Genomic DNA, 72,089 nt, shown 5'->3' on the forward strand with positions numbered 1-72,089 from the left:
CTCGCCTCACCATAAGCTTCCCATCCCGGTTAGCTCAGTTTTTGGACCAACTCCTCCGGTGAAACGGTGGTCCCGGGTTCAAACCCCGACCGGAACGAACTTAACTCAGAAGTTTTTGAGAAAGTTGTACAATAGCCTTCTTTTATAGCCGTATAGCTTTGCTTGGCAAGATTCAAATGAATAAGTACTCCCTTATTATCAACCTAAGATGCATGGGAATATAGATTTTATACCATACATTACCGTATTGCAATGTAAGCAATGAACAAAGGCTTTGCCGAGGCGACATCGTCACGCGCTGGTCGGTTAAGGTTCTTTGTACAGGGAATTGTGCTGGACTGTTTTCAATACGATGAACGCATGAATGTACAATTATTCTTAATTCGTGAGGTCTTCGTTTGTCGCCAGTTTAGATGAATTCCCAATAGAATGATCTGCATTCTGTCTACGTGACAGTAAACTGTGACACCCGAATGAATGCGGCACACTTTTCCATAAAGGTAGTAGGTGGTGGTACGCTTTGGAAATGGGCTAGGATGCCACTCGCCTAATTTCAGGCCGAAAAGATACAGTAAAACTGCGTCTTCGCGCTGCATTCAGGCATAACAGTGTAAATCAGAGCTTTTAAAACAAAAAGATCCAAGACAGAGAGCGGACTATAGCTAGTCACACATAGGCGAAAAATTTAAAAATAGTTAAGGATTCTTTTACTACAAAGGCCAGAATCTACTAGGTAATCTATTCACATATATGCGAAAAAGAAAAAAGAACAGTGAAGGCTTCTTTTACTCCAATAGACCAGAATCTACACTGCATTATGAGCGCATCAGCATCATCGTCATTACAGTGTGTAGGCAATTCGCATTTAAGCCTGTGGGGTTGAATTGGGGAGATAAGTACGTTCTCCCCACTCAATCGCGGCTGACACGGTTCAAAACCGCCCGGACCCAACCCCGTGGTTGCGTACGCTAGCGAGCGCTCGCCGACCACGGCGGGCCTTGCTCTGAGGGAACAAAGGAACGACATATTGGCTGACACAAACAGGCATTTATTGCTACAGAAACAATAACGCCAGCTAGCAACAAGGTACGCTAATGAATCGAGGACGTCCGACTCACCAGCAAGGTTCCGCGCGAATGTTCGCCCGCGCTAGGGCAAGGGATATATGCTCCGAAGGCCGGACGGAACGAGTACGCGAGCCTGTCTCCCCGTCACTTCCTCGCCCCGCCGGCAAAGAGCGGAGCCGCGAGCGACACGTCCGCCCGCGCCGACGATCCCAGCCGAAGCCCATCATCTCCCGCGGGCGGGCTTCAGCAGTCTCCCGCGCAGCGATGCTGGCGCCCTCTCTTGCCAGTTAATGTAACTGACAAGGGAATGCGCTCAGCCTCGAGGTGAGACTGCCGCTGCACGGTGCCTCGCGGGAAAGCAAAATCAGGGGTTCTGAAGGGCAGGTCCCCACAAGCCTAGCCAAAGTCTGCATCCGCATCGCCGGTACAGTGATCAAATATTGGAGTTCACTGCACCGCCGAGGCAAGCAAGCGACTCGCACTTGCGCTTTGTGGAACGATGGATAATTATCAAAAAAGTGAGTGATGCCTTTGTAGATCTGCACCATGTCAGCCGAAAGCCATGGGCAGAAACTTCGTCGCAGAAGGAAAAGACACGTTGAAGTTATCCTGCAGCTCCCTGCGTGGGCCGAAGCTGGTGCAGGTCCAATGTCAAAGCAGTGCAAGCAGCTACAGCGTGATGTATGCTGGACCGAATGTTTGGTGCCGGACACTGAGGACGTGCCGAGCCCTATCCCCAGAAGCGAAGAGGCTCTACCTGGAGCCGCATCGGTGTTTGTAGATTTAAACGCTCATTGACATCATCAGGACCTTTACATGCCGTCGGGTTGATAATCATCATCATCATCGTCATCATCAGTCTGACTAAACCCACCTCAGAGCAAAGGCCTCTCCCATGTCTTTCCCATTAACCCTCTCTTTGGCCAGCTACATTGCCCTTTGTCTGCAAAATTCTTTATCTCATCCGCACACCTAATCTTCTGCCGCCCCCTGCTACACGTAAGTTCTCTGGGAATCCACTCCGTTACCCGTGAGGAACAGCGGTTTTCTTGCCTTCACATTCCATATCCTGCCCAAGCCCATTTCTTGCTCTTGATTTCATCTAGGATGTCCACCCACTAAGCTCGCTTCCGGTCTCTTAAAGTTACACTTATCATTTTTCTTTCCATGGCTCGCTGCGTTGTCCTTAACTTTTAAGATACAGCTGTTGCACACTTTCCTTAATGGGAAGCCGATCACGAAAGCGATGACGAGGACATAGCATCTTTTCGGCACCAGCTTCAAACGTGGGCAATAGAAAAAGGGTCTACGGATGCCCCGGTCTTGTCGCTTTTGGAAGTGCTCCGCAACCACAGGTGTTTTTCTTCCTGGCGTAGGGCCGGGCAGGAGCCTATGCACAACCGAGACCGATTTTGAATTGTTTGGTATGTGGCCCAATATCATGTGCGAATGCAAGCCCTAGTTATAACCATTCACTTTCGGACCTCTGTCCAATTATCCACCGACATTGCCCCGGTAATTGATGGCAAGCTGTTTTAATGTGGCTTTGTCTTGGATCCCTCTCCTTTTTTCTCCTATAAACTTGAGAGCTTCGTAGGGAATACCAACCAGTATTTACACACCCGAGTTCAAAAGCTTGGTGTTGGCTCATGGCCTGCTCGATATTGAATGTAAATCAAATCCAGCAAGCCAAGAGCCAGCTGGAAGCCACTGGTAGCGGCTGAGGCAACCTCTTAATACTCACCGCGAATCTTAGCCACTTTCTTGAGTGCATAGGCGCTGCAAAAAGCAAGAACCACGAAGGGCGAACGTGTGCGAAACCATAAAAAGTTTAATTGCATGAAGTACACATCACTGTTGTGCACGGCTTTAATTCATGAAGGTAAAGAATTCATAATGGCGATCATCTTTCACACTATCACTTGGTTTACTCTGTACAACTTTCAAGTGCGATTTTTTACACTGCACAAAAAGAATTCGACTTTGTTTGTTCAGAACATAGAAAGCCAGGCAGAACAACGTGAAGGAGCAGGCACACGCGAACGTGCCAGCCTAGTTTATATCTTGTCTGCAGCGGAATAGTGGGAGCAATTATGTTATATATACAGAGGAACCAAATAAAACAGCAAAAGGCCTTTGCAGATATGCTCGCACATTGCAAACTGTTATAGCAATGGAGGAATGCTGTTCGGCCAATCGAAAACAGTGGTAAAGCTGACATAGGAGAGCCCGCATGTTCAATATCCAACGTTTCTAAAAACTTTCGAGTCAACCGCTCTGTGCAGCTTCTGAATGAAAGCCAAGATGACCATTATTCTTTTCCTTTTGCTATGTAACTGATCTTTTAAACTAGTTTTACTGCCTGCTCTTTGCAAACACCTGAGTTGTCACAGGATAACTAAACAGCAGAAATCTCAAATTTTTTAATCCTGTAATGATGCTGCTTGCCAGAGAGATTGCACGAAGGAAATTCTCACTAGTCTGCACATTCAATAGCAAGCCCCTGTGGAGCGTAAAAATGTGTTTTAACTACGGCTCCTTAGCCCCTTTCTTTTTTAAAAATAGCGAAGTGGCGCCAACGTACAGAATTACTTCTTTGTTTCATTCATCGTTTTTTGTTCCTGAAGGCCTTACCTATTTCCTTTCCTGAGATTCCCGAGCAACTTTCCCGCTGTGAAAAAAGTACCACTGTGGACATGCACAGGCTCTGGTGGAATCTGGTCATTGAGTCTGGTCGCCTCCTTTGCGTTAAACATAAAAAGTAAGATAAACGTCGTATGGAGTTTAATTTCCTGAAGCTGCATGAGGGCGTCGTGTCATAGTGCAGCGGAGGGCTTCGGATTTGTTTGGATAAATTGTGGTTCAGCATGACGGCTGTGTGCGATGCAGCTATGGCCGGGTCCAGGTTAGCTTAAACTACCTCTGGTTATTTAAAGTGCAAAATGACTTGCACAGTACACGAGTGCTTATGTATTTCACCGCCAAGAAGGCGCTGGGACTCTTCTCGTAAAGTGGCTTTGACGGAGACTTTAGATCAAATACAAGAAGAGGTAGAGGGAGTCACTCTCTTCACAGGCCCTTCATACCCAAGTTTACATGAAAAGCCACGCTGTCAGATTAGACGCGGGATGTGCTCGTAACCTGAGCCTCCATCGAGACGTAATTTCCGGAGGTGTCACAAGAGGCAACAATAGCGCTAGCACTCGTGCAGCCCAAAGTGGGAAGAATTGTCACTGACTCGCAAGAGGCGTATAACAGCTACGGAAAGGGGTGGGTTTCTATTGCGGCAGTAGATATTCCCAAGAGTAAACGCGACGTACCGGAAAAGAAAGTTGAGTGGATATGGACACCGGCTCACTCTGGGCTGGAGGGTAAACTTGCCCACCAGTTCGCCCGAGAAATGGAACACCGGGTAGAAGAAGGTGAGTCACAGTCTATAATTAGCTTTAGGGACATTATGTACCTTTACAAGACGGAGACGCGACGTTACCCCGATTCTCACAAATCGCTTAGCAGAAACAGAAAGCGATCTAGAGGCAGACACAGGCAGGATCCTTACCCCACCCATACCTTCAAAACAAGACGTACCCGGAAAGGTACGAGAATGAATTAATTTATGCAAGACTCAGAAGGCACGTTATAGCACGTCATTGGAGTATGCGATTTCGTCAAGGCAATCCACCCATCTCTTATCTGCCCCACTACCCCGCCCCATCCCTCATCCTCCCTTAGCGAGCGATGGGACACATTGCGAATCAGCCCCACCCTGCTGGACCAGCTCGTCGTGATCTCCAGGGGTCAAGCGGCTAGGGAAGCATATAGGTCCCGTGAATAGTGAACCACTTCCATCAACGACATCTAAGAAGACGTCGAGCTCGGCTCAATGAGTGGACATGGGAGCAGCCTTCCCGGCACCATGGCTAACGCAACTCTGCTCTACGTTCCGCCGGTTATAATGGCCCTGGCAACGTCCTGCATGCTGGCCTCGCCATGCTTCGTGACTTACCCCGGTTTTTCACGGTGACTGGAAATGGAAAAACCATCACCTGCGTGCGCATCGTTGGAAGGACTACCTATCACCGGCACTTCTATCGCCTCGCCACACGTGTCGATCGGATCTGGGACGGAAGCCTGCGTGGCAGACTACTTAAGCAGGCCAAATCTCGACTGCAGTTTCAGTGGACATGGGAGCAGCCTTCCCGGCACCATGGCTAACGAAACTCTGCTCTACGCTCCGCAGGTTTGTACAAGCTATTCGCTTTATGCCTAAATATCGGACAACCGATTTCTCTTTCTGCTCCTATGTCCACATGTGCTGCTCGCAACCTTCAGTGAATGTGTTGATGTATCGCTTGTACTACTTTGCTCTTTAGACATTGAGACCAATCCCGGCCCACCCAAGCCGCGCCCAGTCATTTCAAAGTCAGAATCAATTGACGATCCTGAAACGTCTATATTAGCGATGCTTACAAGCATCAACGACCGGACCTTAGAATTAGCTAAAGATCAAACCCAGATCTGCGCAGACGTTAGGATCATTAAAGACAATCAAGCATCACTGAAAAGCAAAATATTAGATGTATTCAATCGCCTTGAAGTTCTTGAATCAAAAACTAACATTCTTAATACTATCCAGCCTGAGTTAGTTTCAATTCAGGACACTACTAGTCGTCTGACATCGCACCAGGCGGTAACTGCAGTCTCGTCTAGATAGCGTGGAAGACTAGTCGAGAAAGAATAATCTGATCCTGCATGGCATTCCTGATGAAAGCGAATCATGGAATGTGACTGAAATGAAAACGCTTGCTGCGTTGTCGGAAGTACTTGACGACGATTCCACACAACTAAGCATTGAACGTGCTCATCGTCTCGGCACTTTTTCACCCTCAAAAAATCGCCCTATTATCATCAAAGTTTCCTCTTTCAAAGTCAGAATGAAAGTGTTAGACCTCCGTACTAAACTAAGTGGCAAACAACTTTCCGTGTCTGAAGATTTTTCCCCCGCCACTCGTTTCGCCCGCAAAAAACTAAAAGAATTCGCGAAAAAACTACCGCGATCTCCCAAGTACCGCCTGCGATATAACAAGTGGGTTGTTAATCGCAAGTGCTACATCTTTAACGCTGATACCGATACCATTGAGGAGCTGCAAGTCCAATCTTTTGTCGAAAGCGAGCAGAGCCGTCCCGCTCCCCTTGAAGTAAGCAATATTTCGGAAAGCGATGAATATAACCCATAGCATTGAACGAGGGGAAGTGGTCTGGCTTTATCACCTCCTCGCACATCCGTTCTACTGTCCAACGCTAGAAGCATTCTTAATAAACGCGAATCGTTTCACTCCGCTGTCGACACGTGCGAGGCTGATACCATCGCAATAACAGAAACCTGGCTTCACACTAACGTACACGATAGTGAGATATTTGACGATTCATCCCGCTTTTCAGTTTACAGACGCGATCGCACTCAGCGACCAGGCGGTGGCGTCTTGCTTGCTATATCGAAAACAATACAGTCCTATCACATTCCTGTACAAACTAATCTAGAATTCATTTGGGCCTGCTAGAACTAAACCATCACAAATACGTTTTTGGTGCATGTTATCGACCTCCCAATTATCCTTCCACGTTCACATCTGAATTGCATGATGTGCTTGACCTTGTTGTTAAGCGGCACCCTGCAGCGCCCATTACTTTGTTAGGCGATTTTAACTTTCCTGAGCTGACATGGTCTTCGGAAATAACTCCTAAATCATCCCCATCGTCGCAAGGCAATGTGTTCTTGAACCTTTGTTCACTCTTTTCCCTCTCTCAGCTGGTATCCCAACCAACCCGTCTATCAGACACCACTGCTAACATACTAGAGTTAGTGTTGACATCCCATTCTGATCTCGTTTCAGACTTGACCTGCATGCCCGGCATAAGTGACCACTTCCTAGTCTCGTTTAATTTCTGCATTCCTTCCAATAACGCTGACAAGAAAGTCAAGCGCATCCGTGATTATAGCAGAGCTGACTTTCAGGCTGTCAACGAAGAACTATTTTCATTTCTCTATGCATTTTTAACAGATTTTGATAGCCGGGAGGCGCAGGTGAACTGGAACATTTTCGTTGCTAAGGTTAACGAACTAATGGAAAGATATATCCCCCTACGCACCATTACAAATCATAGAAATGCACTGTGGTACAACGCTCACATAAGAAGGCTTTGTAACAGGAGAAAACGCTTTGACCGAAACGCAAAAAAAAATGTAACTCCGTTTCTAAATGGGAAGCTTATCATGCGGCAAATAGCGTGTATGTATCGGCAATGAAAAACGCCAAAGATCATTTTCTACAGCACACACTGCCCAACATGCTCACAAATGATCCCCAAAAAATTTGGCGTGCCATTAAACCCAATAGAAATCATTCAATTAAATTGTTAGATGAAAACGGTTCAACTAATGCTGATACTGATTGCCATAAAATTTTAAATAAAACTTTTTGTCGCAATTTTGTTCTTTCTTCCAACGTCACGTTTCCTACAGTGGAGGACTGCCAATTCTCAATCATGGATGCAATATCCATCGAGTCCCTAGGAATAGAAAAATTAATAGAAAATCTTAAGACCTATACAAGCCCTGGAAAAGATTTAATTAACGCGAAGTTCTTGGAGTACTAAACTTTATTCCTCAATCATCCTTTCCAAAATTTTCCAGCAGCCACTTGAGACGTCAGTGCTTCCAGCGGACTGGACGATCGGGAAAGTGGTTCCGTTGCACAAGTCAGGTAGTACTAATTCCCCTCTTAATTTCCGCCCAATATCACTAACCAGCATATCATGCAAAATTTTTGAGCACATCCTATACACTTAGTTACCTTTCTCGAATCTAACTCCTTCTTCACTGACGCTCAACACGGCTTTCGCAAATTATTCTCGTGCGAGACGCAGTTACTTACCTTCACGCACAAACTTCACGCTTTTCTGGATCGTCGTTCATGCGCGGACTGTATCTTTCTAGACTTCTCCCAGGCTTTCGAGAAGGTTAGTCACAAACTATTTCTTTTTAAACTTAGCAAGCTAAATCTTCTCCCAAATGCTTTAGCATGGTTAGAATATTTCCTTTGTAATAGAACACAGTTTGTAATGGCTAATAACATATGTTCTCCATTCACTTCCGTGAATTCTGGGGTTCCACAGGGGTCTGTCGTTGGGCCCCTTTTGTTCCTGATATTTATTAATGACCTTCCTATTTCCGTTTCCTCCCACATTCATTTATTTGCAGGCGACTGTGTAATATTTCGTGAAATTAACGACCCTAACGGCTCTCTTCTTTTGCAAAAAGACATTAATGGAATTCTTGAGTGGTGTAATACGTGGTCAATGGAACTAAACAAAACCAAATGTAAAGTACTACGTGTGTCACGCATTTCTATACACCCCACCTCTCATCATCTAGATAACATTGAACTAGAACAAGTGTCTTCATACCGGTATTTAGGCGTTCACATAGCAAGTCATCTAACTTTGTCTTTTCACATCAATTCAATGATTAACAACACCAACCGCGCCCTCGGCTACTTTCGCCGTAACTTTCTCTCTGCCCCCACTTCCTTGAAACTTCTCCTCTATAAATCTGTCGTCCGTAGTAAGTAGGAATATGCTGCCTCCATTTGGGATCCCTTCACGGTAAACTTGATCAGTTCCCTCGAATTAATTCAGAATAACTCGGCGCGTTACATCCTTCAGAACTATAACCGTACCGCTAGCATAACCTCTATGAAGAATACATTACAGTTACCATCTCTTGCTAGCCGTCGAGAGCACGCTCGCCTTTGTCTAATGCATAAAATAATGTATCATAACCCCAGACTGCACCGCGATCTTATACTTCCTCCATCATATGTTTCATCACGAGTTGATCATGCGCATAAAATCGGCATTCGTTTCTTTAAAACAAAATGCGCCGCTGAGTCTTTCCTTCCACGAACAGCAAAGGACTGGAACCACCTTCCCGGAAGTACAGCCTTCATAATCGACCATCAGCGTTTTTGTTCCGCCTTAGCTATCACTGTATAAATAGAAATCAAACGCCTTGTACTAAACCCCTGTATACAACCACTCCCCTCTTCAATGCCCTCGGGCCTTGAGGGTAGAATAAATGAAATGAAAGGAAATAAAGATGTTTCTCTCTCACTCTCTCTGCTATTGCTGGCAGAAAAAATAAAAAGGAAAGTGCAGGGGCCTGTCCACTTGCTCAGCTGAACCCCAACCATCGTTGACCACAAACGCTGCTCTCTTATCTTTCTCCTAATTTCAGCACGCGGCTGGCGTTTCGCTGTATATGCACCGTATGAATACGAGCGTGGGCCGAGACTGGTGCCACTTGAAGTCATCATTTGTGATGAAATTATGGACCTTCCGTTTGGCACAGAGAGTTTGGAACGATGTCAAAGAAACTAGCGCGAAACTGAGCACAGAGTTCTTAGTCGAGTTGAATTCTGGCTTGTGCGAGGGATTCGTAAAGACGACCCTTGGTCCTCGAAACCGTAATGAGGGGCGACCTTTCGATGGCCGTGGCGAGCCAACCGGTCGTTGCATAGGGATATTGGTGCCAAACGAATTGCCGTTTCGTGATGTACAAGTTGGTATCCGAATTTGTCGATAGCAAAGGAGTAAACTTATCTAAGGCTCTTTATTGGATTTCGCATTCGCGAATCAATTTAAGATATAGCCATATATACCAAGCCGTCGGTTGAGACAGTGTACCGGCGGCGCCGGTCCGAGTCTGACGATCCCAAAGACATTGCTGGACATGCAAAGCATAGGGAAAATGATAGGGACCGCCTGACGAAGTGAAACCACAGCCAAACCAAGCTTTCGCTTTGTAGCTGTGGCTAGTATAGTGGAGATAAACCACAACCATTTTTGTTTAGTTGTAGCGTTGATCAATGGAGATTATTGGCAAATATTTGTTCGCGGAAAGGTACATACTGATTAGACAAGCAGAAAAAAACAACCACATGCGACCTGTAGGACCCGAGCTCACGACGACCTCCGAATTATTAGTAAAATATTTAATAATATTCTGAACAGGTTAGCCCCGCAAAACCTAAATAAAGATACCCTATGCTCTTTGGTTTCTGTGGCTGTTGGTCTGTTCACATGGTTAACGAGCCCCGCATTTTCCTATATATATATATATATATATATATATATATGCAAAGTTGAAAACGCTTCATTTAGCCATAGATTTATTTTGAGTCGACGTTTCGGACAGAGCCTGTCTTTTCTCAAGACTGCGGTTACAGGGATCTTCTCCCTCTTCTTAAGGAGTTGACCTTAACCTCCCGTTATATACGCTCGCGCTATCACCAAGTCCACGCAAACCCCTCCTGTACCCTCTGTCACCACCCCAAAGCCACTCTCGATCATGTCCTTTTCCCCTACCCAATGGATCCTCCTCCGCGGGGCCTGGAGCACCTTACCACTTGGGAGGCTTGGGAGACCCTACTGCGCTCCGAGGACCCGGCCAAGGAAGCCATCGCAACAGGCCGGGCTGCCAGCGTTATGAGCCTCCGGGACATCAACGTTTCAGTGCAGTGGGGCCGTGCGGGGGCCCAAGGACCTGAGCGTCCTAAACTCCCCTGCATGTAGTAAAGTTTGCACCACCACTACCACTGGCACACATGTACCACACATGAACAAAATAAACAAACGGAGGCAAAGAATACTAGGTAAGAGAGAGAAAGAGAAAAAAGGGGAACCAATAAAAAAGAAAACGCGCTGTCCCCCGCCGCCCACCCCGCAGCTACGGGGAGCCGACCCGGGACGAGAAAAAAAAGTAAGAAAAACAAGGAGCGGGAGGCGATAATGGCCACCTTTCAAGGCAGCAGAGCGGCGGCGAGTAAGGTGCACAGGAACAGACGGTGGCGTCTCTCCTGAGTTCCACTAACTTGTCAGGCTCTGTCGGGAGTCATGCACCGAATCCGCTTACTACATATAGCCGCCGCGGTGGCTCAATGGTTAGGGCGCTCGGCTACAGATCTGGAGTTCCTGGATTCGACCGAGGCGGCTGCGTTTTTATGGAGGCTAATCGCCTAAGGCGCCCGTGTGCTGTGCGATGTCAGTGCACGCTAAATACCCGCGGGTGGTCCAAATTATTTCGGAGGCCTCCACTACGGCAACTCTTTCTTCTTTCACTCCCACCTTTATCTCTTCCCTTACGGCACGGTTCAGGTGTTCAACGATATATGAGACAGATACTGCGCCATTTCCTTTTCCCAAAAACGAATTATTATTATTATTATTATTATTATTATGTGAGCATCCGATGGCGTTCGTCTCTTTTACCAAAGAAAGAACACGTGCATCTGCGCTCTTAACTATTTATACTAAGATACAGCTTTCTATGGATATTAAGTGGAAGCTAGGAGCGCGAAACGCCGCCTTTCACAAGCGCGCTCGGCATGCGATCGAGAGCCACATACGCCGGCCTGTTACCTGGCGGCACGGGTTCCCAACTTCCATCACAGCCATAGAAAGCTGTCCCCGAGTTTTACATGCCCCCCTTAGAGAATCGTCTTGGTAGCGTCCATGCCTCTCGCAAGCCACCCCCCTCCCTCAGAGAATCGTCATGGTAGCGTCCAAGCCTCTCCCAGGCCAATGCCCACGTGTGGACGCATCCTTTTCAACTCTTTCTCGCGGGTGACACGTTTCGGTGTTGAGCTGTTCAACGAGCGTTTGTGACTTCGTTGCACTTCAAGAAGTGCCTCTGGCACCTCGAGGAGCATCGCACTCCAATGGCAACAAATGGTAAGTCTGCACCTTTTCTACTTGTTCTTTATGTGCGCTAGTTGTTCAAAAATACTAGTTACGACTACACATATAATTGCGCTCTGGCTGCACCAGGAACCTCATTTTTTCTTGGAAAGTACGTGAACAGCTGCGCCTGAGTCGCCTTGCAAACAAAATCTTATTGCGGGTTGCAGATTGGCCGCACCAAAATGCGATACCGAAGCGTTCTGCGGATAGCGAAAACGTGTTTCTGTTAGAAAGATTTTGCGGACTTCCTGGCTGGATTGCGCGGAGGGAAATTATTTTTGGGGGTGAAATACGACCAGTGCACAACCCTGAAGCGAAAAATGTGAGCGCTCGTCGTATATGCGGACTCTTTTTGCCCGTGTTTGTGGAGAGCTTAATTAATTTTATTGCATCACATTTGCGTGATAGAACCTCGGGATATTGACGCACATCCCATCTGTCCTTTATGTGTCAAGCGCGAACAGGCCTATTGAATTTATCTTCCAGCGAAATGTGACATAAAATCGTAGAGGCCAGTAGAGTGCGATGTCAGTGCAAGTTAAAAAAAACAGGTGGTCGAAATTTCCAGACCCCTTCCCTACGGCCTTCCTCACAGTCTGACTCTCTTTGGAATGTTAAACCCCCGTAAACCAACTTCGAGGACCTGGAGTCGCCTGTTTCCTATCGGCGACTAACAGTTGTTTGCTCGCTTTGAACGCTGCAAGGCAAGAACGCGGTAAAGGACGTTCTGTCAACGAACCTTCTTTGCCGTCGTAGAGACGCCAACCTGCGCATGTTGCTTATGCGCAGCGTCCCTTGCTGAGGCTCCTGCATGGGGCCGTTGCTTCTTAAGTGCTTTCATCGAGAATGTCCTAGCAAGTCGAGGCATTCTGTCTCGACGCGCGTTAATACCCGCTAACGTCAGTTGCAAGTGCTTGATTCTCAGCTGCCTTAAAATAAAAATTGGTTTTTGGGGAAAAAATGTTGTAGTAACTGTCTCACATATCTCGGTGGTCACCGGAACCGCACCGTAAGAGAAAGGATAAAGGAGGTAGTGAAAGAAGAACAGGAGAAAGAGGTGCAGTAGTGGAGGGCTCACGTTTGATGTCAGTGCATGTTAAAAGACGCCAAGAGGTCAAAATTATTCCGCAGCCCTCCACTCCCTGTATCCCTCTGCGCGGCGCGTAAAAGTGCAAAAGAAGCGAGCATGAGCAAATGCAAGCACAGGGGAGGAAAAAGATGAGAGAGGGTGAAGGGCAGAGAGCAGCTGCATTCGAACGCGCATGACGCTCGCTTGACCTTACCGAGCACTGGCAAGAGCGAACGCGTCGGTGATACTGGCAGTTTTAATGCAACAGCTTTAAGGAGCTCGTGTCAAAGAAAGCCGGTGTCGTCGGCGTCGGTGTCTTTGGCCGTGAGCGAAGAATGACGCATCTCGGTGGACTTCTGAACCGCGACGTAAGGAAAGGGATTTTAACGCGACAGCGTTAAGGATTGCTTGATGAACGGATTGCTTGAAAGGTCGTTCAATTGATTGATTGATTGATTGATTGATCAATAGATCGATTCTTGCTTCCCTTACGGCGCGGTGTCCAGTTTTGCTTCTCTTACGGCGGTGTCCATCAAGAAACGTGTCAGGCGTGATTTCCTTTCATTAAAAGCAATTGCTCATTTCATGTTCTTTCTCTTACGGCCCAGTTCAGACTTCCGCCGAGATTTGTGAGACAGGCGTACTTTCCTTAAATAGTCCAACGGGCCACGTGTCGCGCCGGACGGGCGGCGGCGTTCCGTTCCGTGTACTACTTACTCGGCAACGCTGCGACAGGCTGTCGCGTCTCACTCTTAAAGACGAAGCTTAAGCGTCCTACAAGTTTGGTTTTGTGTGGCCTGGTCTTGTTTATTAGGTTTACCGTCCAAAAGCGACTCAAACTATGAGGGACGCCTAGTGAAGGGCTGCAGAAATTTTTACCACCTGGACTTCTTTAGGGGGCAGTGACATCGCACAGTACACGGGCCTCTACAATTTCGCCTGCATCGAAACTGTTTGCTTTAATCGGGAGATTGGGCGCGGAAGTATCTCATCTTGTTTGCATGTCCCGGGGCCCTGTCGCTATCACTTCACATAAGCTCGTTTGGCTCTTCCTACTTGATTTTCTTAACATTATGGCTTAGCAGCCTGTTTCATTTGTGGGATATATAAAGGACACCGCGATGAAACTTTTCAAGCTGTGTGTTGGACTTCTTTTGTTTACGGTCAATGTGGTGTGAAATGCTATATATGCCCATTAAAAACCGCGCCCAGGCGGTAAACGCTTGTGCAAAAATTCATTTGTCTTCACGGCGGGTGCACGTGAACCCAAACAATGATGATTACCGCTATGGTCGAGCAGATGAGTGCTAGCTTGTCAGCATTGCTTTTGAACTTGCTGTATTTCATTTTAATGGTGCTGCCTAACATTATTGGGTGACGGTTGCTTTGTCGAACTGGCGGAGTTACGAGCGCTTTGTAGTGTGAAATTATAGTGGAACGGACTTGAGCCGTTTATCGTTCGGCGCCTTGACCTCGAGTGCCCTCATCGAGATAGAAACAGACATTAAAAAGCGGTATTGAGGCGCTGGTGAGGTGTCCGCTTGCGTTGATGGAGCCCACACGCATAAGCATGCATATATGCCATAATTAAGCATGCGCTATAGTGACTTCCCACCGAATAATTCATTGCTGCTCCTGCACGTTAGTGTCGTTCATCGCAGCCTTAAATTGGCGTTTGGCCTTTGTTCTAACCGCCGCGGGTTTCAAGTCCGAACCACAAGGGAGCGTTTCTTCGGAGTCGCATCAGCGTTTCGGCTACTGGCGTCGCCGGAGGCGTAATTCCGGCGCTTAGAGCAAGCCGACGCAGGGAGCCTCAGATATCTGGCTAGGCCAGGTGTCAGCGTCGGCACCTTAAATACCTCGTAGGTGAAGACTGGTGAAAACGAATGTCTCGCCACGCGTCGGCAGCGACTTGCAGACCAATCCACATAGGTGTTACGGCACCACCGCCCTTGCGATCCTTGCCCTATTGTTCCCCTTGCTTCCGCAGTAGGTTTCCATTGCCGCTTAACAGGATGATAATTACGCACAGAGGATAATTGAGTGGCTTTGTCCATGATATGCGGACATCGTCCTCTGGAGGCGTCCCAATGACCTCACGTGTTTGGTCGCCCTCTCCAGTGGGCTTCGAGCGACAACGCCGGTAGACGAGACGCTGGCGCGACGCGGAAGAAACGGTGCCTCCTGCGTCCGTTGTACGTGTAGTGTCCAGACTTCGATGCTTCGCCTCAGCACATTTTTGGCGCCACGCAGCGCAACTCATGTGACACTTCGCTGCTGATGGCTTTATTAACGCCTACGCTTTGTATGGCCATGTTTGCGATTTCGTGTCACGAGGAGCTTGTTCTCACGATAGCGTTCGAACGAATGGAGCTGTAAGAAAAATAATGGCTGCATTATGTAGAGCACCAAAAAATCTCGCAGTGGAAATCATGAGGCGCATGTGGAGTAATATTTATTTAGCTGAAGATTTCCACAATGTGGGCAGGGCCGGGGCAGAAGTGGCACTGAATTTGAAAACACAGGAAGTGGGCGGAGCTTAAGTGTGGTGCCAAATTTTAAAAAACTGGAAGTGTGGACGAAGCAAAGCGTGCCGCCAAATTTGAAAACCAAGTGTGGCGCCAAGTTTCAAATATAAAAATTGGCATTCATGAAAATTTAGGCAAACAGGGGAAAAGAGGCACAAAGAGAGGCGAGGAGGCGTCATTGCTTTCGCATTCCTGCAATGCGAGTGCCGCAGTGATATAATGGTTATAACGGTTGGAACTGCTGCCCATGCCATGCCATGCAGTTGTTTCAGGATGCAATGTTGAAGGGCGTTGCAATGCACTAGACGCCGGATTGTTGCGACTGCGAGCCCTTCCTGGTAATCACTAAGCGGGAGGTAGGCGGCTAAGGCTATGAGGACGAGGTTAATCACAGGATCAGGGCATTTTCTGCGCCAAATGATGCAGTGTGTTTCCGAATGTATTCTGCTAAACAGCAGCGTCTTAAGCTTAAATTCTATCTGGACAACCACTGACTGCCACTAATCGGTATATTATGGGCAGCTAATTTTATACTGATAATAATACATCACAGCGCCAGGTACAAACACAATGCAGAGTCATCGGACCTGCCAAAGCTGTATAGGGCTTTAGTGACAGTTCTCGACACGCAGCGGAACCGCGCATACTTGTACTGAGGACATGATAAGACATATTAAACATGCAATCCTTTCATAAATATACATGGCCGCAGATGCCGAGGTGTGTTGCTGAAAAAGCAAAACATAATTCTCAGCGTTCGACATAAATGCGAACTTTTGTGCTAGCAGTATTAGAGCGTCTTTGTGTGCGTCCTACTAGTGTCGTGTCGTCGTTTAAAATTTATCACTTTGGTGCTTGGTAGCAATTAAAGAATTTTAGCGGGCCATCGGTGCAGCTAGTGCCAGTCAGTAGATGTGTGAAGATGTAATATCTCGCGGCTCTACGACGCTTGGATTCTCGGCCGTGCAGACGAATCCAAGCAACGCGGGGCGTCTGCGGAGCCTGCTATATAGTCACTCCCACGAAGCTACGTAGGTCAGAGTGGACGCATGACATTCGTTTCGCGCTTTCCCTCCGGTTCTAGTGGCGGTATGCGAGGCACTGCTCTGGCAGGGTTGGAGAAAGGTAGACGTGGCTGCGCTATGCTTACGTGTCCCTTAGATACGTCTGAACAGCTGAAATTCTTCGAGACATTGCACTAAGGGCAGTTTTACATTTATCCGCACTCGATAATTGATATAAGATACCCGGACGGATCGCTCGTGTTCAATAAATGAAAAGTACAGCCTAAGAGTTAATACATAAGAGTTCATTCACATAACTAAGTTCATCAGACTACAAATGGATTATGACGTCCGCCAATTACGTCGCTGTGATCGTGAAGGAATCACTTTAGCTCGAACAGCCTAGGAGCACACCGTATATTGCTTCTCACCTCCAGAACGTTCAGTTTTGAAGACAGTATCGGATGAGACCTGACAAGTAACTTTAATTATAATCTTGAACTCGTTTGCTTCAGTAATACTAACAGCGCAACTACCCCTGTTTTCTCCCTTGCGCAATGTTAAATTATTATTTTATCTGATGCAGATGATGTCGCCTTCAAGCCATTGCATTTGACTGAACCGTTTGGTGAGGTATCAGGTGCGGCTCTTAATTTAAATAAATCCAAAGAGTTTTGGTTCAGTCATTGGGGGTGCAACGCCAGGCCTTTTTGGGGACATAACCTGGGACTGTGGGACCCTTCACTACCGATGGGTTTGTTTTCAACAAATGCGCAAAAGTGAAGCCTACTGCAGATAGTCTGGATAATCATGAAGATATTCTCCATGAGGCGACAATGTCAGGCTTGGATGGGTAGGGACATGACAGTGTGTGCTCGCGCTCGAGTCGGGAGCAATTTGTTTTGCACAGAACTTGCCTATGTGCTACAGGTTCTCCACTGTTTTAGGAAGAAAGTAGAGGTGATGCACAGAATAACTGCTACATTCGTCGGCGTTCCCTATGAGAACCCATGCATCGAACTAACATATTTCTTTCTATAAACCCTGGTACAATAGTCCTTGTTCACTTATTCCTGCATCAGCTTGTTTCGCGTTTTTTTTTAATTTTCAAATCGGCAAACCTGCCTTTTTCAGTAGCTGTGCTTATCAGGCGTCCCTATGTTGATTTGCCTTTTCTATTGGCACCGATTGGACGAACTCGTGAGGGGCCTTTATAAAGATACCTTAAGGAAGTTAGACAACTCAATTTCCTCACTGTGCGCATTTCTTTAGTCTACTTGTATATCCTCTCATGAAGGCAGATTATTCAGGCATTTACAGAGTATTTGTGTCCTGTACCGTTGTATCAGCAACCTTTTCTGGAGTTTCTTGACGCCCGTGTTTTAGAACGTGTTTGCGAATGTGCATTAATTCTGGTGTAAAAATATTCTTTAAACAGAACACATGCTGCCTAGGAAGGCATGACTTCATGCAAAGGAGATGCTTGCGCCATGGACGGTGAATTGCTGCCTGTGCAATGCACCAGAGGCATTTGGCCATTGTTTTATCCTGTGCATTGATGCTATGTTTTTCTGGGACATATTACAAATAACAATTAAGAAGGACGTCGACATCACAGCATACAGTGTCCGTTTTTGCCTATGTAGAAAAACTGTGTTGTGCCATGTGATCTCATTATTTTGCTAGGACCGTTTAGTCGTAGGAAAGGCAGCTTGATGGACCGCCGCACCGAATCACCATGGTCTCCGAAATCTTTGTTTCGTGAGCAGTGCACTTTGGTGCGGGGAGTATTGCTACCCTGGAGGAGCCGCCTAGCTGGCTCCCCTTTCTGGATGCATGTATATGCCTCCCAGATTTTTTATGTTTTGGAAGGTGGGGTCGTGCAGGTGTATTGTGGCCTGATGTTTTGGGGCGCAAGCATGATTAGACTTTTGTTTTCGGATCTATTTCCATGCAATAAAGAAAAAAAAGTGCCTCATTGGCTTAGCAACAACATGTCTGATTTGCGAACCAAGGGTCGCAGGTTTGATTACCATATAATTACCCAATTGTTTTTTTTAAATGTGCAGTCCTACTCGTCCTAATGATGCTTGAGTAATGTTGTGACCTTATGATCACCTTTATCAAATTTTTTATTCGTCGGACATGCGGAAAAGTGAGAATCTTCCTTTGTTCTCTCCCTTTCTACCTCTTCCTCCTTTCTCCTTCCCACGTGTAGGGTGGCATACCGTGCGCTGCCTAGTTTACTTCCCTGCCTTTCTCTTTCTTTATTCGTTTTAAATCCAGCGGCCCCTTCTTCGCGGACTTCTCGACCAATCCGGATTTTCTGAACCCGTCACCGCCAACTACAAGGCAGGGTTCTCCACTAATCTAGCGTCTTAACGTTACAGATTTAAAAGAAGATAGGAGTCGGTCGCAGCCCGCGCATGTTTATTGGAATGTCGAAACTCGCGGGGCAGCCCAGCGGTTGATAAATATAGCCGCCGTAGCAGCAAGCCCTCTGACGTAATGTCAAGTGAAGGCTTCGTATTGAAATGAGGGATTAAACCAATGCCATTGAGAACCACAAACCCGCATGACGCATTGAACTTCCGTTGGGCGAGGAGTTGCATCCTCCAAGAACTCTCCTCCTCGTCGCTACTAGCAAATCGGTGTCAGAACCGAATAGTGCGGCTGACGAAACGCTCTCCTCCTGGTACTCCAGGCCGCAGCCCTTGTGTGGTTGCATCGCATGCGCGTAAGGAGGCCTGCAGCCCATCGTTTCTGAGTTATTTTCCCATGAGGAACTCGCGTTATGTTTTTAATGAACGCATTTAGTGCTCGTCGCCAGATTTATTGAGCCGGCTATTGTCAAAGAAGGAAATTTAGTCAGCTTGTTTTTGAAACATATAACCCGATAATCGCTGATTGCTTTGCGTTGTCTATGAAGGGGCTAAAAAAGCAAGAGGTAATAGCAAAACGCTTGTTTTCAAACCCCATAATCGTTGACTTAGTCTACATAGTAATCTTACACATATTGTTAACGATCATATAGATCATCACCGTCAGCGTAATCATTGTCAGTACTATTGCGGAAGGTCACTATAATCTCTGACTGCTAGCCAAAAACACTGGTCCCGCAGCTTGTATCATCCGCCACACGTGCTGCAACGCAGCGCCTCCTTCTCCTATCTTCTATCTATCTTCTCCTCTTTTGTACATTTTTTGACCTTCCTTCTCTCTATTCTACGTGGCGTGACGGTCAGATCAGCGTTTAGATTCATGCATTTTGTATTATTGGGTCGAAAAAAAAACAGGATAGAACAGGCTCACTTGCTTGGCTGGCTGCAAAACAAAAATTGTCAATATTATGTGACGTGACATCCTTAATTCCTGTGTACTTCATATACTTGAGCTGATCAATAGGAAGATGTGCTTGTAACAACAGCGGTCACGATATTCCATGTTTTCAGGCAAGGTGGATGTAATAGAGGACTAACCATAAACTCGGTTATAATGCGCAACAGAGCCTAATATCTATTCATAAACCTATATTTTCTAGCACATCGACTCCAAGGAGATGCCAGCAATGAAAGCATCAAAAGAAAGGCACTCTTCATCGCCGGCGATGCGTATAGGGCACTCTCGCAAGGCATAAAAAATCTGCGCTTGAGCACCAATGAGCATGGTGCCCTCCCGGAATACTGTGGTAATTGTTAGCAGCTATATAGTATTATCGGTAATGGACACTGAAAGCTCGAGTTGTGTGCGCGCAGTTACTTCTTTGGGCATCTTTACTAGAATTGCTGTGTTTTGAGGCGAAGACTGGGCCTCCAGCACAAGCAGCATATAACCACTCGCACAGAGAAACAAAAGCTGGTAGCCATGAGTTTACGCCCACTGCTTTTCAAGCGCAATGCTTTTCACTGCCTCAGTATAGCAGTTTTAGAAAAGTATGTCTAGACACCGTTTGTTTCGTGAAGGATTGTCCGTGGTTCGTGGCGGCTAGTGGGCTTGTGCAGTATTGAGCTAATCTTCAGGCGTATCTGTGTTAAGCCAACGGATCCCCAACTGGATCCCCAAATTTATCACTGGCAAAAACTCAAAATAAACCTATTAGTCTTTGTTGTAAAGATCTCCTATCATCTAATAAATGACAAAACGCATAGGTCCCCCATTCGCTTCATTCAGTTTTTATACAGCGCTTGCCATCAGCTCAAGTAAAGCGCAACCTCAAACTTTGCACAATAAAATCATTCGTTTTGCTTTTTCTATGAACGCTTAGGGAGTAGAATATTTTCATTTTAAAAGTTAGGTAATGAAAAGATCCTTCAGAATATTATCAAGGAAATTTTTATATTTTATTTTTTGTGCCTATTTTAACGTGGCCTTCCCCTTTACATTGTGTAAGCAGGTCTTTTACCGTTATTCAAAGGCTTGCTGTGATGGCAGATGTGAACAATTTCTTTCTGTTCTGTACCCTTCCTTCCTGGACGCGGTTAAAATGTCTGCAGCATTGTGTAAAAAATAATTCACAGCGACCCCTAATCACATAGTGTTGATAATGTGATGGCGTTAGGTGATGCCTCTATCGGCAGTGGCGTAATTTCTAGTGTAGTGACGTCACTTCTGTCCAGCCAATGCCAACATCCGGCCCGGTGACACCACTTTTACACAGCTAGTCAGCGAACTTTAAGACCGAGGGCGCATTTTTTTAGGCTTCTAAATTTATCGCATAAAAATGGCCTCAGGAAGGCATGCTTTAGCAGCTAACAAATCCTGCCCTAACGTCCGCGATATAGGAATGACAGATATAGCTCCGTAATGTTGCAACGACCTCGGCCCATCAACAGATGGTGGTGCGCTTGACGCGTTCATAACACGAGGGGCCGAATTTTGTCATTAGAGCTGATAAATTCACGGGTGTGATTAGTGCAAACAGCTTCGTGTAAGCATCTGACATTTAGAATTTGCGTCTGCGATTTTTACCACACCTTATTCATGTCCTTATGCATTTCGTCCAAGGTGTTGCCAGTAGACAAGATGAAGCCAAGGCCGTCGAGCCCAATGAGGTGAGGACAACATTTCGTCTTCACACTCTCTTTTACCTTGAAGTGCGTTGCATGGTTAACCTTATGGCCTCGACTGGTGGTTAAAGCTTAATAAAGTTTCTTTTATATTAGATTTATATCGGTTTAACGTCTCAAGGAGGCTGAGGAAATGAGGGACGCCGTAGTAAAGCGCTCCAGAAATTTCGACCACCTGGAATTTTTTTCATGCGCTGACACCGCACAGTACACGGGCATCTACAATTGCGCCTCTAAATAAATTCCACCTCCGCGGCCGGGATCAAACTCACGTCTTTCGGGTCATCCGCCGATACGCCATATCTACTGAGCCACCGCGGCGCTCGCTTAAAAAATTGTGTGGGTCAAACCCATTCCATCAGATCTGAAGACGTCCAGTTTGAACTTCAATATGTTGCACAAAAATTTCGGCGGATGGGTGTTTTGAGCTTCAACATCTTATTTAAGGCGGTAAGCTCGCCATGACAAGTCCCACGATCTCTCGTGAGCGTTCGGCTGGCGTAACGAAAACGTCGCAGCGGCATATCCAACGCCGTGTTTGCTGGTGCGCCTGCAGATTCTGCGCGCGAATATTCAATGCCTTTAGCCTCTTTTCGACCGTCAGTCTGACTGGTGAGGCAGCAACCGTCTTTATATAAACCGGAGTTCCGGCCTGCGTATTTATGCGCATCGTAAAGTCGTGCAAAAATGAAATGTGCCGGTCGACATTGCGGACGACAGAAGAGACGACGTTCACTACCGGATGTTCGCGAGTAAACTAAGTGACATAAAAAATAGTTTTGCTAGCTACAGAGATCGCTTCTAAGCGGTTATGGCGGCAATGTTCGCGGTCGGCACGAAACGAGCGTGATAAATTATTAACTGGCGCTATTATAGTCAATTTCCTCGTTATTTTTAAGTTTACCCTCTAGTGCATAACTGTAATTAGCATCGCTTAGTGCGGCCTAGCCGCATCGAATATTTGTATTCTGTAGAGACTCGCGAATATCCGAAATATTCAGATCGCTGATCGCATTTCCTTGTATTCGAGTCGCTTTGCGATTCATGTAGTACATCTTCAAAATAGTTCGAGACCATTCGTCAGCGCCCTTACGTTTTCATGTAGTTTCGAACATTTGGCACCAAGTTCGAACAGAGACGCCATTTTTGATTTTTTTCCGAAGACAGTTGTCAAAAAAAAATTATTTATACCCATAAAATCTAGACAAAAGCACATTTGAACGAAAAACCGTTTATGATCGCATTTTTTCTTTTATATAATGTAAGACTTCACTATAACAATCAGTATATCCGCATGTCACCTGACCGCAGGAGACTCAGAGCGGACGCCCGCCTGCGCCCGAATATATCCTTCTGGAACAGTGGGAGGCTCATGGAAGCGGCGGCCCGTATTTTCCCGAAAACTCGGCATCTTGTGAGGAGCAGCGGGACGAAAAACGTAAGTTTACGATTCGCGATTGATACAAGACAGCAACACAGGCCTGCATGAATAAGTGCATATAGTTATTGATACAGCAGTAATGAAAGGAAAGAATATACAAAGGTCTCAACAGCTGATTGCCTCGCTAATATATAATACGTAACAAGGATGCAGTGTTCGTTCTTTCCGCTCACGCTTCAGTTGTGGAAAAGGATCAATGATGTCGTCTGTGACGTAGTCACGTCGGAAGGAATTCCCTCCCCATGTAGCGGCGACTGCGCATCACGGGACCAACGTTCCTAACCGCTGCCCCGATGAAACACACTTTAGTAGTGTGGGTGGGGTCGGGGACGGGATGCCCGCTTCTCTCTGGAAAGCGGCGGAAGGTTCCTTTCAGTACTGAGAACGGTTCCCGTACGTGGCTAGAACGTTATGATATCTGCGGCAGACGTTTTCGGGGTGCATGTTTTTGAAAAAAATAATCACTTTTTTGTAGCAACAATTGCCACTCATTCCACTCGTATCAGCAGATGGAGCTTGTACTATCGGCCACAAAAGGTGCAGGTTACGGGTGGCGGCTATGCGGCAAAATATTATTTGGATCTAGCGACGTACGCTAATCGCGTGAAATGTCTGAAGGTGCAAAGAAACGATCACGCGTCATTATCGAATACTGGGCAGCAGAGTCGTGCAGCGGCGCAACAGTAATTTTGTAGCGAGAGCTACACTACGCTACCCAGTCGAGCATTTCGCCATGATCCGGTGAAGCCAACAGTGCGCATGCGTGAAACTGGAGAGGAGCAGGAATGGCGCGGCGCATGACGTCAGAGTCGCCGCCGCCGCTGCGCCAGCAGCCCAGCCCGCCCGACAAAGCCCGCGGGCGCCGCGCGTGAATGCGCATGCGCACAACCGGAGAAGGGCAGCTGGTGCGAGACGCATGACGTCAGAGCTCTGCTGCCACCACGGCCGCGCGTAGGGTCGTGTGAATGCGGCTGTGTGCATAAACGCTTAGGTGATACGACTCGGTGTGGTGATTTCAATTGGAACAAGGTCCTCTTAGTCGATATTATAAAGGAAAAGTTTGATTTTATTTAGCAAGCGATCCTCGCATTCTGACTACACAATGAATAAGTACCGTTGACCTTGAGTATCTGAGAGAAACCAACCAGTCTAAATACTGTGTAAGCAGTATTGAGACAACTGCGCGTTACTTTACCGATCATAGGCAATGTTTATATCTGTCAAAAGAATGAATAAATAAACAGTGTGTTTAACCGAATACTTCTAAATTTCTTAACATTCAGTCACAACAACAAGCTAGACAGCATGCGTAACAAAGGTGAACTGCAGCTCTGGCTACATATATCCTGCCATAGCTGAGATAAGCCTCTGCTATTTGTTTTTTCTGAGAACATGCATGCCGAAAGCTCTTGTGGCCACTTTTCCCAAAACATTCCAATCATGTCTTTGGGTCAGGTGCCTTAACCAATGTATTATTTTCCTCAGACACGCATCCTGTAAGTTTTCACTTTCTATTGTGAATTTCGGGGTTTTCAAGATGCATGTATATTTGCCACCGCTTCAGTGCTGCAATAGTGTGATTTTAACAGCATTTTTAGAGAGATCTGGCCTTTTTAATGCCACGATAAGTAATTTATCAACAAAGCTGCTCCCCTTTCAATAGTTAGGCATCTAAAAATATGCCTGAAATCCTTTTTTCCAGCTTTCGACGGACGAGAAATTGTCGCGCGTGCTGACGCAGCATTGGACGACGTAATGAGGGAGGTAAGTGAACCATACACGGACATTTACGAAACATTTTATAGAGTGCTTTGACAGGTGCTCTCTATTTCTAAAAGGCGCAATCATGGCCCAGAATGAACTGACCAAGCAATAGAGCACTGGCACCGCAAGGCGGAAGACGGCGTCGGTTAATTGAAGGAGTATATGCTGCCAAATATCAATGCAATGACATTAATGTTTAGGTAAGGAGCGGAATCCGCCATAGATGTCATTATATCTGTTGTTTAACCAAGAGTGGTCGGGTGACCTTGTGACGTTATCGCAAAGGGACCACCATGTTTTGAGCACAGCTATCTGCAGCTAGCAATCCGAATAAGGCGGTTGGTGCACCGACAATTTCAAAGAAGCTGATGCAAACACGCACAGATGTTGCAGCAGAAACAGTGTTAAATGTGCAATTTAATCTTATCGCATTCCCCTTTCAAGGTGGCTTCAGCGTCCCCATAGTTTCCTTTTTTCCTTTATTTTAACTGGCAAAACTGTCGCGCGCAATTACTGAATCTAGCTCTCCTGGAAGAGTTCGATATTGCTATATTGCGGATTCGTGACTGCTATGCTTGACTGCAAGATAGACACCCCTGTCAAGCGCAGCGAAATGTTTCCTATCAAAACCTTTACCGTGTAAGAATCGAAAGATGGCTGGTAGATGGCTGACATCACAAAACAACGAAGAGAGAGGTAGAAATGCATGTGCCTTCTTCCTTCAAGTATTTCCGCTATGAAATCAAATGTGAATTATCCACTAACCTGTTTTATAAATCTTCTCTGTCACCCGTAGAACCTGCGCATATCACGCTACAAGTACGAAGCGCTTTCTGAAGCAGGGCAAACCATTTAATATCTTGGAACTTCATTGACCTTAAATGCAGAGGCTGCAACTCTAATTGCCAAAAAAATTGCGCGAAAATGACGGAACTAAAAGAGGATCAAAGATGGACACACCTCTCTCTTCTTGTACCATCATATTTGGCAGTTTTTTTTTGGCAATCACTTTGAATAGAGCAGCCCATCATGATGTCTAACAGCAAATCTTAAACTACGCTGCACCATAATCCTTCAGCACCAGCGATCACCTTCCCTGATCTCTAGAAAGCAAACATTACTTCTTGCCAATATTGTCCATGCGCGTTTATTGTAGGCAATCGAAGCCTTTGGTGAGACTCTCAGAAAAAGTCTGCCTTGGAGTTCCCCCGATGCGCTTCCGGACCACTGGGAGGCTCCTGGGAGCGGCGATCCGAATCTGCCCGAAGAACCATCCTCTCGGGAAGTGCAGCACGACGAGAACCGTGAGTGTACGATTCGCGATTGACATGAGACTTGAACAGAGGCTTGCATAGAGGAGTGGATATAGTTATTGACACCGCAGTATTTAGATTAAAGAATATGCAAAGGCCGCTAGCTGCTTAGTTCGCTCATCTATGATATGTAATGAGGAACCAGTATTCGTTATTTTCGCGCACTCCTTTGCTGATGAAGGTGTAAAGAATGTCCCTAGTGACGTACACACGTCGGAGGGAATGCCTTCCCTCTGCAGCGGCGACCGCGCATCACGTGACCGACGTTCCTCAACACACTTTAATGGTGTGGACGGGGTCAGGGCGGATGATCGTTTCTCTCTGCAAAGCGACGGAATCTAGATTTCAGTATGATGAATGTTTCTGGTACATGGATAGAACATTTTGATATCGTCGGCAGACGTTTAAGGGATGCATGCATCTGTTCGAAAAAAAACAGTATTTCTTGCATGCCTTGTAGCTTCTCTGGCTCGTGCCAGCGGATGTAGCAAGTAATATTGGCCACAAAAAGGTTACAGGTTACGGGATGCAGCTATGCGGGAAAATGTATTTGGATCTAGCGACGGACGCTAATCACGTGAAATGTCTTAAAGTGTGTGCAAACAATCACGCGTTATTAGCTGTTACAGGACGGCTGGGTCACGGGGTGGCGCAACAATATTTTTATTTTCCGACAAAGCGCATGCTGAAAACTTTTGAGGCCGGCAGTATATACGTGTCCCCGCAACTTCAAACATGTGTTTGGGTTACGCGCCTTCACCAAAGTTTTATTTTCCTCGGACCCGCATCCAGTTAAATTTCGACTTCAGTAGTGAATTTCTGGTTTTTCGAGCTGCATATTTATTTGCGGCTGCTTCATTATTTCAATAGTGTGATTGTAACAGTATTTCTTTAGTGGATCTGGGCTTTTTACTGTCACGATAAGTCATTCACCAACACAACAGCTACGCTTGCGATTTTTAGCCTTCTTCTAAACCCAGAGTCCGCAGTACCTGTATGACTGCTGAGATTTACACCAACTCAAACGATTTCTCGTAATAAATAAAGGCTTTATATACGTGCTTGTTGTATTCTGCGCATTTTTATTTCACCTGATTGATAGTTTGAAACTGAAATATTGGGGTGTATCCTTTAGAAAAGCCTGCCTGATCGTTTGGTTGATTGAAGTCTAAGGTGTTCCCGACTTTATTAGTGATTACCTTAGTAAATATCTTGCAGGCAACGGATAGTAAGCTGATCGGCCTGTAATTTTACAAGTCCTTGTGCTCTCATTTTTGATGATTTAAGATAAAACTTGCTTCTGGTACGGTCGAGGTCATAAGACATCACGTATACGGGGTGGCTAGTTTTTCTAGCATGATCTCTCCTCCGGTCGTCAGCAGATCTGCTGTCACCTGATCCTCCCCACCTGCCTTTTCCTTTCCCATTGCTCTTTAGGCTTTCTTTACTTCCTCTCTCGTCACTGGCAGGATGACGCAGTGGTGTGGGATTCTGTCTCTCTCATTGATGTTTCGGATTTCATTGCCTACTGTACCGATTTTTATAGAACTGTTTTGCGTATCCATGTTGCTAATGTCATTGCCCTCCTGTTCTCTTTCATTCTTTATTTACTTTTTCTCACTATACAGTGAAAAACGAGCCAAGGGAAAAGCCGTTCAAGCATGGCTTGAGTTGTCTTTGGCCCAACTTATCAAGCAGTGGCAGCAGCGAGAAACGCACAAAAAGCAATGTCCTAGGACGCAGCTAGCTCTGTCAGTATAAAGCAAAACGTAAAGCAATGAAAAAGAAACCATAGTTAGTGGTACAAACATTCAACTTATCAAAATAATCTTCATCACATGGCACGAATTGAGCGCTGATCATATGCTACACAAAATAATAAAGATTCAGCGTATGAACATGGCAATGATTTCAGAAAGCTGCAGTTTATTAATGTCGATACCTTGAATTATATAGTCAATCAACATACGTGGTAACAGATCATGCAGCATTTGTCGACGGTAATTAGTCCGGCAGGTAGATATTTTCCAAAATAGGGCAGACGTGGTAGAGTATACTGAATCGGCTAAGCGTTGTCAGGCAATGTCGGTAAGGGTATGGATTCTATGCTTTTGACTAATATAATAGTCTCGTGATAACCTAAACTTGTACAGCTCGCTAACTCGAGTATATTGAACTCTTGAAGAGGTGAGAGATAGATTGCAGGTATAGTACGTTAACAATAATGCGTTTCCTCTTAACCACTTTTAGGCTGCCTCCATTCTTTAGAGCATGCGCGATTGTCTCCATATTGAGCTTCGTTATGCCGGTAACCGTGCGCTTGTTTATTAACTTCGCTAGCTCTGCTAGTTATATTCTGTCTGTAGGGTTAGTTCCCCTCATGGTTTGACGTTTCTTAACCAGACCTTTTGTCTCATGAGATAGCTTGCCGGTATCCTGTCGAACCGTCCTACCGCCTGTTTTTACTGTGCACTGCGCAACGACATCTGTCAATTTATACATCATTGTATGCAAATTAAGATCGCCATCCTGAGTTAAACTAAATATTGGTTTTGCAGCGATATCCTCAATTACTCTATTTTACCTCTTACTGCTAACTCGTTAATAAACTTCTTCACTATCTTCTTCCTTTCTGTCTTCAAGTCTAAGCTAATTAGATTATGGCATATTATGAACAATTTCAATGTCAGCATAGATGGCGGACCTTTCTGTGCAAGGATATCTGGGCGAAAGTTGAAGGAAAGGTGACACATTGCCAAATAAGCAGGGAGAATAAACTGTGGATAAAATTGCATGGGTGCTTGTTTTTTATGTATATATGTTTAGTGTATGAAAATGACATTAGCATTGTGAGAGAACTCTTCTGGTGCTTGTAGACCGATGCGAATCTAGTCAATAGCACTTCCAGAAAAGGTACCGTCTTTTTAAATTTAAGGTTTATATTACCTATTCACCGATCTGTATGGACTAGTACCATTGCACTGCCTTGGTTTTGCGAATGAGAAAAATAATTAATATGACCTACTAATCTATTACTATCACAAGGAAACTACCATGCACCTAATTGATACAAATAAACTAATGTGAAAAAGTGCTACTGCTGGCCCGTTCCTCTCTGCCACGGTACACATAAAGAACACTGAATTATCTGGGCAGTTCTTCACTCCACATGTGCTCATTCGCTCCTCCCACTGCTCGGTTCTTTTTCAGAGGACATCAATATCATTCCTTTGCACAGCCTGTTTCTCGCCTGTGAGAAGTGCGGCGACCTCTTCACTAAGCAGTACAACATGGAAATGCATACCCGGTGGAAACACTGGAATAGCATGGAGGGAATCCACAACTGCACGCACTGCTCCTACACGAGCACTCGCAAGTAGGTCTTACAGTGCCGTTCCTTGCTTGACGCCATCGTGACTAGTGAACTGGAGAGATGTCCTTTTGCTGATGAGGAATCTTTTGAAGCCATAAATATTTTTAAAAAGCAGAAATCGTGAAGTTGCCTAAATAGTACACAATAAATGCTTGAATGCCACGATTTAAGAACAGAACACGACGCAGTCACCAGCAAGACTAGTAGCAGTAGCGTACTCGAAAGTGTCCCTTCGCGCTTTTTTGCAGGCTTCGTATTCATTTCCCATCAGGAAACACTGCCCGCTTTTTCCAGTAAGCCAACGATTACAGTCTAAACGAGCCTGACGGTCGCACTGATAGCGTGCGTTGTATTCGATGTTCGTTGAAAGTGAACTCCTCCTATTACACCCAAATTTTAAAATCAGAGAAACAATACTTATGTTTGAAAAATTGAGTTAGGGAGTAATGGGCGTCTCATACTTGAAAAGCCTTATTAAGGCCCTATAGCTTTTCCAAGCTATCCACGGTGGTCATTATTCACCCCGCCGAGAACCTTGCCGGCAACAAACTGCTTTAGGGACGTTACATAACTAATTAAGGTAAGCGTTCAAGGCAGGTGTAAATACGACTCCACGTCGTGGTCTTCATAATGTTCCTGGAAGTCTGGGAGTGCTCGTACTTTACTTACAATGCTTTATCGTTCGTGGTTCAGTGATGTCGGCGTTAACGAAGTCACCCGTTCCGGCCAGCTGCCCAATAACGACACGTTGCCACAAACAGCACGTGCGTCACAGTCGTCTGCCATGGCTGGGTCCATGCGGCCCTGAAGCTAGCGCAAGAAGGCGCAGAACGTGTTAAGTGCAGAGCCTGCCTGGGCGTTGTCTACATCCGGTGGCAGCGCAGATTGTGAAGAGCAGATTGGGCTGGTGACACTTGCCACGTGATCTGCTGGGCAAGCCAGGCATGACAAGTGATTGCTACTCAAACTTCTCTAATCGCTACCTTTATTTGATCGCCGACCACGCTCTAATCTCTCTTGCACTTTAGAGGTTTGCCCAGCTGGCACACCCTTATCCAGTGATCACCGTTGTATGCCTTAACCCGTCGGCACGCCTCGCGGGCGAGTTTGCGTAGTTTTAGTGCTGCCTTTTGTTACTTTTCAAGGTCCCGATGTTCTCTTCAGAGCAACGTAACCAGGGCCGGGTGGCATTATTCGCCATCTGCGGTAGCGGGAAGTGCGAGTTTTATATACAGCTGCCGAGTCCACGGCGAATCTTTGTTCGACCTAACCGAGTTGCACGGCGGCAGTCGTTCGTTATATCTGAGACGCAGTGCCACTCCTCTTACACACACTTTTACGGTAGCGGCACCTTATTTCGTAATAAGCGAGTGTTCGTTATAACCGCGGCCGTTGTTTGCTGCCTCCCCAGTGTAGAAATCGGCACTGTGATGCCGCTGCTGCGATGTCAGAATTGAGCGAATCTCCCGTGTAGGAAATGGCCCGGCAGGTGCTTTTGGTAGCGGCCTCTCTCGAGGACTGGCGCAAGTTGACGAGCCGCCCACCACTTCTGGTCGCCTCGTGGCCTGCGCCTCATAAGCGCTGAACTTTATGGATGCAAAGAATTGAGTGTGACTTTGCGCGTGCTTGTTTCAATACTTTCAGAGCTGAACTGAGCAGTGGTACCTCAGACGCTCCTCAATAAGCCTGATTATCAAGCATTACTGTTAAGTCGCTCACATTACAACCGAAGTATGGGTCAACCGAGGTTTCCTTAGCGAGGACATAGGAAGGAAACGTCAACAGGAGCGGAAATAAAGTTAGCGTGAGACGTTCGCTCATGCGGAAGAGATGCGTCAGAAGCAGGAAAAGATGCGACTAACACCAGCGGCAGGAATATAGATTTAAGGTGCGATCGTCACTGGCAAAATCATAACCTTGAAAGAGATGTGCTCACATAACTTGACACCTTTAGCCTACTGTGTCCCGCGTTTTCCTTTGCGAAGTTCCGGAAGACAGCCCACCACTGGTGAGCGCGCGCTGATTGCTCCTGATGCTGCATGCGCACGCGCAGTTGCCGGAAACCTGGTGCCTCCTGGCGCTGTCAGGGTGATGTGCGAATGTGTACTGGCTGCGCGGGCTCCAGGTACTACGGAACGGTACCGGTAAGGGTAACATGGTACATGCTATGCTAAAGGTGTCTACTAAAGGAGGCATCCGGAGAAAATATTCGTAGTCGTGTGGTGATTCTCCTTATCCTTACCCTTCATGTACGCAGGGTTGATATCATCAGGCATGAGCGTACCCACGTTGACAGGCGAGAGTCCGTGTGCCATTTGTGTCAGAAGAGGTTCTCCCGGCCGGACAATCTCAAGCTTCACATGATGATCCATAGTGGTGATAAGCCCTACGAGTGCGGCCAGTGTAGCAAGAGGTTCAGGCAACGCGTCCATGCAAGGAGGCACGAGCAGGTCATACACTCCCGCCGGTACCCGCTGACCTGCCCGCGGTGCGGGGCTGGTGCCGAGGACGTCACGAAGCTCAGGCGCCACACCTGCAAGCCGCTGGGCACGACGGAGGGTAAAGAAGGATTCAAGCGGGGACGAGGACGGCCACGCTTAATGGCCGACGGAACTGCGCCAAAGGTACGACCGCGAAACACAGTGGAGGGTACGCAGCTGCAAGTAGGAGTGAAGCGGGGCCGAGGTAGACCACGTAAAGTAATAGCGCAAGACGCGTCAGCGCCGGCACCGTAGAAGCTTACGGGAGTTGCACTACCCCAGCAAGCAGTGAAACCAGGTCAAGGTCGACCACGTAAAGAGGCAGCACAAGATGCGTCGGCGATGTAGCGAGATGTAGCGTGATGCAGGGTTCTGTACTGAATAAATAACTTTTTTACATACACTTTACGTATCCATGCCTCAAATGAAAAGCAAAACGAAGTCAAACTGTAATGGAAAAGACGAAGGGGTAAACAACGCCCCGGAATGTGATATCACACGATGTGAGCTTGTCTTGACAATGAAGGGAAGGTTATATGTGTAGCCTTCCAGGGACTCCGGAACTTGGTTTTGAGTTGGGGGAGGCAAGACATCGAGCTTATTTTGATGTTTATTTGATGCTCAGTTGCACACATTTTTAATAATTTTCATTTTTCAATGTTCAAAGGTTGATGCAAACTTTAAGGATGTGGTTATGACACTCCAGCAGTCAGGAATACAGATAAAAAGGCTTCAAAAGAAACCGTTTAAAGGTCTGACTCGCGCCCACTAAGAACTAAATGACTCGACTGCGGCGATACGCACAAGCATGCTCGGCGGGCAATGAACTGAATGCTTGAATTTTTTTAAGCGCTCAATTTAAACAAGGCAACGAACCTTCGTGATAAAGCACCAAAGCCAACTACAACAATCTGGGAAAATGTGGAAGGATTCGCACATAGCCAATATCAATGGAGATAAGTCTGATCGCATCTGGTGTCAAAAACAAAATGATAAAGCCGTGTGCCAGTGGTTCTGAGTGCGAACGCACAAACAGGGCAAATGTTCACTGCAATATAAAATGAAGTGGAATGGGACGTTTTATAGACGAGAAGGATTACGCACAAGGAGTGATCAGTCGCTTTTGAAGTTTGTGCATAATTTCTTTAAATTCTGCTAATTTTGATAATGTACACGCTGCAGGCAGTCTACTTTTGTTCGGACATGACTGCTTTAAGTTATTTATATTCGAAATTTCCACAACTGGCTACTAAACCAAATAGTTCAGCCCCGCTGTGCTTTGCATGAAAAGATTCCTAGAACTGAAGTGTTTCAATTGTAAGAAATCAGATCAAAGTGAAAGAAATTGGAGCCAGGGGGCAGGCGGGCACTGCCTGTTGTAGAAAAGTGTTGGCGGTGACTGCCCCTCTTGACCCCCCTGTTTGGGGTCCCTGGTGGCTGCATTATTTTGTCACGCCGTCAAATAATTCCGCCATCGGGCGGTTCGCCCGGCCGCCTGGCCCATTTCTGCTCTTTTATGCTCGATAGCTACAGCCCGTCGATGGGGTAGCTGGCGTCATCTACCGAAGAATCTTGACACAAGGTGGTGGTGGTGGTAAACTTTAATGAATATTGAGCCATATCTTAAACTATTCTTCGGTTGGCTCTTGGTCGCGCGAAGTTGGCGGCATTCGGTGACGTCCGGTGTCTTCCAAAGCGCAGCCCACCAGCTGATTTGGGAAAGCTGGGTCGGAGCTGGACACCGCAACCTCCCTTCGCTGGAGGTCAGTGAGTTCTCACTTTGATGGGGGCTGTAACTCAGAGCATATGTATACTATGTGACGGAAAGCAGCTCTTGGGGCTCTGCATAGGGTACACTCTGGAGAGAACAGACCTGGGTACATTAGTGCTAAAAGGGCGGGGGAGAAAACAGTGCAAGGTTGTAGCTGGCGGCACGTCACCTGCTCTAATTTAGTGAGTGATTTGTGAGGCGTAGGATAGTGGAGTCGTTGCTCTCGGTAGTGGAGTGAAATTTCGTGGTAAGTGATCATTCGGTCACGGGCGCTCCCTGGCTCGGCGTGTTGCCCTGCTCGGTTGACGTACCCTCGAGCGGTGTCATGGGCGGCTTCGTTGCCTGGATGGCCCGCATGCGCCGGGACCCATTTGAGTTGAATGCGCCCTGTGGGGGGCTGAGAGGAGTTGAGAATTTTATGGGTGACCGCATGCGTCCGCTCTTTTGCAAAGTTTCGCGTCGCGGTTTTTGAGTCACTAAATACGTGTCTGGCAGTAGTGGAGGAGATCGCAAGGGCAATTGCAGCTTCTTCGGCTTCTAGCGAGGTGTGCGTTAGGACCGAAGCAGCTGCTAGAGGTGAAATGTTGTGGCCTATTGCGGAAATGGCAAACGCCGGGTGAGTGGTGTATGCCGCGGCATCTACGTAGACAGCCTCATTGTGCTGGTTATAATGTTAGTGTAGTGCCTGGGCTCTTGCTGCGCGTCGAGCTTGGTGTTGGACTGAGTGCATGTTCTTTGGGAGTGGATGTACTGTTAGAAGTGTTTGGGCGGCCCCGGGGGTGTGGTACGTAAGCCGGAGAGTGTTTTTTTGGGTGAAGACCTAGGTTCTTAATGAAGCTGCGGCCTGTAGGGATGGAGGAGAGACGTTCAAGTTGTGCCGTCCGGTGAGCTTCTGTAAGCTCGGCTAGTGTGTTATGTATGCCCATGACTAACAGCCGTTCGTTGGAGGTGTATCGAGGGAGGTTGAGTGCGGTATTGTATGCCTGGCGAATCAGGGCGTTGATTTTCTCTTCTGCTCTCGTTAGGAAGAGATATGGGAGAGAGTATACTATGCGGCTGACGACAAATGCTTGAACTTGGTGACGGAGGTCATGTTCTCTCACGCCCCTGTGCCGGTTGGAAATTTGTCGTATGAGCCGCATGGTCTGATGAACAGTGTTTGTGAGTTTGGTTATCGTGGCAGTGTTCTTGCCGTTACTCTGGAGTAGGATGCCTAGGATTCGGACCTTTTCCATTTCTGGGATGGGGTGCCGTCCAACGTGAGTTTTATTGGAGGCGGGGGGCCTTGGTCCGCCCTACATCCAGGTAGTCGAAGAATGAGTAAATCGTATTTGGTACGGGAGCAGGTCAGGCCGACGGTTGCAGCGTGCGCGGTCACCAAATCAGCGCCGTCCTGCAATGTTTCTTCCATGGCTCCGGCATTTCCTGTGGTTGCCACAGTGTTATGTCGTCGGCATAGATAGAGTGCGAGAGATTAGGTACTGCGTTTAAAGCCTTCGCCATGGGAATGAGTGTTATATTGAAGAGCAGCGGCGAGAAGAGTGAACCTTGCGGAGTGCCTCTGCTGCCGAGTGCGAAGGTTGGGGAGGAGAGAGACCCGAAGCAGATTTCTGCTCTGCGGTGTCTTAGAAAAGCTTAAATGAATTTGAAGGTGCGCGGGCCGGTTCCAATTGTCGAGAGCGCTTTTAGGATGGCTGAGTGGTTGATGTTGTCAAAGGCTTTGGTTAGGTACAAAGCTAGAATTGCTCGCGTGCGTTTTGCATTTCAGGGGTGGAGGGCCTCTTTCGAAGTCTGAAGCATAACGTCCTGTGTGGACAGATGACTGCGGAAGCCATTCATCGTGTGGGGGAGTAGGTCGTGATCGTCGATATAGTTCTGTAGGCGTTACAGGACCACATGTTCGAACAGTTTGCCTAGACAGGATTTGAGGGATATTGGGTGTAGGCTTTTTATATCTACAGGTTTGCCTTGTTTCGGAATAAAGGTTATGCGGTCGTGCGTCCATTGGGCTGGTAGCGCTCTATCTTGCGAGCACCCGTTGAATAGTTCTTTTATAGCCTGAACAGAGCGCTCGTCGAGATTCCTAAGCATCTTGTTGATTTTGTCTGCCCCCGGGGCCGAAGTGGTGCGTAGTTTCTGCATGGCGGCTTTAATTTCCATGTAGGAATGTCCTCATCTAGTGTAGGATTGGGGCCGCAGGTGTAAGGAGGGAGCGCGGTTGTTGGATTTGTGGTAAGATATTGTGCTTTAGGAGCGGTTACCAAGATTTCATCCTGTAGAGGGAGCTTCTGCAGAATGCGGTTGACGTTTTTCCTTTGCATTGCATTCGTGCCTCCTGGTTCTAGCAAGCAACAAAGAAATGTACACGTCTCTTTGAGGCCGAGGTTGCCGCTCAAACGATCGCACAATTTGCCCCATTGCTGGTGTGCCATTGGCTTGCATGGGCCTCAATCTTGTTTAGTAACGCGGCTATGCACCGCTTGAGTGGCCTATTGTGTTTGTGAGCGAGCCACCTTTTTTGAAGGCTGGCATACACTTCAGAAAGGTTGTAGTAAGCGACTATCTGCCGTCTCTGCATTTGGGGTGTCAGAGATTGTGGATGTGGCCCCAGCCACGCCCTTTGTGATAGTTTGTGTCCCGGTGTCCAGGTCTGTGATGGTGTCTGGGACGTCTAATCAGATTTGACGGAACTTGTCCCATCTACCACCTCCAGGCGTCGTTTTCTAACCTGGGCTAAGGTTGTGAGGTTGATATCGGTGCTGAGTATATAGTGATCACTACCGAACGAGTGCTGCGTGTTTGTCCAATGACTGTTGAGGAGGTGTTTTGGATGGTTAGGTCCGGGCTGTTGTGTTGAATATTAGTTCCGACCCTCTTGGCTTGGTCTATGTCGTTGAGCAGGGATAAGCCTTCATTTTGGATGAAAGTCCAAACCAAGGTGCCTTTACAATCGTTTTTGCTGTAGCCCCAACTTGTGTGGTTGCCGTTAAAGTTGCCAATTATCAGAATGGGATGGTCTGCACTGAGCGTGAGTGCCTTGCGCATTGCTGCTATGAGAGGTGCCGGAGGGACTTTTGACGGGCTATATATGTTTAGTATGAATAGGATGCTTCTCTTGCGTGAGCAAGGGAAAACAATCCGCCTTTACATCAAAGGTAATTATGATATAATGAATGCCGAACTGACAACGTTTTTCGTAAGTTTTTCCTCAAGTTTTCATTCACGAAGTATTCATGAGAACTGGCTAGCATTTAAGAATAAACTTGATGCCCTAGTCAATGAATTCATTCCCCAAATAACTTTCCACGCTAATCCACACAAACCATGGTTTACTAAAAGTCTTAAAAGGTTGGAAAATAAAAAGAAACGCCTGTTCCGCTCAGCAAGAGCCCATGGAGCGCAAAGCGCATGGGCGAAGTACCGCGCTGCGGAAAAATCGTATCAATCTGCTATCCATAACGCCAAGCACAACTTTTTTCATCAAGACCTTCCTAATATGCTCAGCGATAACCCCAGGAAGTTCTGGCAAGCCGTTAACCCTCATCATGAACACACGACTACCCTCAAAGACGAATCAGGCATGGCTATGACCGACTCTGAGTGCGCTACTTTATTCAACGCAGCGTTCTCATCCGTCTTTACTAATGAAACCGATACGCAACTTCATACATCTAATTTACTCTTTGAGCATGCTATGCCGGTAGTCGCATTTTCCTCACTGGGTATTGCGTCCTTAATTAGAAACATGGAAATCTCATCTTCATCTGGTGTAGACAATATTAACTCGAAACTTCTAAAGAACACTAATGATATTTGTGCCGAGTTCTTATGCTTACTTTTCACCCAGTCACTCTCAACAGGACAACTACCGGACGATTGGAAAACTGGAAAGGTCGTTCCAGTCTACAAATCAGGTAACAAAGATTCGCCGTTAAATTACCGACCCATTTCCCTTACTAGTGTGCCCTGCAAACTAATGGAACACGTCATCTATACTCATATTATAAACTTTCTCGACTCGAACAATTTTTTCCATTCGTCTCAACACGGTTTTCGGAAAGGTTTTTCTTGTGAAACGCAGCTAGCCCTATTCATTCATGATTTACATGCTAATCTCGATTCTAACCTACAGACCGACGCCATTTTCCTGGATTTTGCAAAAGCATTTGACAAGGTACCTCATAAACGCTTAATCCTAAAACTTTCCCGTTTGAACTTGCCCCCGACATAGTAAAATGGATAGAAGAATTCCTGACTAATCGCTCACAGTTTGTCGTTGTTAACAATCAAAATTCCAATCCGCTACCAGTAACATCAGGCGTCCCTCAAGGTTCTGTACTAGGCCCGCTTCTATTCCTAATTTATAATAATGACTTACCGACCAATGTGTGCTCTAATATTCGCATGTTTGCGGACGACTGCGTCGTTTATCGCACAGTTACTAACGCCTCCGACCCAACATACCTTCAAGATGACCTAAACCGCATACAGGAATGGTGCGACCGTTGGCTAATGGAACTGAACCCTCATAAATATAAACGTTTGTCCTTCCACCGCCGCCGTAACCCGCTTGATTTCCCATATGTAGTCGCTAACGTTAACCTGCAGTCCGTTTCATCATACAAATACCTAGGCGTCACACTGTGTAACAACTTATCATGGGCTACACACGTTACTAACGTCATTTCCTCGGCTAATAAAACTCTCGGATTCTTACGACGTCATCTTCGCCACGCCCCACAACAGGTAAAATTACTAGCATATAAAACTCTTGTCAGGTCAAAGTTACATTACGCATCGCCAGTTTGGAACCCTCATCAAGTTTACCTTATCAATGCGCTCGAGTCAGTTCAAAACAGAGCAGCCAGATTCATTCATTCCTCCTATTCGTACGATATCAGTGTAACATCTTTAAAAGCGGAATCCAGTTTAGCGCCCCTTTCACTTCGTCGTCGTATTTCTAGCCTCTGCCTATACCATAAATTTTTCCATAGTTCGCTGCGCTGCGCTCCCTACATTGCCCCGCCAACCGGCATATCCCACCACATTCGTCATCCTTTCCAAGTGTTTCGCCCCCGTGCCCGTACTGTTACCTGTGCCACTTCTTTTTTTCACCGTGTTTCTGTAGACTGGAACGACCTCTCCAATGACATCGCTACCATCTCATGCCCATCCACATTCGCCGAAGCTGTTACCAACCATTTTTCAACATAACACTTGTTCATTTGACTGTATGTACCCACCCCTTATGTAATAACCCCAGTGGGTCTTTAAGGTATTAAAATGAAATGAAATGAAATGAGAGTTCTACTAGGAGGCCGTCTATGTCATCAAGCTCTAAGGAGTTCTCAATTGCTGTAAAGTTACGGTGAACCAGTGTCGCTACTCGCGTTCATAGCAGCACGCTCGTTGACTCATGAACTGTGTAGTTTCGAAGCTTGACATTACAGAGAGTTTCTTGCAATGCTATGACGATAGGTATCTCGTCTGCTGAGAGGTTTGGAGTTGAAGTTAAAGGTTGTCGCGCCTCGCTCGGAAGCTCCTGGAATTCCACTGCCATACACGGATGCAGCTATGTTGTGCAGCAATGTTGGGGGCGACTGACGGGTCTAGAAGATTTGGGCCGTTTGGCTGGGTGATGAATTGTCCTTGTATGTGGGGCTGGATTTGAGCCACAGAGGCTTCATGTGCGCCTTGAAGTCGCTCGACAGCAGTCATGCGGCCCTGCAATATTTGCCATCCATGCTGCAGTATCAGTGCGAAGGGCGTTGATGTTTTGCTCGAGGCTTTGAATTATCGAGATTAGCTGAGTGAGCGCAGCTGTGTCTACCGAAATGCGGGGTCATTTTCAGCTTGAGCCTTGCGCTTAACGGGGCGGTTGCGAGTAGGTGACGCAGCGCGTGAGGAGGAGGTGGAGGCAGGGGAAGGAGTGAGTTGTTTGGGTGTGATAGTTTGTACTGCGATAGGGGGACGGAATTTTTTGTAGGCTGCTCTCGCCTGAGAAGTAGCTGTAATTGTTGGCGGAGCTCTGCAATTTCTAAACCCTGCTGTCGGAGTTGTGCTCTGCGCTAAGGATTCTCTTTAGCGAGCGAGGGAGGTCTCGGCTTCGAGGTCACCTGTGTGATTATGGGCTGGGCTTTTAGTCCCGGTAGTGGCGGGAAGAAGGCGGACCGGCTCCTGCGCTGGCTTTTCCGTGAGACGGACCTGCAACCGATTCTGGATTTGGTCTGAAGCCGGCTGCGTGATGATAGGGACTGCCTAGTCGTGCTCTTGGTGGGTGAAGGCTCGGCGGGATTGTCTGTGGTGGTTGTAGCATTGGTGTTGGATTTCGGGTTTCGAGCCCGGTATAACCGCACTTTGCATTTTTGTACCCCGTGAAGTGGGAGCCACCGCCAAAGATACATTTGGAGTCGCACGTGGGAGTTGAAGTTGCCGGATGGGTGCCGCCGCATCTTTGACATCGGTTGCTGACAGCTTGAGGGCAGACGTCCGACCAGTGGCCCGGTCTCCAGCAGTTAAAACAGGCCTCTACCTTGGCTTTGAAGGGATGGCAGTTATAAGCGGCTCCGTAGATGTTGAGCTGCTTGCGAACCTCTTTTTTTTTACGAAGGTGATCAAGATTGATTTAGTGCGGCCCAAAGGGCGCGCGTCTCCTATTGTGCAGGATCGGCTAGGGTTGATTGCGACGAGGTCGTTGAATATCTCTTCGTCGGTTTGGTTGTAGATTGCGTTGCAGAGAATTCCACGTATGGCATCGTCGGGTGTGGCGATGTAAGGCTTTACCGAGAATTGCTTGTCGTTCAGTAGGAGCGTCTGCAGCTGCACGTAGTTTTTGGCACGCACCTCGGCAGGTGTGCTGATTGTGAACGAGTTATTGTGTGGGTTAACTCTGAGTCGGCCGTGCTGCCGGGCTTCATAGTAGTTGAGCATCACAGCCGCGCACACAATAAGCCTCAGCGCGCCGCCGTTACATTGTCTAAGATCCAATCCGCCATCAGGTCCGGAAATTACTTTCAGATCCGTAGCCTGGATCTATGGTAGAGGTGCATGACGTTTAAGCTTTGGAGAAATAGTCTTGCCTTGTTCTGGCGACGCCAACGTGGCCGGGTCGGCGGGTGGGTGAGCTTGGGCGGCCTCCTTCAGAGCCGGATTCGAAGTCGCTAGGGTTGCGAAGACCACACTGCAGGCATGGATTGCTCTCGACTAACGCGGGTCCCTAGCGAAGTCTTCGAGGTTGATTTCTTCGCATTTAGCGCTGTACACCAGCATTTCTTAGGTCAAAACGTAATCGGGGTGAGTCTAGACGCACCGGTGACCGTAGGCCTAACCGGTGGCCGCAGCGGCGGGGGCCCTTGTGATGGCAACAACGCGAGCCATAGCGTTCCGCGCCTGACTCGGGGCGGTAGAGTCTTTTTCGAGCAAAAATGGTCGGAATTGCACGGAAAATGTTCGGAACGGGTGCCGAAAGCCTTCACTGACCGATTATGGGTGGTATTAGTCCATTTCATGTCGAAAATCTGCCCTCCCGAGTGAAAATATACGGAGCCGAGGTGAGGTGCGTCCGCTCTCTCCGACGGCCACCTGGTGGTCTCTCTTGACACAAGATCGGCCTGGCGAATTCGTTTTAATAAAAAAAAGTGTTTTCTTGACTTCATAAGGTTATAGGTTGGCGGTTGTGTTACAGATGTGCCTTCTAGAAAAGGCGCGTGAGAAGAAACAGCGCGTTTCGACTTCGTAACTTCCGCTCCACTGGCAGAGAAAGCTAAGCGGATTTTAGTGACACCGCCGAAGACCTAGCCGTGGAGGCGAAACTAGACTCTAAAGCGGCGTACGCTTTCGAAGAATCTGAGCCATTTCTGTGAAATTAAGCCTATTCGCCGAAATTAGCGGAGCTGCAACAGTTGACGTCTTTTCTTGTCTTACATCGGCAATTCGCACTCGCCTCACCATAAGCTTCCCATCCCGGTTAGCTCAGTTTTTGGACCAACTCCTCCGGTGAAACGGTGGTCCCGGGTTCAAACCCCGACCGGAACGAACTTAACTCAGAAGTTTTTGAGAAAGTTGTACAATAGCCTTCTTTTATAGCCGTATAGCTTTGCTTGGCAAGATTCAAATGAATAAGTACTCCCTTATTATCAACCTAAGATGCATGGGAATATAGATTTTATACCATACATTACCGTATTGCAATGTAAGCAATGAACAAAGGCTTTGCCGAGGCGACATCGTCACGCGCTGGTCGGTTAAGGTTCTTTGTACAGGGAATTGTGCTGGACTGTTTTCAATACGATGAACGCATGAATGTACAATTATTCTTAATTCGTGAGGTCTTCGTTTGTCGCCAGTTTAGATGAATTCCCAATAGAATGATCTGCATTCTGTCTACGTGACAGTAAACTGTGACACCCGAATGAATGCGGCACACTTTTCCATAAAGGTAGTAGGTGGTGGTACGCTTTGGAAATGGGCTAGGATGCCACTCGCCTAATTTCAGGCCGAAAAGATACAGTAAAACTGCGTCTTCGCGCTGCATTCAGGCATAACAGTGTAAATCAGAGCTTTTAAAACAAAAAGATCCAAGACAGAGAGCGGACTATAGCTAGTCACACATAGGCGAAAAATTTAAAAATAGTTAAGGATTCTTTTACTACAAAGGCCAGAATCTACTAGGTAATCTATTCACATATATGCGAAAAAGAAAAAAGAACAGTGAAGGCTTCTTTTACTCCAATAGACCAGAATCTACACTGCATTATGAGCGCATCAGCATCATCGTCATTACAGTGTGTAGGCAATTCGCATTTAAGCCTGTGGGGTTGAATTGGGGAGATAAGTACGTTCTCCCCACTCAATCGCGGCTGACACGGTTCAAAACCGCCCGGACCCAACCCCGTGGTTGCGTACGCTAGCGAGCGCTCGCCGACCACGGCGGGCCTTGCTCTGAGGGAACACAGGAACGACATATTGGCTGACGCAAACAGGCATTTATTGCTACAGAAACAATAACGCCAGCTAGCAACAAGGTACGCTAATGAATCGAGGACGTCCGACTCACCAGCAAGGTTCCGCGCGAATGTTCGCCCGCGCTAGGGCAAGGGATATATGCTCCGAAGGCCGGACGGAACGAGTACGCGAGCCTGTCTCCCCGTCACTTCCTCGCCCCGCCGGCAAAGAGCGGAGCCGCGAGCGACACGTCCGCGCGCGCCGACGATCCCAGCCGAAGCCCATCATCTCCCGCGGGCGGGCTTCAGCAGTCTCCCGCGCAGCGATGCTGGCGCCCTCTCTTGCCAGTTAATGTAACTGACAAGGGAATGCGCTCAGCCTCGAGGTGAGACTGCCGCTGCACGGTGCCTCGCGGGAAAGCAAAATCAGGGGTTCTGAAGGGCAGGTCCCCACAAGCCTAGCCAAAGTCTGCATCCGCATCGCCGGTACAGTGATCAAATATTGGAGTTCACTGCACCGCCGAGGCAAGCAAGCGACTCGCACTTGCGCTTTGTGGAACGATGGATAATTATCAAAAAAGTGAGTGATGCCTTTGTAGATCTGCACCATGTCAGCCGAAAGCCATGGGCAGAAACTTCGTCGCAGAAGGAAAAGACACGTTGAAGTTATCCTGCAGCTCCCTGCGTGGGCCGAAGCTGGTGCAGGTCCAATGTCAAAGCAGTGCAAGCAGCTACAGCGTGATGTATGCTGGACCGAATGTTTGGTGCCGGACACTGAGGACGTGCCGAGCCCTATCCCCAGAAGCGAAGAGGCTCTACCTGGAGCCGCATCGGTGTTTGTAGATTTAAACGCTCATTGACATCATCAGGACCTTTACATGCCGTCGGGTTGATAATCATCATCATCATCGTCATCATCAGTCTGACTAAACCCACCTCAGAGCAAAGGCCTCTCCCATGTCTTTCCCATTAACCCTCTCTTTGGCCAGCTACATTGCCCTTTGTCTGCAAAATTCTTTATCTCATCCGCACACCTAATCTTCTGCCGCCCCCTGCTACACGTAAGTTCTCTGGGAATCCACTCCGTTACCCGTGAGGAACAGCGGTTTTCTTGCCTTCACATTCCATATCCTGCCCAAGCCCATTTCTTGCTCTTGATTTCATCTAGGATGTCCACCCACTAAGCTCGCTTCCGGTCTCTTAAAGTTACACTTATCATTTTTCTTTCCATGGCTCGCTGCGTTGTCCTTAACTTTTAAGATACAGCTGTTGCACACTTTCCTTAATGGGAAGCCGATCACGAAAGCGATGACGAGGACATAGCATCTTTTCGGCACCAGCTTCAAACGTGGGCAATAGAAAAAGGGTCTACGGATGCCCCGGTCTTGTCGCTTTTGGAAGTGCTCCGCAACCACAGGTGTTTTTCTTCCTGGCGTAGGGCCGGGCAGGAGCCTATGCACAACCGAGACCGATTTTGAATTGTTTGGTATGTGGCCCAATATCATGTGCGAATGCAAGCCCTAGTTATAACCATTCACTTTCGGACCTCTGTCCAATTATCCACCGACATTGCCCCGGTAATTGATGGCAAGCTGTTTTAATGTGGCTTTGTCTTGGATCCCTCTCCTTTTTTCTCCTATAAACTTGAGAGCTTCGTAGGGAATACCAACCAGTATTTACACACCAGAGTTCAAAAGCTTGGTGTTGGCTCATGGCCTGCTCGATATTGAATGTAAATCAAATCCAGCAAGCCAAGAGCCAGCTGGAAGCCACTGGTAGCGGCTGAGGCAACCTCTTAATACTCACCGCGAATCTTAGCCACTTTCTTGAGTGCATAGGCGCTGCAAAAAGCAAGAACCACGAAGGGCGAACGTGTGCGAAACCATAAAAAGTTTAATTGCATGAAGTACACATCACTGTTGTGCACGGCTTTAATTCATGAAGGTAATGAATTCATAATGGCGATCATCTTTCACACTATCACTTGGTTTACTCTGTACAACTTTCAAGTGCGATTTTTTACACTGCACAAAAAGAATTCGACTTTGTTTGTTCAGAACATAGAAAGCCAGGCAGAACAACGTGAAGGAGCAGGCACACGCGAACGTGCCAGCCTAGTTTATATCTTGTCTGCAGCGGAATAGTGGGAGCAATTATGTTATATATACAGAGGAACCAAATAAAACAGCAAAAGGCCTTTGCAGATATGCTCGCACATTGCAAACTGTTATAGCAATGGAGGAATGCTGTTCGGCCAATCGAAAACAGTGGTAAAGCTGACATAGGAGAGCCCGCATGTTCAATATCCAACGTTTCTAAAAACTTTCGAGTCAACCGCTCTGTGCAGCTTCTGAATGAAAGCCAAGATGACCATTATTCTTTTCCTTTTGCTATGTAACTGATCTTTTAAACTAGTTTTACTGCCTGCTCTTTGCAAACACCTGAGTTGTCACAGGATAACTAAACAGCAGAAATCTCAAATTTTTTAATCCTGTAATGATGCTGCTTGCCAGAGAGATTGCACGAAGGAAATTCTCACTAGTCTGCACATTCAATAGCAAGCCCCTGTGGAGCGTAAAAATGTGTTTTAACTACGGCTCCTTAGCCCCTTTCTTTTTTAAAAATAGCGAAGTGGCGCCAACGTACAGAATTACTTCTTTGTTTCATTCATCGTTTTTTGTTCCTGAAGGCCTTACCTATTTCCTTTCCTGAGATTCCCGAGCAACTTTCCCGCTGTGAAAAAAGTACCACTGTGGACATGCACAGGCTCTGGTGGAATCTGGTTATTGAGTCTGGTCGCCTCCTTTGCGTTAAACATAAAAAGTAAGATAAACGTCGTATGGAGTTTAATTTCCTGAAGCTGCATGAGGGCGTCGTGTCATAGTGCAGCGGAGGGCTTCGGATTTGTTTGGATAAATTGTGGTTCAGCATGACGGCTGTGTGCGATGCAGCTATGGCCGGGTCCAGGTTAGCTTAAACTACCTCTGGTTATTTAAAGTGCAAAATGACTTGCACAGTACACGAGTGCTTATGTATTTCACCGCCAAGAAGGCGCTGGGACTCTTCTCGTAAAGCGGCTTTGACGGAGACTTTAGATCAAATACAAGAAGAGGTAGAGGGAGTCACTCTCTTCACAGGCCCTTCATACCCAAGTTTACATGAAAAGCCACGCTGTCAGATTAGACGCGGGATGTGCTCGTAACCTGAGCCTCCATCGAGACGTAATTTCCGGAGGTGTCACAAGAGGCAACAATAGCGCTAGCACTCGTGCAGCCCAAAGTGGGAAGAATTGTCACTGACTCGCAAGAGGCGTATAACAGCTACGGAAAGGGGTGGGTTTCTATTGCGGCAGTAGATATTCCCAAGAGTAAACGCGACGTACCGGAAAAGAAAGTTGAGTGGATATGGACACCGGCTCACTCTGGGCTGGAGGGTAAACTTGCCCACCAGTTCGCCCGAGAAATGGAACACCGGGTAGAAGAAGGTGAGTCACAGTCTATAATTAGCTTTAGGGACATTATGTACCTTTACAAGACGGAGACGCGACGTTACCCCGATTCTCACAAATCGCTTAGCAGAAACAGAAAGCGATCTAGAGGCAGACACAGGCAGGATCCTTACCCCACCCATACCTTCAAAACAAGACGTACCCGGAAAGGTACGAGAATGAATTAATTTATGCAAGACTCAGAAGGCACGTTATAGCACGTCATTGGAGTAATTGATTTCGTCAAGGCAATCCACCCATCTCTTATCTGCCCCACTACCCCGCCCCATCCCTCATCCTCCCTTAGCGAGCGATGGGACACATTGCCAATCAGCCCCACCCTGCTGGACCAGCTCGTCGTGATCTCCAGGGGTCAAGCGGCTAGGGAAGCATATAGGTCCCGTGAATAGTGAACCACTTCCATCAACGACATCTAAGAAGATGTCGAGCTCGGCTCAATGAGTGGACATGGGAGCAGCCTTCCCGGCACCATGGCTAACGCAACTCTGCTCTACGTTCCGCCGGTTATAATGGCCCTGGCTACGTCCTGCATGCTGGCCTCGCCATGCTTCGTGACTTACCCCGGTTTTTCACGGTGACTGGAAATGGAAAAACCATCACCTGCGTGCGCATCGTTGGAAGGACTACCTATCACCGGCACTTCTATCGCCTCGCCACACGTGTCGATCGGATCTGGGACGGAAGCCTGCGTGGCAGACTACTTAAGCAGGCCAAATCTCGACTGCAGTTTCAGTGGACATGGGAGCAGCCTTCCCGGCACCATGGCTAACGAAACTCTGCTCTACGCTCCGCAGGTTTGTACAAGCTATTCGCTTTATGCCTAAATATCGGACAACCGATTTCTCTTTCTGCTCCTATGTCCACATGTGCTGCTCGCAACCTTCAGTGAATGTGTTGATGTATCGCTTGTACTACTTTGCTCTTTAGACATTGAGACCAATCCCGGCCCACCCAAGCCGCGCCCAGTCATTTCAAAGTCAGAATCAAATGACGATCCTGAAACGTCTATATTAGCGATGCTTACAAGCATCAACGACCGGACCTTAGAATTAGCTAAAGATCAAACCCAGATCTGCGCAGACGTTAGGATCTATAAAGACAATCAAGCATCACTGAAAAGCAAAATATTAGATGTATTCAATCGCCTTGAAGTTCTTGAATCAAAAACTAACATTCTTAATACTATCCAGCCTGAGTTAGTTTCAATTCAGGACACTACTAGTCGTCTGACATCGCACCAGGCGGTAACTGCAGTCTCGTCTAGATAGCGTGGAAGACTAGTCGAGAAAGAATAATCTGATCCTGCATGGCATTCCTGATGAAAGCGAATCATGGAATGTGACTGAAATGAAAACGCTTGCTGCGTTGTCGGAAGTACTTGACGACGATTCCACACAGCTAAGCATTGAACGTGCTCATCGTCTCGGCACTTTTTCACCCTCAAAAAATCGCCCTATTATCATCAAAGTTTCCTCTTTCAAAGTCAGAATGAAAGTGTTAGACCTCCGTACTAAACTAAGTGGCAAACAACTTTCCGTGTCTGAAGATTTTTCCCCCGCCACTCGTTTCGCCCGCAAAAAACTAAAAGAATTCGCGAAAAAACTACCGCGATCTCCCAAGTACCGCCTGCGATATAACAAGTGGGTTGTTAATCGCAAGTGCTACATCTTTAACGCTGATACCGATACCATTGAGGAGCTGCAAGTCCAATCTTTTGTCGAAAGCGAGCAGAGCCGTCCCGCTCCCCTTGAAGTAAGCAATATTTCGGAAAGCGATGAATATAACCCATAGCATTGAACGAGGGGAAGTGGTCTGGCTTTATCACCTCCTCGCACATCCGTTCTACTGTCCAACGCTAGAAGCATTCTTAATAAACGCGAATCGTTTCACTCCGCTGTCGACACGTGCGAGGCTGATACCATCGCAATAACAGAAACCTGGCTTCACACTAACGTATAGGATAGTGAGATATTTGACGATTCATCCCGCTTTTCAGTTTACAGACGCGATCGCACTCAGCGACCAGGCGGTGGCGTCTTGCTTGCTATATCGAAAACAATACAGTCCTATCACATTCCTGTACAAACTAATCTAGAATTCATTTGGGCCTGCTAGAACTAAACCATCACAAATACGTTTTTGGTGTATGTTAACGACCTCCCAATTATCCTTCCACGTTCACATCTGAATTGCATGATATGCTTGACCTTGTTGTTAAGCGGCACCCTGCAGCGCCCATTACTTTGTTAGGCGATTTTAACTTTCCTGAGCTGACATGGTCTTCGGAAATAACTCCTAAATCATCCCCATCGTCGCAAGGCAATGAGTTCTTGAACCTTTGTTCACTCTTTTCCCTCTCTCAGCTGGTATCCCAACCAACCCGTCTATCAGACACCACTGCTAACATACTAGAGTTAGTGTTGACATCCCATTCTGATCTCGTTTCAGACTTGACCTGCATGCCCGGCATAAGTGACCACTTCCTAGTCTCGTTTAATTTCTGCATTCCTTCCAATAACGCTGACAAGAAAGTCAAGCGCATCCGTGATTATAGCAGAGCTGACTTTCAGGCTGTCAACGAAGAACTATTTTCATTTCTCTATGCATTTTTAACAGATTTTGATAGCCGGGAGGCGCAGGTGAACTGGAACATTTTCGTTGCTAAGGTTAACGAACTAATGGAAAGATATATCCCCCTACGCACCATTACAAATCATAGAAATGCACTGTGGTACAACGCTCACATAAGAAGGCTTTGTAACAGGAGAAAACGCTTTGACCGAAACGCAAAAAAAAATGTAACTCCGTTTCTAAATGGGAAGCTTATCATGCGGCAAATAGCGTGTATGTATCGGCAATGAAAAACGCCAAAGATCATTTTCTACAGCACACACTGCCCAACATGCTCACAAATGATCCCAAAAAAATTTGGCGTGCCATTAAACCCAATAGAAATCATTCAATTAAATTGTTAGATGAAAACGGTTCAACTAATGCTGATACTGATTGCCATAAAATTTTAAATGAAACTTTTTGTCGCAATTTTGTTCTTACAACGTCACGTTTCCTACAGTGGAGGACGGCCAATTCTCAATCATGGATGCAATATCCATCGAGTCCCTAGGAATAGAAAAATTATTAGAAAATCTTAAGACCTATACAAGCCCTGGAAAAGATTTAATTAACGCGAAGTTCTTGGAGTACTAAACTTTATTCCTCAATCATCCTTTCCAAAATTTTCCAGCAGCCACTTGAGACGTCAGTGCTTCCAGCGGACTGGACGATCGGGAAAGTGGTTCCGTTGCACAAGTCAGGTAGTACTAATTCCCCTCTTAATTTCCGCCCAATATCACTAACCAGCATATCATGCAAAATTTTTGAGCACATCCTATACACTAACTTAGTTACCTTTCTCGAATCTAACTCCTTCTTCACTGACGCTCAACACGGCTTTCGCAAATTATTCTCGTGCGAGACGCAGTTACTTACCTTCACGCACAAACTTCACGCTTTTCTGGATCGTCGTTCATGCGCGGACTGTATCTTTCTAGACTTCTCCCAGGCTTTCGAGAAGGTTAGTCACAAACTATTTCTTTTTAAACTTAGCAAGCTAAATCTTCTCCCAAATGCTTTAGCATGGTTAGAATATTTCCTTTGTAATAGAACACAGTTTGTAATGGCTAATAACATATGTTCTCCATTCACTTCCGTGCATTCTGGGGTTCCACAGGGGTCTGTCGTTGGGCCCCTTTTGTTCCTGATATTTATTAATGACCTTCCTATTTCCGTTTCCTCCCACATTCATTTATTTGCAGGCGACTGTGTAATATTTCGTGAAATTAACGACCCTAACGGCTCTCTTCTTTTGCAAAAAGACATTAATGGAATTCTTGAGTGGTGTAATACGTGGTCAATGGAACTAAACAAAACCAAATGTAAAGTACTACGTGTGTCACGCATTTCTATACACCCCACCTCTCATCATCTAGATAACATCGAACTAGAACAAGTGTCTTCATACCGGTATTTAGGCGTTCACATAGCAAGTCATCTAACTTTGTCTTTTCACATCAATTCAATGATTAACAACACCAACCGCGCCCTCGGCTACTTTCGCCGTAACTTTCTCTCTGCCCCCACTTCCTTGAAACTTCTCCTCTATAAATCTGTCGTCCGTAGTAAGTAGGAATATGCTGCCTCCATTTGGGATCCCTTCACGGTAAACTTGATCAGTTCCCTCGAATTAATTCAGAATAACTCGGCGCGTTACATCCTTCAGAACTATAACCGTACCGCTAGCATAACCTCTATGAAGAATACATTACAGTTACCATCTCTTGCTAGCCGTCGAGAGCACGCTCGCCTTTGTCTAATGCATAAAATAATGTATCATAACCCCAGACTGCACCGCGATCTTATACTTCCTCCATCATATGTTTCATCACGAGTTGATCATGCGCATAAAATCAGCATTCGTTTATTTAAAACAAAATGCGCCGCTGAGTCTTTCCTTCCACGAACAGCAAAGGACTGGAACCACCTTCCCGGAAGTACAGCCTTCATAATCGACCATCAGCGTTTTTGTTCCGCCTTAGCTATCACTGTATAAATAGAAATCAAACGCCTTGTACTAAACCCCTGTATACAACCACTCCCCTCTTCAATGCCCTCGGGCCTTGAGGGTAGAATAAATGAAATGAAAGGAAATAAAGATGTTTCTCTCTCACTCTCTCTGCTATTGCTGGCAGAAAAAATAAAAAGGAAAGTGCAGGGGCCTGTCCACTTGCTCAGCTGAACCCCAACCATCGTTGACCACAACCGCTGCTCTCTTATCTTTCTCCTAATTTCAGCACGCGGCTGGCGTTTCGCTGTATATGCACCGTATGAATACGAGCGTGGGCCGAGACTGGTGCCACTTGAAGTCATCATTTGTGATGAAATTATGGACCTTCCGTTTGGCACACAGAGTTTGGAACGATGTCAAAGAAACTAGCGCGAAACTGAGCACAGAGTTCTTAGTCGAGTTGAATTCTGGCTTGTGCGAGGGATTCGTAAAGACGACCCTTGGTCCTCGAAACCGTAATGAGGGGCGACCTTTCGATGGCCGTGGCGAGCCAACCGGTCGTTGCATAGGGATATTGGTGCCAAACGAATTGCCGTTTCGTGATGTACAAGTTGGTATCCGAATTTGTCGATAGCAAAGGAGTAAACTTATCTAAGGCTCTTTATTGGATTTCGCATTCGCGAATCAATTTAAGATATAGCCATATATACCAAGCCGTCGGTTGAGACAGTGTACCGGCGGCGCCGGTCCGAGTCTGACGATCCCAAAGACATTGCTGGACATGCAAAGCATAGGGAAAATGATAGGGACCGCCTGACGAAGTGAAACCACAGCCAAACCAAGCTTTCGCTTTGTAGCTGTGGCTAGTATAGTGGAGATAAACCACAACCATTTTTGTTTAGTTGTAGCGTTGATCAATGGAGATTATTGGCAAATATTTGTTCGCGGAAAGGTACATACTGATTAGAAAAGCAGAAAAAAACAACCACATGCGACCTGTAGGACCCGAGCTCACGACGACCTCCGAATTATTAGTAAAATATTTAATAATATTCTGAACAGGTTAGCCCCGCAAAACCTAAATAAAGATACCCTATGCTCTTTGGTTTCTGTGGCTGTTGGTCTGTTCACATGGTTAACGAGCCCCGCATTTTCCTATATATATATATATATATATGCAAAGTTGAAAACGCTTCATTTAGCCATAGATTTATTTTAAGTCGACGTTTCGGACAGAGCCTGTCCTTTCTCAAGACTGCGGTTACAGGGATCTTCTCCCTCTTCTTAAGGAGTTGACCTTAACCTCCCGTTATATACGCTCGCGCTATCACCAAGTCCACGCAAACCCCTCCTGTACCCTCTGTCACCACCCCAAAGCCACTCTCGATCATGTCCTTTTCCCCTACCCAATGGATCCTCCTCCGCGGGGCCTGGAGCACCTTACCACTTGGGAGGCTTGGGAGACCCTACTGCGCTCCGAGGACCCGGCCAAGGAAGCCATCGCAACAGGCCGGGCTGCCAGCGTTATGAGCCTCCGGGACATCAACGTTTCAGTGCAGTGGGGCCGTGCGGGGGCCCAAGGACCTGAGCGTCCTAAACTCCCCTGCATTTAGTAAAGTTTGCACCACCACTACCACTGGCACACATGTACCACACATGAACAAAATAAACAAACGGAGGCAAAGAATACTAGGTAAGAGAGAGAAAGAGAAAAAAGGGGAACCAATAAAAAAGAAAACGCGCTGTCCCCCGCCGCCCACCCCGCAGCTACGGGGAGCCGACCCGGGACGAGAAAAAAAAGTAAGAAAAACAAGGAGCGGGAGGCGATAATGGCCACCTCTCAAGGCAGCAGAGCGGCGGCGAGTAAGGTGCACAGGAACAGACGGTGGCGTCTCTCCTTCTGAGTTCCACTAACTTGTCAGGCTCTGTCGGGAGTCATGCACCGAATCCGCTTACTACATATAGCCGCCGCGGTGGCTCAATGGTTAGGGCGCTCGGCTACAGATCTGGAGTTCCTGGATTCGACCGAGGCGGCTGCATTTTTATGGAGGCTAATCGCCTAAGGCGCCCGTGTGCTGTGCGATGTCAGTGCACGCTAAAGACCCGCGGGTGGTCCAAATTATTTCTGAGGCCTCCACTACGGCAACTCTTTCTTCTTTCACTCCCACCTTTATCTCTTCCCTTACGGCACGGTTCAGGTGTTCAACGATATATGAGACAGATACTGCGCCATTTCCTTTTCCCAAAAACGAATTATTATTATTATTATTATTATTATGTGAGCATCCGATGGCGTTCGTCTCTTTTACCAAAGAAAGAACACGTGCATCTGCGCTCTTAACTATTTATACTAAGATACAGCTTTCTATGGATATTAAGTGGAAGCTAGGAGCGCGAAACGCCGCCTTTCACAAGCGCGCTCGGCATGCGATCGAGAGCCACATACGCCGGCCTGTTACCTGGCGGCACGGGTTCCCAACTTCCATCACAGCCATAGAAAGCTGTCCCCGAGTTTTACATGCCCCCCTTAGAGAATCGTCTTGGTAGCGTCCATGCCTCTCGCAAGCCACCCCCCTCCCTCAGGGAATCGTCATGGTAGCGTCCAAGCCTCTCCCAGGCCAATGCCCACGTGTGGACGCATCCTTTTCAACTCTTTCTCGCGGGTGACACGTTTCGGTGTTGAGCTGTTCAACGAGCGTTTGTGACTTCGTTGCACTTCAAGAAGTGCCACTGGCACCTCGAGGAGCATCGCACTCCAATGGCAACAAATGGTAAGTCTGCACCTTTTCTACTTGTTCTTTATGTGCGCTAGTTGTTCAAAAATACTAGTTACGACTACACATATAATTGCGCTCTGGCTGCACCAGGAACCTCATTTTTTCTTGGAAAGTACATGAACAGCTGCGCCTGAGTCGCCTTGCAAACAAAATCTTATTGCGGGTTGCAGATTGGCCGCACCAAAATGCGATACCGAAGCGTTCTGCGGATAGCGAAAACGTGTTTCTGTTAGAAAGATTTTGCGGACTTCCTGGCTGGATTGCGCGGAGGGAAATTATTTTTGGGGGTGAAATATGACCAGTGCAAAACCCTGAAGCGAAAAATGTGAGCGCTCGTCGTATATGCGGACTCTTTTTGCCCGTGTTTGTGGAGAGCTTAATTAATTTTATTGCATCACATTTGCGTGATAGAACCTCGGGATATTGACGCACATCCCATCTGTCCTTTATGTGTCAAGCGCGAACAGGCCTATTGAATTTATCTTCCAGCGAAATGTGACATAAAATCGTAGAGGCCAGTAGAGTGCGATGTCAGTGCAAGTTAAAAAAAACAGGTGGTCGAAATTTCCAGACCCCTTCCCTACGGCCTTCCTCACAGTCTGACTCTCTTTAGAATGTTAAACCCCCGTAAACCAACTTCGAGGACCTGGAGTCGCCTGTTTCCTATCGGCGACTAACAGTTGTTTGCTCGCTTTGAACGCTGCAAGGCAAGAACGCGGTAAAGGACGTTCTGTCAACGAACCTTCTTTGCCGTCGTAGAGACGCCAACCTGCGCATGTTGCTTATGCGCAGCGTCCCTTGCTGAGGCTCCTGCATGGGGCCGTTGCTTCTTAAGTGCTTTCATCGAGAATGTCCTAGCAAGTCGAGGCATTCTGTCTCGACGCGCGTTAATACCCGCTAACGTCAGTTGCAAGCGCTTGATTCTCAGCTGCCTTAAAATAAAAATTGGTTTTTGGGGAAAAAATGTTGTAGTAACTGTCTCACATATCTCGGTGGTCACCGGAACCGCACCGTAAGAGAAAGGATAAAGGAGGTAGTGAAAGAAGAACAGGAGAAAGAGGTGCAGTAGTGGAGGGCTCACCTTTGATGTCAGTGCATGTTAAAAGACGCCATGAGGTCAAAATTATTCCGCAGCCCTCCACTCCCTGTATCCCTCTGCGCGGCGCGTAAAAGTGCAAAAGAAGCGAGCATGAGCGAATGCAAGCACAGGGGAGGAAAAAGATGAGAGAGGGTGAAGGGCAGAGAGCAGCTGCATTCGAACGCGCATGACGCTCGCTTGACCTTACCGAGCACTGGCAAGAGCGAACGCGTCGGTGATTCTGGCAGTTTTAATGCAACAGCTTTAAGGAGCTCGTGTCAAAGAAAGCCGGTGTCGTCGGCGTCGGTGTCTTTGGCCGTGAGCGAAGAATGACGCATCTCGGTGGACTTCTGAACCGCGACGTAAGGAAAGGGATTTTAACGCGACAGCGTTAAGGATTGCTTGATGAACGGATTGCTTGAAAGGTCGTTCAATTCATTGATTGATTGATTGATTGATTGATCAATAGATCGATTCTTGCTTCCCTTACGGCGCGGAGTCCAGTTTTGCTTCTCTTACGGCGGTGTCCATCAAGAAACGTGTCAGGCGTGATTTCCTTTCATTAAAAGCAATTGCTCATTTCATGTTCTTTCTCTTACGGCCCAGTTCAGACTTCCGCCGAGATTTGTGAGACAGGCGTACTTTCCTTAAATAGTCCAACGGGCCACGTGTCGCGCCGGACGGGCGGCGGCGTTCCGTTCCGTGTACTACTTACTCGGCAACGCTGCGACAGGCTGTCGCGTCTCACTCTTAAAGACGAAGCTTAAGCGTCCTACAAGTTTGGTTTTGTGTGGCCTGGTCTTGTTTATTAGGTTTACCGTCCAAAAGCGACTCAAACTATGAGGGACGCCTAGTGAAGGGCTGCAGAAATTTTTACCACCTGGACTTCTTTAGCGGGCAGTGACATCGCACAGTACACGGGCCTCTACAATTTCGCCTGCATCGAAACTGTTTGCTTTAATCGGGAGATTGGGCGCGGAAGTATCTCATCTTGTTTGCATGTCCCGGGGCCCTGTCGCTATCACTTCACATAAGCTCGTTTGGCTCTTCCTACTTGATTTTCTTAACAATATGGCTTAGCAGCCTGTTTCATTTGTGGGATATATAAAGGACACCGCGATGAAACTTTTCAAGCTGTGTGTTGGACTTCTTTTGTTTACGGTCAATGTGGTGTGAAATGCTATATATGCCCATTAAAAACCGCGCCCAGGCGGTAAACGCTTGTGCAAAAATTCATTTGTCTTCACGGCGGGTGCACGTGAACCCAAACAATGATGATTACCGCTATGGTCGAGCAGATGAGTGCTAGCTTGTCAGCATTGCTTTTGAACTTGCTGTATTTCATTTTAATGGTGCTGCCTAACATTATTGGGTGACGGTTGCTTTGTCGAACTGGCGGAGTTACGAGCGCTTTGTAGTGTGAAATTATAGTGGAACGGACTTGAGCCGTTTATCGTTCGGCGCCTTGACCTCGAGTGCCCTCATCGAGATAGAAACAGACATTAAAAAGCGGTATTGAGGCGCTGGTGAGGTGTCCGCTTGCGTTGATGGAGCCCACACGCATAAGCATGCATATATGCCATAATTAAGCATGCGCTATAGTGACTTCCCACCGAATAATTCATTGCTGCTCCTGCACGTTAGTGTCGTTCATCGCAGCCTTAAATTGGCGTTCGGCCTTTGTTCTAACCGCCGCGGGTTTCAAGTCCGAACCACAAGGGAGCGTTTCTTCGGAGTCGCATCAGCGTTTCGGCTACTGGCGTCGCCGGAGGCGTAATTCCGGCGCTTAGAGCAAGCCGACGCAGGGAGCCTCAGATATCTGGCTAGGCCAGGTGTCAGCGTCGGCACCTTAAATACCTCGTAGGTGAAGACTGGTGAAAACGAATGTCTCGCCACGCGTCGGCAGCGACTTGCAGACCAATCCACATAGGTGTTACGGCACCACCGCCCTTGCGATCCTTGCCCTATTGTTCCCCTTGCTTCCGCAGTAGGTTTCCATTGCCGCTTAACAGGATGATAATTACGCACAGAGGATAATTGAGTGGCTTTGTCCATGATATGCGGACATCGTCCTCTGGAGGCGTCCCAATGACCTCACGTGTTTGGTCGCCCTCTCCAGTGGGCTTCGAGCGACAACGCCGGTAGACGAGACGCTGGCGCGACGCGGAAGAAACGGTGCCTCCTGCGTCCGTTGTACGTGTAGTGTCCAGACTTCGATGCTTCGCCTCAGCACATTTTTGGCGCCACGCAGCGCAACTCATGTGACACTTCGCTGCTGATGGCTTTATTAACGCCTACGCTTTGTATGGCCATGTTTGCGATTTCGTGTCACGAGGAGCTTGTTCTCACGATAGCGTTCGAATGAATGGAGCTGTAAGAAAAATAATGGCTGCATTATGTAGAGCACCAAAAAATCTCGCAGTGGAAATCATGAGGCGCATGTGGAGTAATATTTATTTAGCTGAAGATTTCCACAATGTGGGCAGGGCCGGGGCAGAAGTGGCACTGAATTTGAAAACACAGGAAGTGGGCGGAGCTTAAGTGTGGTGCCAAATTTTAAAAAACTGGAAGTGTGGACGAAGCAAAGCGTGCCGCCAAATTTGAAAACCAAGTGTGGCGCCAAGTTTCAAATATAAAAATTGGCATTCATGAAAATTTAGGCAAACAGGGGAAAAGAGGCACAAAGAGAGGCGAGGAGGCGTCATTGCTTTCGCATTCCTGCAATGCGAGTGCCGCAGTGATATAATGGTTATAACGGTTGGAACTGCTGCCCATGCCATGCCATGCAGTTGTTTCAGGATGCAATGTTGAAGGGCGTTGCAATGCACTAGACGCCGGCTTGTTGCGACTGCGAGCCCTTCCTGGTAATCACTAAGCGGGAGGTAGGCGGCTAAGGCTATGAGGACGAGGTTAATCACAGGATCAGGGCATTTTCTGCGCCAAATGATGCAGTGTGTTTCCGAATGTATTCTGCTAAAGAGCAGCGTCTTAAGCTTAAATTCTATCTGGACAACCACTGACTGCCACTAATCGGTATATTATGGGCAGCTAATATTATACTGATAATAATACATCACAGCGCCAGGTACAAACACAATGCAGAGTCATCGGACCTGCCACAGCTGTATAGGGCTTTAGTGACAGTTCTCGACACGCAGCGGAACCGCGCATACTTGTACTGAGGACATGATAAGACATATTAAACATGCAATCCTTTCATAAATATACATGGCCGCAGACGCCGAGGTGTGTTGCTGAAAAAGCAAGGCATAATTCTCAGCGTTCGACATAAATGCGAACTTTTGTGCTAGCAGTATTAGAGCGTCTTTGTGTGCGTCCTACTAGTGTCGTGTCGTCGTTTAAAATTTATCACTTTGGTGCTTGGTAGCAATTAAAGAATTTTAGCGGGCCATCGGTGCAGCTAGTGCCAGTCAGTAGATGTGTAAAGATGTAATATCTCGCGGCTCTACGACGCTTGGATTCTCGGCCGTGCAGACGAATCCAAGCAACGCGGGGCGTCTGCGGAGCCTGCTATATAGTCACTCCCACGAAGCTACGTAGGTCAGAGTGGACGCATGACATTCGTTTCGCGCTTTCCCTCCGGTTCTAGTGGCGGTATGCGAGGCACTGCTCTGGCAGGGTTGGAGAAAGGTAGACGTGGCTGCGCTATGCTTACGTGTCCCTTAGATACGTCTGAACAGCTGAAATTCTTCGAGACATTGCACTAAGGGCAGTTTTACATTTATCCGCACTCGATAATTGATATAAGATACCCGGACGGATCGCTCGTGTTCAATAAATGAAAAGTACAGCCTAAGAGTTAATACATAAGAGTTCATTCACATAACTAAGTTCATCAGACTACAAATGGATTATGACGTCCGCCAATTACGTCGCTGTGATCGTGAAGGAATCACTTTAGCTCGAACAGCCTAGGAGCACACCGTATATTGCTTCTCACCTCCAGAACGTTCAGTTTTGAAGACAGTATCGGATGAGACCTGACAAGTAACTTTAATTATAATCTTGAACTCGTTTGCTTCAGTAATACTAACAGCGCAACTACCCCTGTTTTCTCCCTTGCGCAATGTTAAATTATTATTTTATCTGATGCAGATGATGTCGCCTTCAAGCCATTGCATTTGACTGAACCGTTTGGTGAGGTATCAGGTGCGGCTCTTAATTTAAATAAATCCAAAGAGTTTTGGTTCAGTCATTGGGGGTGCAACGCCAGGCCTTTTTGGGGACATAACCTGGGACTGTGGGACCCTTCACTACCTATGGGTTTGTTTTCAACAAATGCGCAAAAGTGAAGCCTACTGCAGATAGTCTGGATAATCATGAAGATATTCTCCATGAGGCGACAATGTCAGGCTTGGATGGGTAGGGACATGACAGTGTGTGCTCGCGCTCGAGTCGGGAGCAATTTGTTTTGCACAGAACTTGCCTATGTGCTACAGGTTCTCCACTGTTTTAGGAAGAAAGTAGAGGTGATGCACAGAATAACTGCTACATTCGTCGGCGTTCCCTATGAGAACCCATGCATCGAACTAACATATTTCTTTCTATAAACCCTGGTACAATAGTCTTTGTTCACTTATTCCTGCATCAGCTTGTTTCGCGTTTTTTTTATTTTCAAATCGGCAAACCTGCCTTTTTTAGTAGCTGTGCTTATCAGGCGTCCCTATGTTGATTTGCCTTTTCTATTGGCACCGATTGGACGAACTCGTGAGGGGCCTTTATAAAGATACCTTAAGGAAGTTAGACAACTCAATTTCCTCACTGTGCGCATTTCTTTACTCTACTTGTATATCCTCTCATGAAGGCAGATTATTCAGGCATTTACAGAGTATTTGTGTCCTGTACCGTTGTATCAGCAACCTTTTCTGGAGTTTCTTGACGCCCGTGTTTTAGAACGTGTTTGCGAATGTGCATTAATTCTGGTGTAAAAATATTCTTTAAACAGAACACATGCTGCCTAGGAAGGCATGACTTCATGCAAAGGAGATGCTTGCGCCATGGACGGTGAATTGCTGCCTGTGCAATGCACCAGAGGCATTTGGCCATTGTTTTATCCTGTGCATTGATGCTATGTTTTTCTGGGACATATTACAAATAACAATTAAGAAGGACGTCGACATCACAGCATACAGTGTCCGTTTTTGCCTATGTAGAAAAACTGTGTTGTGCCATGTGATCTCATTATTTTGCTAGGACCGTTTAGTCGTAGGAAAGGCAGCTTGATGGACCGCCGCACCGAATCACCATGGTCTCCGAAATCTTTGTTTCGTGAGCAGTGCACTTTGGTGCGGGGAGTATTGCTACCCTGGAGGAGCCGCCTAGCTGGCTCCCCTTTCTGGATGCATGTATATGCCTCCCAGATTTTTTATGTTTTGGAAGGTGGGGTCGTGCAGGTGTATTGTGGCCTGATGTTTTGGGGCGCAAGCATGATTAGACTTTTGTTTTCGGATCTATTTCCATGCAATAAAGAAAAAAAAGTGCCTCATTGGCTTAGCAACAACATGTCTGATTTGCGAACCAAGGGTCGCAGGTTTGATTACCATATAATTACCCAATTGTTTTTTTTAAATGTGCAGTCCTACTCGTCCTAATGATGCTTGAGTAATGTTGCGACCTTATGATCACCTTTATCAAATTTTTTATTCGTCGGACATGCGGAAAAGTGAGAATCTTCCTTTGTTCTCTCCCTCTCTACCTCTTCCTCCTTTCTCCTTCCCACGTGTAGGGTGGCATACCGTGCGCTGCCTAGTTTACTTCCCTGCCTTTCTCTTTCTTTATTCGTTTTAAATCCAGCGGCCCCTTCTTCGCGGACTTCTCGACCAATCCGGATTTTCTGAACCCGTCACCGCCAACTACAAGGCAGGGTTCTCCACTAATCTAGCGTCTTAACGTTACAGATTTAAAAGAAGATAGGAGTCGGTCGCAGCCCGCGCATGTTTATTGGAATGTCGAAACTCGCGGGGCAGCCCAGCGGTTGATAAATATAGCCGCCGTAGCAGCAAGCCCTCTGACGTAATGTCAAGTGAAGGCTTCGTATTGAAATGAGGGATTAAACCAATGCCATTGAGAACCACAAACCCGCATGACGCATTGAACTTCCGTTGGGCGAGGAGTTGCATCCTCCAAGAACTCTCCTCCTCGTCGCTACTAGCAAATCGGTGTCAGAACCGAATAGTGCGGCTGACGAAACGCTCTCCTCCTGGTACTCCAGGCCGCAGCCCTTGTGTGGTTGCATCGCATGCGCGTAAGGAGGCCTGCAGCCCATCGTTTCTGAGTTATTTTCCCATGAGGAACTCGCGTTATGTTTTTAATGAACGCATTTAGTGCTCGTCGCCAGATTTATTGAGCCGGCTATTGTCAAAGAAGGAAATTTAGTCAGCTTGTTTTTGAAACATATAACCCGATAATCGCTGATTGCTTTGCGTTGTCTATGAAGGGGCTAAAAAAGCAAGAGGTAATAGCAAAACGCTTGTTTTCAAACCCCATAATCGTTGACTTAGTCTACATAGTAATCTTACACATATTGTTAACGATCATATAGATCATCACCGTCAGCGTAATCATTGTCAGTACTATTGCGGAAGGTCACTATAATCTCTGACTGCTAGCCAAAAACACTGGTCCCGCAGCTTGTATCATCCGCCACACGTGCTGCAACGCAGCGCCTCCTTCTCCTATCTTCTATCTTCTCCTCTTTTGTACATTTTTTGACCTTCCTTCTCTCTATTCTACGTGGCGTGACGGTCAGATCAGCGTTTAGATTCATGCATTTTGTAATATTGGGTCGAAAAAAAACAGGATAGAACAGGCTCACTTGCTTGGCTGGCTGCAAAACAAAAATTGTCAATATTATGTGACGTGACATCCTTAATTCCTGTGTACTTCATATACTTGAGCTGATCAATAGGAAGATGTGCTTGTAACAACAGCGGTCACGATATTCCATGTTTTCAGGCAAGGTGGATGTAATAGAGGACTAACCATAAACTCGGTTATAATGCGCAACAGAGCCTAATATCTATTCATAAACCTATATTTTCTAGCACATCGACTCCAAGGAGATGCCAGCAATGAAAGCATCAAAAGAAAGGCACTCTTCATCGCCGGCGATGCGTATAGGGCACTCTCGCAAGGCATAAAAAATCTGCGCTTGAGCACCAATGAGCATGGTGCCCTCCCGGTATACTGTGGTAATTGTTAGCAGCTATATAGTATTATCGGTAATGGACACTGAAAGCTCGAGTTGTGTGCGCGCAGTTACTTCTTTGGGCATCTTTACTAGAATTGCTGTGTTTTGAGGCGAAGACTGGGCCTCCAGCACAAGCAGCATATAACCACTCGCACAGAGAAACAAAAGCTGGTAGCCATGAGTTTACGCCCACTGCTTTTCAAGCGCAATGCTTTTCACTGCCTCAGTACAGCAGTTTTAGAAAAGTATGTCGAGACACCGTTTGTTTCGTGAAGGATTGTCCGTGGTTCGTGGCGGCTAGTGGGCTTGTGCAGTATTGAGCTAACCTTCAGGCGTATCTGTGTTAAGCCGACGGATCCCCAACTGGATCCCCAAATTTATCACTGGCAAAAACTCAAAATAAACCTATTAGTCTTTGTTGTAAAGATCTCCTATCAGCTAATAAATGACAAAACGCATAGGTCCCCCATTCGCTTCATTCAGTTTTTATACAGCGCTTGCCATCAGCTCAAGTAAAGCGTAACCTCAAACTTTGCACAATAAAATCATTCGTTTTGCTTTTTCTATGAACGCTTAGGGAGTAGAATATTTTCATTTTAAAAGTTAGGTAATGAAAAGATCCTTCAGAATATTATCAAGGAAATTTTTATATTTTATTTTTTGTGCCTATTTTAACGTGGCCTTCCCCTTTACATTGTGTAAGCAGGTCTTTTACCGTTATTCAAAGGCTTGCTGTGATGGCAGATGTGAACAATTTCTTTCTGTTCTGTACCCTTCCTTCCTGGACGCGGTTAAAATGTCTGCAGCATTGTGTAAAAAATAATTCACAGCGACCCCTAATCACATAGTGTTGATAATGTGATGGCGTTAGGTGATGCCTCTATCGGCAGTGGCGTAATTTCTAGTGTAGTGACGTCACTTCTGTCCAGCCAATGCCAACATCCGGCCCGGTGACACCACTTTTACACAGCTAGTCAGCGAACTTTAAGACCGAGGGCGCATTTTTTTAGGCTTCTAAATTTATCGCATAAAAATGGCCTCAGGAAGGCATGCTTTAGCAGCTAACAAATCCTGCCCTAACGTCCGCGATATAGGAATGACAGATATAGCTCCGTAATGTTGCAACGACCTCGGCCCATCAACAGATGGTGGTGCGCTTGATGCGTTCATAACACGAGGGGCCGAATTTTGTCATTAGAGCTGATAAATTCACGGGTGTGATTAGTGCAAACAGCTTCGTGTAAGCATCTGACATTTAGAATTTGCGTCTGCGATTTTAACCACACCTTATTCATGTCCTTATGCATTTCGTCCAAGGTGTTGCCAGTAGACAAGATGAAGCCAAGGCCGTCGAGCCCAATGAGGTGAGGACAACATTTCGTCTTCACACTCTCTTTTACCTTGAAGTGCGTTGCATGGTTAGCCTTATGGCCTCGACTGGTGGTTAAAGCTTAATAAAGTTTCTTTTATATTAGATTTATATCGGTTTAACGTCTCAAGGAGGCTGAGGAAATGAGGGACGCCGTAGTAAAGCGCTCCAGAAATTTCGACCACCTGGGATTTTTTTCATGCGCTGACATCGCACAGTACACGGGCATCTACAATTGCGCCTCTAAATAAATTCCACCTCCGCGGCCGGGATCAAACTCACGTCTTTCGGGTCATCCGCCGATACGCCATATCTACTGAGCCACCGCGGCGCTCGCTTAAAAAATTGTGTGGGTCAAACCCATTCCATCAGATCTGAAGACGTCCAGTTTGAACTTCAATATGTTGCACAAAAATTTCGGCGGATGGGTGTTTTGAGCTTCAACATCTTATTTAAGGCGGTAAGCTCGCCATGACAAGTCCCACGATCTCTCGTGAGCGTTCGGCTGGCGTAACGAAAGCGTCGCAGCGGCATATCCAACGCCGTGTTTGCTGCTGCGCCTGCAGATTCTGCGCGCGAATATTCAATGCCTTTAGCCTCTTTTCGACCGTCAGTCTGACTGGTGAGGCAGCAACCGTCTTTATATAAACCGGAGTTCCGGCCTGCGTATTTATGCGCATCGTAAAGTCGTGCAAAAATGAAATGTGCCGGTCGACATTGCGGACGACAGAAGAGACGACGTTCACTACCGGATGTTCGCGAGTAAACTAAGTGACATAAAAAATAGTTTTGCTATCTACAGAGATCGCTTCTAAGCGGTTATGGCGGCGATGTTCGCGGTCGGCACGAAACGAGCGTGATAAATTATTAACTGGCGCTATTATAGTCAATTTCCTCGTTATTTTTAAGTTTACCCTCTAGTGCATAACTGTAATTAGCATCGCTTAGTGCGGCCTAGCCGCATCGAATATTTGTATTCTGTAGAGACTCGCGAATATCCGAAATATTCAGATCGCTGATCGCATTTCCTTGTATTCGAGTCGCTTTGCGATTCATGTAGTACATCTTCAAAATAGTTCGAGACCATTCGTCAGCGCACTTACGTTTTCATGTAGTTTCGAACATTTGGCACCAAGTTCGAACAGAGACGCCATTTTTGATTTTTTTCCGAAGACAGTTTTCAAAAAAAATTATTTATACCCATAAAATCTAGACAAAAGCACATTTGAACGAAAAACCGTTTATGATCGCATTTTTTCTTTTATATAATGTAAGACTTCACTATAACAATCAGTATATCCGCATGTCACCTGACCGCAGGAGACTCAGAGCGGACGCCCGCCTGCGCCCGAATATATCCTTCTGGAACAGTGGGAGGCTCATGGAAGCGGCGGCCCGTATTTTCCCGAAAACTCGGCATCTTGTGAGGAGCAGCGGGACGAAAAACGTAAGTTTACGATTCGCGATTGATACAAGACAGCAACACAGGCCTGCATGAATAAGTGCATATAGTTATTGATACAGCAGTAATGAAAGGAAAGAATATACAAAGGTCTCAACAGCTGATTGCCTCGCTAATATATAATACGTAACAAGGATGCAGTGTTCGTTCTTTCCGCTCACGCTTCAGTTGTGGAAAAGGATCAAGGATGTCGTCTGTGACGTAGTCACGTCGGAAGGAATTCCCTCCCCATGTAGCGGCGACTGCGCATCACGGGACCAACGTTCCTAACCGCTGCCCCGATGAAACACACTTTAGTAGTGTGGGTGGGGTCGGGGGCGGGATGCCCGCTTCTCTCTGGAAAGCGGCGGAAGGTTCCTTTCAGTATTGAGAACGGTTCCCGTACGTGGCTAGAGCGTTATGATATCTGCGGCAGACGTTTTCGGGGTGCATGTTTTTGAAAAAAATAATCACTTTTTTGTAGCAACAATTGCCACTCATTCCACTCGTATCAGCAGATGGAGCTTGTACTATCGGCCACAAAAGGTGCAGGTTACGGGTGGCGGCTTTGCGGCAAAATATTATTTGGATCTAGCGACGTACGCTAATCGCGTGAAATGTCTGAAGGTGCAAAGAAACGATCACGCGTCATTATCTAATACTGGGCAGCAGAGTCGTGCAGCGGCGCAACAGTAATTTTGTAGCGAGAGCTACACTACGCTACCCAGTCGAGCATTTCGCCATGATCCGGTGAAGCCAACAGTGCGCATGCGTGAAACTGGAGAGGAGCAGGAATGGCGCGGCGCATGACGTCAGAGTCGCCGCCGCCGCTGCGCCAGCAGCCCAGCCCGCCCGACAAAGCCCGCGGGCGCCGCGCGCGAATGCGCATGCGCACAACCGGAGAAGGGCAGCTGGTGCGAGACGCATGACGTCAGAGCTCTGCTGCCACCACGGCCGCGCGTAGGGTCGTGTGGATGCGGCTGTGTGCATAAACGCTTAGGTGATACGACTCGGTGTGGTGATTTCAATAGGGAACAAGGTCTTCTTAGTCGATATTATAAAGGAAAAGTTTGATTTTATTTAGCAAGCGATCCTCGCATTCTGACTACACAATGAAGAAGTACCGTTGACCTTGAGTATCTGAGAGAAACCAACCAGTCTAAATACTGTGTAAGCAGTATTGAGACAACTGCGCGTTACTTTACCGATCATAGGCAATGTTTATATCTGTCAAAAGAATGAATAAATAAACAGTGTGTTTAACCGAATACTTCTAAATTTCTTAACATTCAGTCACAACAACAAGCTAGACAGCATGCGTAACAAAGGTGAACTGCAGCTCTGGCTACATATATCCTGCCATAGCTGAGATAAGCCTCTGCTATTTGTTTTTTCTGAGAACATGCATGCCGAAAGCTCTTGTGGCCACTTTTCCCAAAACATTCCAATCATGTCTTTGGGTCAGGTGCCTTAACCAATGTATTATTTTCCTCAGACACGCATCCTGTAAGTTTTCACTTTCTATTGTGAATTTCGGGGTTTTCAAGATGCATGTATATTTGCCACCGCTTCAGTGCTGCAATAGTGTGATTTTAACAGCATTTTTAGAGAGATCTGGCCTTTTTAATGCCACGATAAGTAATTTATCAACAAAGCTGCTACCCTTTCAATAGTTAGGCATCTAAAAATATGCCTGAAATCCTTTTTTCCAGCTTTCGACGGACGAGAAATTGTCGCGCGTGCTGACGCAGCATTGGACGACGTAATGAGGGAGGTAAGTGAACCATACACGGACATTTACGAAACATTTTATAGAGTGCTTTGACAGGTGCTCTCTATTTCAAAAAGGCGCAATCATGGCCCAGAATGAACTGACCAAGCAATAGAGCACTGGCACCGCAAGGCGGAAGACGGCGTCGGTTAATTGAAGGAGTATATGCTGCCAAATATCAATGCAATGACATTAATGTTTAGGTAAGGAGCGGAATCCGCCATAGATGTCATTATATCTGTTGTTTAACCAAGAGTGGTCGGGTGACCTTGTGACGTTATCGCAAAGGGACCACCATGTTTTGAGCACAGCTATCTGCAGCTAGCAATCCGAATAAGGCGGTTGGTGCACCGACAATTTCAAAGAAGCTGATGCAAACACGCACAGATGTTGCAGCAGAAACAGTGTTAAATGTGCAATATAATCTTATCACATTCCTCTTTCAAGGTGGCTTCAGCGTCCCCATAGTTTCCTTTTTTCCTTTATTTTAACTGGCAAAACTGTCGCGCGCAATTACTGAATCTAGCTCTCCTGGCAGAGTTCGATATTGCTATATTGCGGATTCGTGACTGCTATGCTTGACTGCAAGATAGACACCCCTGTCAAGCGCAGCGAAATGTTTCCTATCAAAACCTTTACCGTGTAAGAATCGAAAGATGGCTGGTAGATGGCTGACATCACAAAACAACGAAGAGAGAGGTAGAAATGCATGTGCCTTCTTCCTTCAAGTATTTCCGCTATGAAATCAAATGTGAATTATCCACTAACCTGTTTTATAAATCTTCTCTGTCACCCGTAGAACCTGCGCATATCACGCTACAAGTACGAAGCGCTTTGTGAAGCAGGGCAAACCATTTCAGATCTTGGAACTTCATTGACCTTAAATGCAGAGGCTGCAACTCTAATTGCCAAAAAAATTGCGCGAAAATGACGGAACTAAAAGAGGATCAAAGATGGACACACCTCTCTCTTCTTGTACCATCATATTTGGCAGTTTTTTTTGGCAATCACTTTGAATAGAGCAGCCCATCATGATGTCTAACAGCAAATCCTAAACTACGCTGCACCATAATCCTTCAGCACCAGCGATCACCTTCCCTGATCTCTAGAAAGCAAACATTACTTCTTGCCAATATTGTCCATGCGCGTTTATTGTAGGCAATCGAAGCCTTTGGTGAGACTCTCAGAAAAAGTCTGCCTTGGAGTTCCCCCGATGCGCTTCCGGACCACTGGGAGGCTCCTGGGAGCGGCGATCCGAATCTGCCCGAAGAACCATCCTCTCGGGAAGTGCAGCACGACGAGAACCGTGAGTGTACGATTCGCGATTGACATGAGACTTGAACAGAGGCTTGCATAGAGGAGTGGATATAGTTATTGACACCGCAGTATTTAGATTAAAGAATATGCAAAGGCCGCTAGCTGCTTAGTTCGCTCATCTATGATATGTAATGAGGAACCAGTATTCATTATTTTCGCGCACTCCTTTGCTGATGAAGGTGTAAAGAATGTCCCTAGTGGCGTACACACGTCGGAGGGAATGCCTTCCCTCTGCAGCGGCGACCGCGCATCACGTGACCGACGTTCCTCAACACACTTTAATGGTGTGGACGGGGTCAGGGCAGATGATCGTTTCTCTCTGCAAAGCGACGGAATCTAGATTTCAGTATGATGAATGTTTCTGGTACATGGATAGAACATTTTGATATCGTCGGCAGACGTTTAAGGGATGCATGCATCTGTTCGAAAAAAAACAGTATTTCTTGCATGCCTTGTAGCTTCTCTGGCTCGTGCCAGCGGATGTAGCAAGTAATATTGGCCACAAAAAGGTTACAGGTTACGGGATGCAGCTATGCGGGAAAATGTATTTGGATCTAGTGACGGACGCTAATCACGTGAAATGTCTTAAAGTGTGTGCAAGCGATCACGCGTTATTAGCTGTTACAGGACGGCTGGGTCACGGGGTGGCGCAACAATATTTTTATTTTCCGACAAAGCGCATGCTGAAAACTTTTGAGGCCGGCAGTATATACGTGTCCGCGCAACTTCAAACATGTGTTTGGGTTACGCGCCTTCACCAAAGTTTTATTTTCCTCGGACCCGCATCCAGTTAAATTTCGACTTCAGTAGTGAATTTCTGGTTTTTCGAGCTGCATATTTATTTGCGGCTGCTTCATTAATTCAATAGTGTGATTGTAACAGTATTTCTTTAGTGGATCTGGGCTTTTTACTGTCACGATAAGTCATTCACCAACACAACAGCTACGCTTGCGATTTTTAGCCTTCTTCTAAACCCACAGTCCGCAGTACCTGTATGACTGCTGAGATTTACACCGACTCAAACGATTTCTCGTAATAAATAAAGGCTTTATATACGTGCTTGTTGTATTCTGCGCATTTTTATTTCACCTGATTGATAGTTTGAAACTGAAATATTGGGGTGTATCCTTTAGAAAAGCCTGCCTGATCGTTTGGTTGATTGAAGTCTAAGGTGTTCCCGACTTTATTAGTGATTACCTTAGTAAATATCTTGCAGGCAACGGATAGTAAGCTGATCGGCCTGTAATTTTACAAGTCCTTGTGCTCTCATTTTTGATGATTTAAGATAAAACTTGCTTCTGGTACGGTCGAGGTCATAAGACATTGCGTATACGGGGTGGCTAGTTTTTCTAGCATGATCTCTCCTCCGGTCGTCAGCAGATCTGCTGTCACCTGATCCTCCCCACCTGCCTTTTCCTTTCCCATTGCTCTTTAGGCTTTCTTTACTTCCTCTCTCGTCACTGGCAGGATGACGCAGTGGTGTGGGATACTGTCTCTCTCATTGATGTTTCGGATTTCATTGCCTACTGTACCGATTTTTATAGAACTGTTTTGCGTATCCATGTTGCTAATGTCATTGCCCTCCTGTTCTCTTTCATTCTTTATTTATTTTTTCTCACTATACAGTGAAAAACGAGCCAAGGGAAAAGCCGTTCAAGCATGGCTTGAGTTGTCTTTGGCCCAACTTATCAAGCAGTGGCAGCAGCGAGAAACGCACAAAAAGCAATGTCCTAGGACGCAGCTAGCTCTGTCAGTATAAAGCAAAACGTAAAGCAATGAAAATGAAACCATAGTTAGTGGTACAAACATTCAACTTATCAAAATAAACTTCATCACATGGCACGAATTGAGCGCTGATCATATGCTACACAAAATAATAAAGATTCAGCGTATGAACATGGCAATGATTTCAGAAAGCTGCAGTTTATTAATGTCGATACCTTGAATTATATAGTGAATCAACATACGTGGTAACAGATCATGCAGCATTTGTCGACGGTAATTAGTCCGGCATGTAGATATTTTCCAAAATGGGGCAGACGTGGTAGAGTATACTGAATCGGCTAAGCCTTGTCAGGCAATGTCGGTAAGGGTATGGATTCTATGCTTTTGACTAATATAATAGTCTCGTGATAACCTAAACTTGTACAGCTCGCTAACTCGAGTATATTGAACTCTTGAAGAGGTGAGAGATAGATTGCAGGTATAGTACGTTAGCAATAATGCGTTTCCTCTTAACCACTTTTAGGCTGCCTCCATTCTTTAGAGCATGCGCGATTGTCTCCATATTGAGCTTCGTTATGCCGGTAACCGTGCGCTTGTTTATTAACTTCGCTAGCTCTGCTAGTTATATTCTGTGTGTAGGGTTAGTTCCCCTCATGGTTTGACGTTTCTTAATCAGACCTTTTGTCTCATGAGATAGCTTGCCGGTATCCTGTCGAACCGTCCTACCGCCTGTTTTTACTGTGCACTGCGCAACGACATCTGTCAATTTATACATCATTGTATGCAAATTAAGATCGCCATCCTGAGTTAAACTGAATATTGGTTTTGCAGCGATATCCTCAATTACTCTATTTTACCTCTTACTGCTAACTCGTTAATGAACTTCTTCACTATCTTCTTCCTTTCTGTCTTCAAGTCTAAGCTAATTATATTATGGCATATTATGAACAATTTCAAAGTCAGCATAGATGGCGGACCTTTCTGTGCAAGGATATCTGGGCGAAAGTTGAAGGAAAGGTGACACATTGCCAAATAAGCAGGGAGATTAAACTGTGGATAAAATTGCATGGGTGCTTGTTTTTTATGTATATATGTTTAGTGTATGAAAATGACATTAGCATTGTGAGAGAACTCTTCTGGTGCTTGTAGACCGATGCGAATCTAGTCAATAGCACTTCCAGAAAAGGTACCGTCTTTTTAAATTTAAGGTTTATATTACCTATTCACCGATCTGTGTGGACTAGTACCATTGCACTGCCTTGGTTTTGCGAATGAGAAAAATAATTAATATGACCTACTAATCTATTACTGTCACAAGGAAACTACCATGCACCTAATTGATACAAATAAACTAATGTGAAAAAGTGCTACTGCTGGCCTGTTCCTCTCTGCCACGGTAGACATAAAGAACACTGAATTATCTGGGCAGTTCTTCACTCCACATGTGCTCATTCGCTCCTCCCACTGCTCGGTTCTTTTTCAGAGGACATCAATATCATTCCTTTGCACAGCCTGTTTCTCGCCTGTGAGAAGTGCGGCGACCTCTTCACTAAGCAGTACAACATGGAAATGCATACCCGGTGGAAACACTGGAATAGCATGGAGGGAATCCACAACTGCACGCACTGCTCCTACACGAGCACTCGCAAGTAGGTCTTACAGTGCCGTTCCTTGCTTGACGCCATCGTGACTAGTGAACTGGAGAGATGTCCTTTTGCTGATGAGGAATCTTTTGAAGCCATAAATATTTTTAAAAAGCAGAAATCGTGAAGTTGCCTAAATAGTACGCAATAAATGCTTGAATGCCACGATTTAAGAACAGAACACGACGCAGTCACCAGCAAGACTAGTAGCAGTAGCGTACTCGAAAGTGTCCCTTCGCGCTTTTTTGCAGGCTTCGTATTCATTTCCCATCAGGAAACACTGCCCGCTTTTTCCAGTAAGCCAACGATTACAGTCTAAACGAGCCTGACGGTCGCTCTGATAGCGTGCGTTGTATTCGATGTTCGTTGAAAGTGAACTCCTCCTATTACACCCAAATTTTAAAATCAGAGAAACAATACTTATGTTTGAAAAATTGAGTTAGGGAGTAATGGGCGTCTCATACTTGAAAAGCCTTATTAAGGCCCTATAGTTTTCCAAGCTATCCACGGTGGTCATTATTCACCCCGCCGAGAACCTTGCCGGCAACAAACTGCTTTAGGGACGTTACATAACTAATTAAGGTAAGCGTTCAAGGCAGGTGTAAATACGACTCCACGTCGTGGTCTTCATAATGTTCCTGAAAGTCTGGGAGTGCTCGTACTTTACTTACAATGCTTTATCGTTCGTGGTTCAGTGATGTCGGCGTTAACGAAGTCACCCATTCCGGCCAGCTGCCCAATAACGACACGTTGCCACAAACAGCACGTGCGTCACAGTCGTCTGCCATGGCTGGGTCCATGCGGCCCTGAAGCTAGCGCAAGAAGGCGCAGAACGTGTTAACTGCAGAGCCTGCCTGGGCGTTGTCTACATCCGGTGGCAGCGCAGATTGTGAAGAGCAGATTGGGCTGGTGACACTTGCCACGTGATCTGCTGGGCAAGCCAGGCATGACAAGTGATTGCTACTCAAACTTCTCTAATCGCTACCTTTATTTGATCGCCGACCACGCTCTAATCTCACTTGCACTTTAGAGGTTTGCCCAGCTGGCACACCCTTATCCAGTGATCAC

At 46.6% G+C, this 72,089-nt stretch overlaps 2 protein-coding genes across 2 annotated transcripts in view; both read left to right on the plus strand.

The window, feature by feature from the left end:
- Positions 1-11,758: 11,758 nt before the first annotated feature.
- Positions 11,759-32,225, plus strand: LOC144106210 (uncharacterized). The gene is made up of 7 exons (XM_077638951.1): positions 11,759-11,858; positions 21,473-21,519; positions 22,846-22,972; positions 24,678-24,739; positions 25,896-26,043; positions 29,263-29,428; positions 31,683-32,225. The coding sequence occupies exons 1-7, from the start codon at positions 11,846-11,848 to the stop codon at positions 32,158-32,160; spliced, it is 1,041 nt and encodes a 346-aa protein (XP_077495077.1). The 5' UTR covers positions 11,759-11,845; the 3' UTR covers positions 32,161-32,225.
- Positions 32,226-63,077: 30,852 nt separating this feature from the next.
- LOC144106217 (zinc finger Y-chromosomal protein-like) overlaps positions 63,078-72,089 on the plus strand; it is a 10,746-nt gene continuing 1,734 nt past the window's right edge. Inside the window, exons 1-5 of the mRNA XM_077638962.1 lie at positions 63,078-63,119; positions 64,445-64,571; positions 66,278-66,339; positions 67,495-67,642; positions 70,862-71,027. Coding sequence (XP_077495088.1) covers positions 66,331-66,339; positions 67,495-67,642; positions 70,862-71,027 — 323 coding nt within the window. The 5' untranslated portion in view covers positions 63,078-63,119; positions 64,445-64,571; positions 66,278-66,330. The remainder of the gene's footprint in view (positions 63,120-64,444; positions 64,572-66,277; positions 66,340-67,494; positions 67,643-70,861; positions 71,028-72,089) is intronic.

This window comes from Amblyomma americanum, chromosome 1 (genome assembly GCF_052857255.1).
Source record: "Amblyomma americanum isolate KBUSLIRL-KWMA chromosome 1, ASM5285725v1, whole genome shotgun sequence".
NCBI lineage: Eukaryota > Metazoa > Arthropoda > Arachnida > Ixodida > Ixodidae > Amblyomma > Amblyomma americanum.

What these genes read in the sequence shown, in the direction of transcription:
- LOC144106210 (XM_077638951.1), top strand. An exon ending in TGGACGACGTAATGAGGGAG is followed by an intron (nt 24,740 to 25,895) that starts GTAAGTGAACCA and finishes CGTTTATTGTAG; the next exon opens with GCAATCGAAGCCTTTGGTGA. An exon ending in TCCTACACGAGCACTCGCAA is followed by an intron (nt 29,429 to 31,682) that starts GTAGGTCTTACA and finishes TCATGTACGCAG; the next exon opens with GGTTGATATCATCAGGCATG.